General features: G+C 40.8%; 1 pseudogene; it reads right to left on the bottom strand.

The window, feature by feature from the left end:
• Positions 1-62,274: 62,274 nt before the first annotated feature.
• On the bottom strand, positions 62,275-63,447 carry LOC128595727 (E3 ubiquitin-protein ligase RNFT1-like; annotated as a pseudogene).
• Between the last annotated feature and the right edge of the window lie 8,642 nt (positions 63,448-72,089).

The raw sequence follows: 72,089 nt of genomic DNA, 5'->3' as shown, positions 1-72,089 counted from the left end.
TGGCTGGGAAAGATAGCACATTGGTAACATAGTGCAATTCACTATGAAGGAGAAATGCAGATTTCCATTTATGTTGGACAAGTACATTCACTGCTAGTTCAAAACCCTTCTCTAATTAAAAAAAAAAAAAACCTTCTCTAAGAGTATTTCACTCCAATTGGGATATTATTGGTGAAAAGCATGTGCAGTGGCAAACATATCTTCCCACTGAGAAACAAGCTGACAGGTGAATGGCCTATGATAGCTATGCTCGTCACATGTATCTACAAATATCCATAAAGAATCAAATTATAGGCACCAGGATGGAGAGATAGAATTGATCAATAGAAAGAAGTATTTGCTGCTCCAGATGGCAAAATGGCTACTTACTGCATTCTGTGTTAAAAAGAAAGTACAGTCGCATCCTTGGTTAATAAGGCTTAAATGATAAGTTGGGGAAGTACATTAGTGGCTTGGTCTAAGAATCCTTACATAGAAAAGATGTTGAGGGATTTCATTCCAAATGGGATACATGCTTGCGAAATGCTGACGCACCAGCAAACATACCAGGAGGCACAAGAACCGTCTATGACAGCTATGCTCTTTTCAGTCACTGACACCTATCTGTGAAGATCACATATCAAGGGGGGGAGGGAGAGAGAGAGAGAGAGAGATTAGCTTACCAAAATAAATATTAGCTGTTCTGGATAGCACACTGGCAGCTGATTGCTTTCACTGTTAGGAACAAAGTACAAATGAAGCTTTGAAACACATTAGCCTCTTTCAGGAGCCTCTTGTAAGAGAAGAAGAAATAAAATTTCATTCCAAATGGGATAAGTGCTGGTGAAATATTGGTACAGTGGCAAACACATCCTCTCAATGAGAAGAAGCAACCAGTTGAATGGCATAAAATAGCTATGCTCATCCCACGCAGCTACAAATACCTGTAAAGAACTAGGAAGTTATTTTTAGATCTCTAAGTGTTCTCCAAACAGAACTAATACGTTCCTTTCCAAAAGGAACGTATTAGTTTGCATTCCCACCAGCAGTGTAGAAGTTTCAAAAGCCTATTCTAAGGCTCCACGCCTGTGGCTCAGCAGCTAAGGTGCCAGCCACATACACCTGAGCTGGCTGGTTCAAATCCAGCCAGGGCCCGCCAAACAACAATTATGGCTGCACCCAAAAAATAGCTGGGTGTTGTGGTGGGCACCTGTGGTCCCAGCTACTTGGGAGGTGGAGGCAGGAGAATCGCTTGAGCCCAGGAGTTTGAGGTTGCTGTGAGCTGTGATGTCACAGTACTCTACCCAGGGTGCCAGCTTAAGGCTCTGTCTCAAAAATAAATAAATAAATAGCCTATTCTTTTTTAAAATTTTTATTTATTTATTTTTATTAATATTAAATCATAGCTGTGTACATCAATGCTATCATGGGGCACCATACACTGGTTTTATAAACAGTTTGACACATTTTCATCACGCTGGTTAACATAGCCTTCCTGGCATTTTCTTAGTTATTGCGTTAAGACATTTACATTCTACATTTACTAAGTTTCACATGTACCCTTGTAAAATGCACTGCAGGTGTAATCCCACCAATCACCCTCCCTCTAACCAGCCTCCCCCCCCATCCTCCTTCTCCCTCTTCCCCATATTCTTAGGTTATAACTGGGTTATAGCTTTCATATGAAAGCCATAAATTAGTTTCATAGTAGGGCTGAGTAAAAAAGCCTGTTCTAAAAGAAGAAATGGCATTTCACTTCAAACCGCATAAGTGCTGGTGCAGTGTCAAATATTCAAGCAGGTTTTTGAATAACCTACATTAGCTATGCTCCTGTAGGTAATCTGTATTTACTTGTAAAAAGACACTTTAAAGAAAGCTTTCAGGGAGAGAGGTGTATGTCCTATTGGCTCTTCTAGATTCCACATTGGACAACTGAGTCCATTCACTATTAGGAACAATGCAGATCCAGCCTCTGGTAATCAAGCTTTCATTTAAGTCTGGGACTCACTAGCAGGTAAATTTCAGAAAACTATTCACTCCAAACAGCTTATGTGCTGGTGCAGTGGCAAACTTCTCTTCATAGTGAGAAGAAAGGCCTACGATAGCTGTGCTTCATTCAGCCATCTGGACATAATTGCAGATAATCACTTCACAGTCACCTTCAGGAAAGAGCTACTTGTCCTTTAAAAAACTAGTATTTTCTGTTTCAGAAAGCACCATGGCATCTGACTGCATTCACAATTAGGAACAAAGTGAAGATGTGACCTCTGGTAAAGAAACTTTTATTTACTTCAGAGAAGTACATTAGCTACTAGGTCTCAGAAGACTTATCTGAAAGAGAAGAGGAAATAGTATTTCACTCCAAATGGGATATGTGCTGGTGCAGTAGCACACAAGTCTTTTCCCTAAGAATAAGAAGATAGGTGAATGCCCTGGGGCTAGGGTGTGGGCTATGGATTACGGCTAGGGATTTGAAATCGGCTACAGTTGGGGTAATGATAGGTTGTGGTCAAGTGCTAGGGTTTGGGATTAGCACTAGCGATTAGAAATGGAGTAAAGCTGCCACTAGAGCTAGGTTGTAAGCTAGTGGTAGGACTAGGGATCAGGGATGGGTTACAGCTGGGGCTAAAGTTAGGCTATGGGCTAGAATTAGGGCTAGAAATTATGGCTAAGGATTAGGTACAGAGTATTGAGAAGATAAATATACGCCTAGTGGGTGCTGTGGTCTGCATGTTTGTGCCTACTACCCAAATTCCTATGTTGAAACCCTCGACCTTAAAGGTAATATTAGCAAGTGGAGCCTTTGGGAAGTGATTAGATCATGAGGGTGGAGCCCTTTTGAATGGGATTAGTTCCCTTATGAAAGGCATTTGAGAGTATCTTCCTTCCTTCCATCATGTGAAGACACAGAGGATGGCCAGTCAGGAAACAAGTCTCCAGCAGACACCAAATCTGCTTACCACTGTGAACTTGGACTCCCAGCCTTTAGTACTGTGAGAAATCAAATTTTTTGTTAAAGAGCAACAGAGTTTATGATATTTGGTTACAGAAGCCTGAACAGATCAAGGTAAGATTGGGATGGAAAATTGGATTAAAATTGGAAAGGTTTGCATAGCCCTATAGCTCAAGGGTTAGAGCACTGGTATCACGAAAATTAGTTTTATCTGAGCAATCTGTCTCTCCTCAGGTTGTGTGTTCTCTGATCTATGAAAAAACAGGACCTGTTTCTGAAGTCCTCATGGAGTAAACAGTTGGGAACACTAAACTTTTACCTTAACACTACCAGCCTTAAACCAAAACTGGTATGCCTGAACAGGCGTTAGTAACATGGTACACCTCTTTTACCTGGATGTAGGATGGAGGTGGACATTGTGTCCGACTGGGGTTGGTTTCCCCTACAGAGGCACAGAATCTTCCCCATAAGCACTACTAATTGGAAATGTGAAATGTGGAGCCCACACAATAGGGTAGAAACTGGAGAGCTGGTTGGAAGAATTCTATGGGCCACAGCCTAAATTTGTGAGCACCCTCCAGAAATACCCACTGGAACATGGGACAAAAAACAATGTACAACCAATCTTGCTATCAGACATTCTTCAAAATCCTCCTTGTTAAAGAAGGACATGAAATAATCTCATGTTTTGGAGGTCCTGAGACCTGAATTATGCCTCAGAAGAATCTGAAACAATACAGCCCTTCAAACCATCCCCCTGTGTAGAAAACAAGGCTTTGATTGCAAAACAGGTTTTTTTTTTTTTTTTTTAGAGACAGAGTCTCACTTTGTCACCCTGGGTAGAGTACCATGGCATCACAGCTCACAGCAACCTCCAACTCCTGGGCTTAGGTGATTCTTTTGCCTGAGCCTCCCAAGTAGCTGGAACTAGAGGTGCCCACCACAATACCCAGCTATTTTCTTGTTGCAGTTTGGCTGTGGTCGAATTCAAACCCACCACCCTCCGTATATAGGGCCAGTGCCCTACCCACTGAGCCACAGGTGCTGCCTGTTTTTTTTCTTTTTTTTTTTGATAAATCAAACAAGATAATCAGACAAAAATGGCTACAACACTAGGGCAGTGTATGAAGTGCCTGCATGCCCTCAATTTATCTCAGTCACTGTAAATCAATTCTGGAACAAGCAGAACCAGATAACTTCTCTTCTTGGGTGCCTGAAAGAAGGTCTTCACTACGGTTGGTGCACATGGGCTGAGTGGGGATGCACAGTGCGTGCTGCTCACTGTCCTCAGAGAGATGAGGGCTTTCAAGTGTTCCCTGGGTCTCCTCACAGGCACCTTCTTGGCTGAAATACCACTGGCTGGGGGTGCCATGCCCCGGGCCTCTTCCTAGATTTCCTGGTTTGATAAGGCAGCCTCTTTATTTGCCTCAGCAGAGAGATCAGTATCTGCACAAAACTCCTGTGATGATAAGGGAAGGCATTTCACTCTCTAAAGCTGAGTGCCAGAAAAAAGCAGAGCCCTTTCAGGTGCCTGAGGGGCTGCAACATTGGGGATAGGGATTTCCATATCAAGTATGTGTCTGGTAGGAAAGCAAGAGTAAACAAAATTTTTTTCTGAGAAGACTCAAGCAGGGCAACCACCAAGATAGTACCAACAGGCATAAAAGATGAGTCATTAAAGAATACTTAGGGCAGGGGGGCGGAGACAAGATGGTTGACTGAAGCCAGCTTTCCACAGAGGCTCCTGTCCAGAAAGAGAGTTAAAGGACAGAAATTTAGCAAGTAACCTGGTGGATTTAGGCTACACCAAGAGAGAAGATTGAAGAACGCACATCAACCCCTCTGAGGAGAGCTGCCACCCAAGGATAAAAACAAAAGGTACAAAATCCAGCACCAAGAGGAAGGGAGTCCCCTCCCCCATGAGAATGGCTCAGAGTGCCCCACAAGCAAACTAGCAGAGTTCAAAGGTCCACCCACTACACTCCACGGCAGAGACCCTCTAAAAACTGGGCCCACCTCCCCTACTAGGTGCCGTTCTACTCCCAGACATAAAACTGTATATATTCTCTACCTGCAATTCTGAGCTCCCAGCTCCCCCTCAACTCTCACTCTGAGGTCTGGAAGCCTGTCCCCCAGGAGTCCATATTCTTGGGTGATTTCTCAAGGGGTGTGGACAGTGCCTAAAATGCAGGTGGTCAGTGCTGACTCTGGGGCATGGGAGTGAGGAGAGGACGATCAGCTGAGAGGAAACCACACTGCAGCAGCAGTGCCCTGAGGCGCAGAGCAGCAGCCGTCTTTTAGCAACAATAGGGCTCACTCCCACATATTCTGAAGCCACAGCACCTGTCTCCCTAGGCAACCAGAGGAGGCCGGGCATCTACTTAGGTGGCAATGACCATGGAACAAATCTGAGATGAAAACACAGGCCCCATGAGTAAAGGGTTTGCCTGAGGCGGTACCGACCTGGGTGGAATGCAGGGACTAGAAACGCATGCACAGACTGGGGAAGTTCCCAGGGCAGGGCTGACCCAGAGGAGCGCTTTACTGAGCCTAAGACACACCCGGTCGTCAAGGGATAATCAGCCTATACAATAAGGAAGACACGAAGATAGAACTGCCAGGTAACCAAATACAAACCTGCAGGAGCAAAGACAGGGCCGGAGGCACAGGCTCTGGGAGCTCAGAACAGCTTCTCTTCTGCAGGGGAATTTAGCAGGGACAGCAACAAATTCACACAAAGTTGTTCTGTTCTGTTCTGTCAGTAACATCAATCAGGGGCGGGGCTGGAACTGAGTGAACACCCCTCAGCCTCCATCAAGCACCCAAGGTTCTCAGGCCTCACCTCCCCCTGCTAGATAGAGGCAGAGTGCAGTGGACTGGCTGAGCAGAAATAGATTTCCTTATGATTCAGGCAAATGCAACCCCCTGGAGTAGCTGTTCACTACAGGCCACTGGGTCAGCCAACTGCAGGGCTATCAGTGACTGGGTGTGACAGAGGTGCAAGGTGGGGAAGGAGGCATTAACCTTCCCAGACTGATTTATTTGCTGTGGAGCTCCTTCTGACTCCACACAGCACTGGAGCAAGCCATATCAGAGTAGTCACGAGACCCCTGTGATCCAGTTGCCAGAAACCTTTTAAACTCTGCCACCTGAGACAAGTGCTGACTGAGACAATTGATTTGGACCTTTTGAACTGAGCCAATCACCTGAGGACTATTCAGGTGGGGCCCTGGGTGTGTGGTTGTAGGAAGGTTTGATTTTCCTTTCCCAATTTTTGCCTATGGGGGGCGGGGTGACTTAATTGTTGGTATTTCTCCACAGCTGAGACTTCAACCCAGAGTAACTGTTTCACTAGGGTTGAACAGAGACCAGCTGAAAACAAGACAGAATCACTTAGCCCCACCACACCAAACAGGACCCCAGTTTCTCACCATAGCACTGTACGGGTCCTCAACAAAGCTCCAGGGGAAAAATCAAATGGTGTAAAAAAATCATAAGGCGAATCAGCAGAAAAACTCTAGTAATATGAATAACCAGAATAGATCAACACCCTCAAGGAAAGATATGGCAGATGTAACTGAAGATCCCATTCATAAACAGCAGGCCGAGATGTCAGAAATCGGATTCAGAATTTGAATTGCAAACAAGATTAATAAAGTGGAGGAAAATTTTGAATTAGCAATTCGAGCAGCAATTCAAAAGTCGGAATTATAAATTCGAGGAGAAATTCAAAAGTTGTCTTAATAATTTCACGAATTTAAAGACAAAATCACCAAAGATTTTGAAGCACTGAAGCAAGAATTTGCAGCCCTCAAAGATCTGAAAAATACAATAGAATCCCTCAGTAACAGAGTGTAGCAAGCAGAAGAAACGATTTCTGACATTGAAGACAAAGCCTTTGAACACTCCCAAACTCTCAAAGAGGAAGAGAAATGGAGAGCAAAAATGGATCATTCTCTCAGAGAGCTCTGAGATAATTTGAAGAAGGGTAATATCCACCTCATTGGAATCCCTGAAACTGATGAAGTGGCCTTGCTAGGCACAGAGGCCCTTCTCCAGGTAATTATGAAAGAGAATTTTCCAGACATGCCAAGATATTCTGAAATTCAGATATCAGACAGTTGCAGAACCCCAGCATGATTCAATTCCAATAAGACATCCCCCAGGCATATAATTAGCTCAACTAGGTTAATATAAAGGAGAAAATTATGAAAGCAGCCAGACGAAAGAAATCCATTACCTACAAAGGGAAAAATATTAGAATGACTGCAGATATCTCTGTTGAAACTTTTCAAGCCAGAAGAGGGTGGTCATCGACTTTTAATCACCTAAAGCAAAATAACTTTCAACCCCAGATCCTGTATCCAGCTAACCTGAGTTTCATTTATGATGGAGAAATTAAATACGTTAATGACATTCACATGTTGAAGAAATTTGCAATAACCAAACCAGCTCTTCAGGATATTCTGAGACCTATCCTCCATAATGACCAGCCCAATCCTCTACGACAACACTAAACTCACTCAGAAACTTTTGATCAAACTCCAACTTCCACAGTGGCGAAAGGATTAAAAATGTCCACTGGACTTTCGAAAAACTCGATACCCAAAATTTTACCAGACTTACCAATATTCTCCATTAATGTGAACGGCTTAAACTGTCCTCTAAAGAGGCACAGGTTAGCTGACTGGATACAAAAACTCAGGCCAGATATTTGCTGCATACCAGAGTCACATCTTACCTTAAAAGACATGTATAGACTCAAGGTGAAAGGATGGTCATCCATATTTTAGGCAAATGGTAATCAGAAAAAATCAAGTGTTGCCATTTTATTTGCAGATACAATAGACTTTAAACCAACAAAAGTAAGGAAGGATGAGAATGGTCACTTCATATTTGTTACGGGTAATACTCAACATGATGAGATTTCAATTATTAATATCTATGCACCCAACCAGAATGCACCTCAATTTATAAGAGAAACTCTAACAAGCATAAGCAACTTAATTTCCTCCAGCTCCATAACAGTTGGAAATTTCAACACTCCTTTGGCAGTGTTGGATCGATCCTCCAATAAAAGCTGAGCAAAGAAATTTTAGATATAAACCTAACCATCCAAGATTTGGATTTAGCAGACATCTACAGAACATTTCATCCCAACTAAACTGAATACACATACTTCTCATCAGCCCACGGAACATACTCCAAAATTGATCACATCTTAGGTCTCAAGTCTAACCTCAGTAAATTTAAAGTACTAGAAATTTTTCCTTGCATCTTCTCGGAACACCATGGAATAAAAGTTGAGCTCAGTAACAACAGGAATATGTTGAACTTCCATACAAAACCATGGAAGTTCAATAACCTTCTGCTGAATGATAGCTGGGTCAGAGATGAGGTTAAGAAGGAAATTGCCAAACTTTTGGAGAAACATGAGAAGAAGACACGAATTATCAGAACCTCTGGGGTACCGCAAAGGCATTCCTAAGAAGAAATTTATAGGACTGCAAGCCTTCCTCAAGAGAATGGAAATAGAGGAAATTAACAACTTAATGGGACACCTCAAGCAACTGGAAAAGGAAGAACATTCCAAGCCCAAACCAAGTAGAAGAAAATAAATAACCAAAATTAGAGCAGAATTAAATGAAATTGAAAACAAAAGAATTATACAACAGATCAATAAATCAAAAAGTTGGGTTTTTGAAAAGGTCAATAAAATAGAAAAACCTTTGGCTAACCTAACCAGGAAAAAAAGACTAAAATCTCTAATCTCATCAATCAGAAACGACACAGACAAAATAACAACAGACTCCTCAGAAATTCAATAAATCCTTAATGAATATTACAAGAAACTTTATTCTCAGAAATATGAAAATCTGAAGGAAATTGACCAATACTTGCAAGCACATCACCTTCAGAGATGTAGTCATAATCAAGTGGAAATGTTGAACAGGCCCATATCAAGTTCTGAAATAGCATCAACCATAGAAAACCTACCTAAAAAGAAAAGCCCGGGACCAGATGGTTTCACGCCAGAATTCTACCAAACCTTTAAAGAGGAATTAGTACCTATATTACTCAACCTGTTCCAAAATGTAGAAAAAGAAGGAAGAATCCCCAACACGTTCTATGAAGCAAACATCACCCTGATCCCCAAACCAGGAAAAGACCAAACAAGAAAATTATAGACCAATATCACTAATGAATATAGATGCAAAAATATTCAACAAGATCCTAACAAACAGAATGCAGCCCAACACATCAAACAAATCATGACAAAGTTGGTTTTATCCCAGTGTCTCAAGGCTGGTTCAATATCCATAAATCTATAAGTATAATTCAGCACATAAACAAATTAAAAAACAAAGACCATATGATTCTCTCAATTGATGCACAAAAAGCTTTTGATAATATCCAGCATCCCTTCATGATCAGAACACTCAAGAAAATTGGTCTAGAAGGGACATAACTTAAACTGATAGAGGTCATCTACAGCAAACCCATAGCCAATGTCGTATTGAATGGAGTTAAATTGAAATCATTTCCACTCAGATCAGGAACCAGACAAGGCTGCCTATTGTCTCCACTGCTCTTTAACATTGTAATGGAAGTTTTAGCCACTGCAATTAGGGAAGAAAAGGTGATCAAGGGTACCCATATAGGGTCAGAAGAGATCAAACTTTTGCTCTTCGCAGATGATATGATTGTATATCTGGTAAACAATAGAGATTCTACATCAAAACTCTTAGAAGTGATCAAGGAATACAGCAGCATCTCAGGTTACAAAGTCAACATTCATAGATTGGTAGCTTTTATGTATACCAACAATAGTCAAGCTGAAAAAACAGTTAAGGACTCTATTCCATTCTTAGCAGTGCCAAAGAAGATGAAATATTTGAGAGTTTATCTAACAAAGCACGTGAAAGATCTCTATAGAGAGAACTATGAAACTCTAAGAAAAGAAATAGCTGAAAATGATAACAAATGGAAAAACATACCATTCTCATGGCTGGGAAGAATCAACATTGTTAAAATGTCCATACTACCAAAAGCAATATATAATTTTAATGCAATCCCTATTAAAGCTCCACTGTCATACTTTAAAGATCTTGAAAAAACAATACTTCATTTTATATGGAATCAGAAAACACCTCGAATAGCCAAGACATTACTCAGAAATAAAAACAAGCAGGAGGAATCACACTACCAGACCTCAGACTATACTACAAATCGATAGTGATCAAAACAGCATGATACTGGCACAAAAACAGAGAAGTAGATGTCTGGAACAGAATAGAGAACCAAGAGATGAATTCAGCTACTTACCATTATTTGATCTCTGAAAAGCCTATTAAAAACATTCATGGGGGGAAATATTTCCTATTTAGCAAATGGTGCTGGGTGAACTGGCTGGCAACCTGCAGAAGACTGAAACTGGACCCACACCTTTCACCATTAACCAGGATAGACTCTCACTGGATTTAAAATTAAGACCCGAAACTATAAAAATACTAGAAGAGAGTGCAGGAAAACCCTTGAGGAAATCGGTCTGGGCGAGTATTTTATGAGGAGGACACCCCCAGGCAATTGAAGCAGTTTCAAAAATATGCTACTGGGACCTGATCAAACTAAAAAGCTTCTGCTCAGCCAAGAACACAGTAAGTAAAGCGAGCAAACAACCCTCAGACTGGGAGAAGATATTTGCAGGTTATGTCTCCGACAAAGGTTTAATAACCAGAATCCACAGAAAACTCAAACATATAAGCAAGAAAAGAACAAGTGGGGCAGCACCTGTGGCTCAAGGAGTAGGGCACCAGCCCCATATGCTGGAGGTGGTGGGTTCAAACCCAGCCCCAGCCAAAAACTGCAAAAAAAAAAAAAAAAAAAGAAAGAAAGAAAGAAAAGAACAAGTGATCCCATCGCAGGCTGGGCAAGGGACTTGAAGAGAAACTTCTCTGAAGAAGACAGGCACATGGCCTACAGACATATGCAAAAATGGTCATCATCTTTAATCATCAGAGAAATGCAAATCAAAAATACTTTGAGATTTCATCTTATTTCAGTAAGATTATCCTATATCACAATATCCCAAGACCAGAGATGTTGGCCTGGATGTGGAGAAAAGGGAACACTTCAATACTGCTGGTGGGAATGCAAATTAATACATTCCTTTTGGAAAGATGTTTGGAGAACACTTAGAGATCTGAAAATAGATCTGCCATTCAATCCTATAATTCCTCTACTAGGCATATACCCAGAAAACCAAAAATCACATCATAACAAAGATATTTGTACCAGAATGTTTATTGCAGCCCAATTCATAATTGCTAAGTCATGGAAAAATCCCAAGTGCCCATTGATCCATGAATGAATTAATAAACTGTGGTACATGTACACCATGGAATATTATGCAGCCTTAAAGAAAGATGGAGACTTTACCTCTTTCATGTTTACATGGATGGAGCTGGAACATATTCTTCTTAGTAAAGTATCTCAAGAATGGAATAAAATGTGTCCAATGTACTCAGCCCTACTGTGAAACTAATTTATGGCTTTCACATGAAAGCTATAACCCAGTTATAACCCAAGTATAGGGGAAAGAGGGAAAGGGATGGGAGGGAGAGGGAAGGTGGGGGGAGTGATTGGTGGGATTACACCTGCAGTGCATCTTACAAGGGTACATGTGAAACTCTCTAATTAGGGGTCTCCATAAAGCTGCTAAAAAGCCGACTAATTTGACCAAGGTAGGTAATGTACAGCAGGAAAAGGCAGAATCCCCAGTAGCTTTCTTAGAAAGAATTATGGAGGCATTCCGCATACACACACCCTTAGACCCTGAAGCTGAGGAGAATAGAGCAGCAGTTGTCATTTTCTTTGTTATCAGTCAGCTCCAGACATTAAACGCAAGCTGCAGAGAATAGATAGACTGGGCGAGAAGTCTTTGCAGGACCTACTAGAAGTTGCTGAAGAGTCTACAACAACCGTGAGACCCCCGAAGGAAAGCAAACGAAGGTGGCTAAAAGACAGACTCAAGAATTAGTCAGGATCCTCCTGATGTCCACTTCTGTGACCTCGGATGAAAGAAACAGGCGGCTGCGCTGACTGGCGGCAGGAGGTAAGGAGGGCTCCCCAGGTGGGGAAAGGCTCCACCTCCAGAAAGACCAGTGCGCCTATTGTAAGGAACATGGACACTGGGCCCGGGAGTGCCCCAAGAAACAACCTCCCAGACCTTCATGCACCGCCTCAATGCTAGTCTTGGAACTGAGCAGGCTCGAAGGTTAGGGGGGTCAGGGCTTGCCACCCCTCCCCGAGTCCTGGATAACTCTCAGAGTGGAGGGGACCCCAGTTAATTTCCTGGTAGATCCCAGAGCCCAGCATTCAGTCCTGACACAGCACCATGGCCCTATGGATGCCAAGAAATCATGGGTCCAGGGGGCCACGGGCATCAAACAATATTCATGGACTACCCGAAGAACCGTGGACTTAGGCATGGGCTGAGTATCCCACGCATTTATGGTCTAATCCCAGACTGCCCCTACCCTCTCCTTGGGCGAGACCTCCTAACCAAGGTAGGGGCTCATATCATCTTCAAAGACAAAGGACCCCTTGTCACAGAGCAGTATGGGAGTCCCATACAAATACTCACCCTACAACCTGAAGGTGAGTACAGACTGCACCAGCAGCAGCCTGAGGGCCATCAGCCAACAGATGTCACTGTATGGCTGAAAACCTACCCATTTGTCTGGGCTGAGACTAGAGGAGTGGGACTAGCTGCTCACTGACCACCAGTCATGGTAGAGCTCAATCCAATGGCTGAACCCGTACAAGTATGGCAGTATCCCATGTCTCAAGAGACCTGGCAGGGCATCACGCCTCACATCCAGAGGCTTTTTAAGAGTGGGATACTAGTGCCCTGTCAATCTGCACGGAACACTCCCCTCTTGCCTGTAAAAAGCCACTGACTAATGACTGTAGACCAGTCCAGGACCTAAGAGAGGTCAACAAGCAGGTACTAGACATCCACCCCTCTGTCCCAAACCTTTATACACTATTAAGTGCTCTCACTCCTGATTGAGTATGGTACACTGTTCTCAACTTAAAAGATGCCTTCTTCAGCCTCCTGCTGGTCCCCCAGAGCCAGGCAATGTTCGCCTTTGAGTGTAACGATGAAGAGCAAGGGATCCATGGTCAACTTATCTGGACCCGGCTGCCGCAGGGTTTAAGAACTCCCCCACCATCTTCGATGAAACCCTACATGAGGACCTGAGTGAGTACCAGCAGCAGCACCCTCACCTGACTCTTTTACAGTAGGTAGATGACATTCTGATTGCAGCTGAGACAGAAGCAGAATGCCACCAAGGCACCCAGGACTTGCTGACTGCACTAGGAGCTCTGGGTTACTGGACCTCTGCCAAGAAGGCTCAGATTTGTCAACAGTGATTTATCTGGGGTACATCCATAAGTATGGGCAGTGGTGGCTGTCCCAGGCAAGAAAAGAAACAGTTCTGAAAATCCACCCTGACCCCCAACCACACAGTGTGGAGTGCGGGAGTTCCTTGGGTCAGCCGGGTTCTGCTCTCTGTGGATTCTGGCGTTCGCGGAAATAGCAAAGCCCCTCTATGAAGCCACCTGGGATAGCCTGCCTTTCCAGTGTAGTGCAGCACAAGAAAGATTCTTCCAGGCCTTGAAACAAGCCTTGCTCTCGGCCCCGGCCCTAGGACTCCCAGATATTACCAAGCCCTTTCGTCTGTATGTAGATGAGCACAAAGGCATAGCAACAGGGGTCCTTGCTCAATCGTTTACAAAGACCAGACTTCAACATAAGGCAAGCATGGAACAAAGTTTATTGAGGATGAGAAAGATAGATTTCTGGGGTAAGAGCAAGATATAGTCTAATAGACATAAACTATGAATGGACCTCCAATGTCAAAAAAAGAAAAGGCTTTGGTCATGGTTGAGGGTTCTGTTTTTATACTGCTTGGATTGGACCTACCTCCTGATCCAGAGGTCGCCTTGGAACCAAAGTCTTTTTGTGCATGTTGACCTCCCATGAGCCTCTCTGAAAGCTGGTGTTGGGGCTGTGAACCACAATGTAGCTTTAACCTGATGACATGACAATTAGCCTTCAGGCTCTTCTAGGTCATCTTCAAGACTACTCTACCTGTGTGCCTTGCCCCATGGGCTATAAATTTATCTACAACCTTTTGAAATTGGCTGCAAATTTCTGACTGGTAGATTGGTGGTGGTGGTGGGGTGTTCCCTTCTTCCCAGGTGTGAGCAGTCACTTGGCACAGGATTAGGGTGAAATGGGAGCCCCACCCTTGTCCTGTTTCTCTAGGAGAGCCAGACTTCTAGCTCCCTAACAGATGGGTTCTCTCCCTAAGACCCTGCCTGGTCCTGGCCTTGACCCTTAGGAACCACCACTGTCATTGAGCTCCTGGTTGTCACTGACTTCCAGGCACCCACCTGCTCCATGCAAACACTCACTCTGCAGACACGCTCAGATTGCTGACCCAGCTCTCTGGCTGACTTTGGGGTCCCTGTTAATTGTGGGGTTGCCTCCTTTTCTCTCAGAGTTGTGGCAGCAGCCCCAGTGCCCAACAGAAGTATCAAATCCTGGCACAGAGTTATGCTTAAAGTCACAATCACACACAACCATGCTTTTGAGCTATGTGGCATTGACCATGCCAAGCCACAGAAAACCTCTGAGCTCTATAGGCACCTATTAAAGTGTAGAATACTTGGCATATTCCTGAGATAGATGCAAGAGAATCGCTTAAGCCCAAGAGTTGGAGGTTGTTATGAGCTATGACGCCACAGCACTCTAACCCAGTGATAGCTTGAGACTCTGTCTCAGAAAAAAAAAATGTTTTTCTTTTTAGTAAATTACCCAGTTTCAATTATTGTTAGAAGGAACAGAAAACTGACTCAGATAACTGGACATTGTCTCAGGAGCAGGTGGGACAGCCATGAAAAGGATAAAGCCTCTGCCCTCACGCCACTTAAATGTCATGCATACTTCTCCATTGCCATCTGAATGTTTAACCACTCAAACCTGTGACCTCTGCCATCTATACACATTTGGTGTGTCCTGATTTTATCCTGCAGCAACCCATTGAAGAAAGAAATACCAGAGTGGGTGGCTGCTATTTATTCTGAATCCTTTTCAAATATTTTAGGCATCTCAGGAAATAGATTTATCACTGTAAGGAAGATAAATCAAGATTCTTTTCTGGAAGAGGTGGAGAAAAGTCTGTAATTAGAAATCTCCTGGGGGAGATAAAAAGGCGTCCTGAGGAGCTTGGTGGGTATTGGCCCCACAAGGACATAGGCTCCATCATAATCATTAACCAGTCCATTAGGATCTGTGCCTTTTCTGTGTGCATTTATACCTCAGTAAAGAGTATAGGAAAAATCCTTCCAACCCCTAATCCCAGAAGACATTTAAAACATGAATGGAGGAGACAAATGGCTGACTAGAGGCAGCTCTCATCAGATTGTCCTGACTGGAGGTAGGAAGGTTAGACTGAAATGAGCAGAGGGAGAGACAACAGAGATGTTCAGTAACCCTACCAAGAAGAGCTCCAAGGATGAAGATGAGAAAGAGGAAAAGAGAGAGAGGACAGACACAGCATGGACCAGATCTGGAGGAGGCTAGAGCCAAATAGAAGGGCAAGGAGGATCCCCTTGCCCCACCCAGGGCTTCTCCACAAAGAGTAAGACATATAAACTCTCATCCCACAGGAGAGGGCCATGAGGGACCAGAGACCCAGCTTTCCTGCACCTAGTTGGTTTCTCCTCTGAATCTCCCTGCAACTGGAAGAACAGAGGGCAATTTTGGCTCTATCCTGCTTGTAGCCAAAGCCCATCCACCCTCTTAATAAACAGTGTGCCCCTTGCTGAGGCCTGCTTCACTCTGTGCTGGCATGTAGTGGGAAGACCCACCTGGCTTAGACAGCCTAGTTGGGCTGGTTCCCCCACCCCCAGGTACTGGAACAGCAAAAGGCTAGACCCTACCCATTCCCCATGGCAACCATATAAGTGTGCCCTGTGGAGTCCAGCTTCTCTCCCACTGGCATCCAGTGGGAACTACTCGTGGGTGTAGTGAAAATAGACAGGCCCTGCCCTCCTACTCTATCAGGCTGAAACTCAGGGGGCCCCACCTTGTGTGATCTGATGACAACTGGAGAGGTAATGGACCCCAAACAAAGCAAGTGACATGGCCTCATGTGCTCCCTGAGGAACGTTGCCCTAAGATGGAAAAACTTCTTTCTTTGTGGACATGCCTGGGCTAGTAAGAACAATCAGTTAAATGTTCACAGAAAGGAAAGTTACTGGAGGGCTTCACACGGTTGCAGCTGGAAGCTGGGCACCTGCGGGAGTTGCAGAAAGATGTGCTCTGCTCTATTCTCCTTTTAGCAAACTGTTATTTCTTAAGTTTTAAGGAACTAAGCAATCAAGAACAGGACAGCTAGAAGCTGTTGTGGTTAAGCCTTCAGCAAAGTGTTGAGCAAAGGTTCAATTTAGAACTGACTATGTATGTGTCTAGCAGCATATGTGCTGAACAAAGAATTTCTATACCTTTTTTTGTCTCTTGAGTAGTGCTGTGTATAAAAGCACCCAATAAATGTGGGTAGCCACCAATGGCCTGAGCAAGCCTTGGTCTCCCTCTCATAATAATCATTCTGTGTGCAGTGCTTATCTCTGAGTCTCTGAGCATCTAGTTCTGAGGGCAACAACATCTGGTGCAGTGAGCAGGGTATTCTGCTGGACGGAGGCTGGTCAATTTTTCCCCGGAACTTCAGTTCACCAACCTTAAGGTAAGAATCACTGGGAACACACAGAATCGAAAGGTTACCACTGGGCTGTAAGTTACCACTAGGCTGTAAGTACCCAGGACTTTCTACATTTACATTTGAAAGGGACATTGAAAATGGGAAGTACAAGTTCTAAAGAGGAAGAGTATATTCATTTGTTAAAATCTTTGTTAGATTCTATGGGAGTTTATGTTAAAAATCAAACTTAAAGCTATAACCCAGCTACAACTTAACAATAGGGGGAAGTGGGAAAGGGGGAGGGGGTGGGTAGAGGGAGGGGGATCGGTGGGATCACACCTGTGGTGCATCTTACAGGGGTATTTGCGAAACTTGGTAAATGTAGAATGTAAATGTTTTGGCACAGTAACTGAGATAACGCCAGAAAGGCTATGTTAACCACTGTGATAAAAATGTGTCAAATGGTTTATGAAGCAAGTGTATGATGCCCCATGATCATATCAATGTATACAGTTATGATTTAATAAAAAATAAAAAAAAATCAAACTTTTCTGCCATCTTTTTTCAACTGTCCATGAATGTTGTTAATGGTTTTCTCCTGAATCTCAAATCAGTTAAATCTCTCCACATGTGAGGAAGTGGGGAAGGAAATGAAAAGATTTCACCAACAAGGCAACATTATTAGTACAGAAGTTTGGACAGCATATAATTTGGTCAAAATGGCTTTGCAGACCTTTGTTAATACCAAAAAACCCCAAACACAAGTTGATGGTGATGTTTCTGATGTTCTTAAACCTGAGTATGAACCAATAGGACCTGATTTGTCTAAATTGTCTATTAAGGAGGACAAAATAGAAATTTACAGTGGGGATGACATTCCACCTCCTGGAGAAGTGGGAGAGGGTGATTTGCCTCTTTCTACCTCACAGCAGTCTTTACAAGAAAAAATGTCTAATTTAAGGGATTTCATTAGAGAATGTAATGAGTTAATTGAAAGGGCTAGACATAAACCTTCTGTGCCTCTGATGCCATCTACTGACATGCTGTTACCACCGCCTCCTCCTGTCTCTCCTCCACCACCTACTCCTGTGCCTGAAGGGCCAAAATCTTCTCATGAAGGACCTAAATCTTTGCGGTCTCGACCCCCATCTCTGGATACATCTAAACAGCTTTATCCTGTCTTTAACCGATTTCCGTCTGCCCATCCTTATGCATATTGGAATGTGGAGACTTCCAGAATGGTGCATAGAGTTAATTTTCCTAGCCCATAAGATTTAAAAATTCTCCATAAGCCAGATCTATTTTGTGCCGGTTCCTCTTTTGATCAAGACGTAGGAATCATTACGCCGGTGACTCGAGCAGCTGCCAGAAGGGCAGGGGAAGCTGCACAAGCTGGTCCTGTCCTATCTGGCCAGGTCCACTATGCAGAGATAGATCTCAAATTTCTTAAAACTTTGAAAGATGCTGTTATAGCATATGGACCTAATGCACTATACACTCAAGGGCTGCTTGGATCATATTGTGGAGATCAGTTTCTGACACCAATAGACTGAAGAAGATTGGCTGAAATGGCTCTTTTTCCAGCCCAATATTTGCAGTTTGTTTCATGGTGGAATAAAGAGGCTAAATCAAGGCATGATAGTAATCCAGATCTTTCTTATGATCAAATAACAGGTAACGGAGAGTACAGAAGGCATGATAGACAGGTAGACTTAACTGTTGAGACACTGATTATAATTAGGGACGTTTGTCTCCATGCCTGGGCACAGTTAGATTAGTCTGGGGAACGAAAATTCTTCACCAATATCATTCAGAGTCCCAATGAGCCTTATGTTGAGTTTCTTGCAAAGCTACATGCTGCCATCAAACGGGCAATTCCGGGACCAGAGGACATGTTACTTTTAACCTTTGCCTATGAAAATGCTAGTGAGGATTGTCAAAGAATTTTAGCCAGTATCAGAAATGAGGAAAACGCTTCTATATATAAATTCATGAGAGCATGTAAGCATGTTGGCTCTAGTTCCTTCCAGACAGCCTTAATTGGTGATCAGATTGGTGTTCATATGGCAGCAGCCTTGAGAAATAATAATCATAAATGCTATAATTGTGGGAAAAGTGGGCATGTTAGAAAGGACTGCCATAAGGGGAAAGAAGAGAAAAACCCAGATCTGCCACTACCACCAGGAATTTGTAGAAGGAGTAGAAAGGGAAGACATTGGACAAATGAATGCAGGTCTATCAAAGACAAAAATGAAAATATCTTGCCTCTTGTGGAGTCAAACAAAAACCCTAACGGGACAGAGAGAGCAAGATGGCAGCTGAGTAACAGCTTCCTTGCATCTGGGCAACATGAATCTGGGGAGCTAGGACTCCAGGCATCTCTGGCTGGTGGGATCTGCCTATAATCATCCCTGTGAGGATACAGGGAGTCAGAGAGAGACTTCTGGACCCCAAGAGGAGGACTAAAACAGTGGAAAAACAGCAAGTGGTTGCATGTGTTCAATCGGTCTAAACCTGATGGCAACTGTAAGTGCCGTAGCAGTGAGACTGCAAACCGGAAAGGCGTTACCTGTGAAGTGTTTTGGTGTCTTTGGACTTGGCGCTCAGTTGAACTGCCTTTGGGAGAGCCTGAGCGGGAGTGCGGAGAACTTTGGCCATTGTCTAGGGGCCCAGTCTGAGCCACTGAGCCAGACGGAGCTAATAGTGTTTGGTTGTGGGCCACAGAGAGCCATTGTGAGTGGTCTGCCCCGGCAAGCTCCGCCCTCAGGGTCACAGAGCAAGAATCCGGTGGGAGCTGGTAACCTAGTGACTGAGTAGCCTAAGGGTGGGGTCTGAGCCGCCTTACAGCCCTAACCCTCAGGGGCAGAGTGAGACGAGTTTTGGCACACTGGGTAAGTGGATAGCCACTTCAGCAGTGATTCCAACGACAAGCACTTTCCTGGGAAACCTTCTGCTCATCAAGTTTACAAGATCAAAGTGCCTTTTAAGAGGGCTGAAGAGAGATTTACGGTATCTACCTGCTGGAGTTTGAGAAATCAGCAGCCTCCAATCGTATCAGACCTGTGAATAACATCTCATACCCCAGAAGACCACATGTTGCCCAAACAATATTCAACAACATATACATACTGCTTTCTTTTTGGTTGTGTTTTTTTGTTTATTTTGATGTTGATGTTGTTTTGTTTTTTAATTTCAACCTTTTCCATACAGATTTTTTCATTCTCAATTTTCCTACTTTAATTACAATTTCCCACTGCTGCCTTTTTCAATAACTAGAACTTCATTTTTGCTAGTGTTTCTACCGCTATTATTTGGTTTTTCACTGAATTTTAGCCATAAAGTTTTCTGTTTGCTTGCTTTAGTTTCATTTATAGCATTTTTGTTTTTCCTCTCTACTTGGTGGAGGTGGGGTACTTTGTCTGATCAGGTTATCAAAGAGCTGCTGATCTCAAGGGAACCACCCAAATGGAAACCCCCAGAAGGTGGGTTTTTCTTAAGGTTGTGTCAAAGTACCCTACTGTACACCTATATTGCTCGGTCTCCCTCTTTCGGTGCCTCTCTTCTTTTTGTCAATATTCCTTTTACCCACCCCCTCTCCTTTCTCCATTTTTTTTCTTTTTGCTCGTTCCTCCTTTCTTTCATACACTTCTTGCTCTTCAACTTTCTCATACTTCTGGTGCTGTACCAAAAGGACTCATCGAACCGTAGTCCACAGGCATGAGAACTTAGAAGAGCAAGAGGAAGTGAAAGGATAATTAGGGCAATGAAAAAGATAAAAGAAATCACTCATGAGGAAGAATCAACACAAAACTCCAGGCAACATGAAGAACCAGTCCAGAACAACCCCGCCAAGGGACCATGAGGTAGATACTGCAGATGATTCCACCTACAAAGAAATGTTAAGAATGACAGAAAGGGAATTTAGAATACACATGATGAAAACAATAAAAGAAATGATGGAAACAATGAAGGAAAATGCTAATAAAGTGGAAAATAACCAAAAGGAAATCCAAAAACAGAATCAGATAAGAGATGAATGATATGAAGAATATAGAAAGAATATAGCAGAGCTGAAGGAAATGAAACAGACAATTAGGGACTTAAAGATGCAATGGAAAGTATCAGCAACAGGTTAGACCATGCAGAAGAAGAATTTCGGAGGTAGAAGACAAAGTTCTTGAGATAACTCAGATAGTAAAACAGGCAGAAAAGAAGAGAGAGAAAGTACAACATTCACTGTCAGAATTTTAGAACCTTATGAAGCATTCCAATATACGAGTTATAGGAAACCCAGAAGGTGAAGAAGAATGCCCCAGAGGAATGGAAGCCATACTAGAGAATATTATAAAAGAAAATTTCCCAAATATCACCAAAGATTCTGACACACTGCTTTGAGAGGGATACCGGACCCCAGGTCACCTCAACTCTAACTGAGCTTCTCCAAGACACATTGTGATGAACCTGTCCAAAGTCAAGACAAAAGAAAAGATTCTGCAAGCTGCCAGGAGTAAGCGCCAGTTAACCTACAAGGGCAAATCCATCAGAGTGACTGCAGACTTCTCTAATGAAACTTTCCAAGCAAGAAGACAATGGTCAATTACCTTTAATCTACTTAAACAGAACAATTTCCAGCACAGAATTCTGTACCCTGCTAAGCTAAGCTTTAAAATTGACGGAGAAATCAAATCATTTATGGATATACAAACATTGACGAAATTTGCCACAACAAGACCAGCTCCACAGGAAATACTTCAACCTGTTCTACACACTGAGCACCACAATGGATTAGCAGCAAAGTGAGAACTCAGAAATTAAAGGACAGAACCTAACCTCCACACTAATGCAAAAGATAAAACTAAGCAATGGACCCTCACAAAATGAGATGAATAGAATACTACCACACATATCAATTATCTCAATAAATGTTAATGGCTTGAATTCCCCACTGAAGAGACATAGATTGGCTGACTGGATTAAAAAACACAAGCCATCCATTTGTTCTATGGAAGAAACACACCTGGCTTCAAAAGAGAAATTAGAACTCTGAGTCAAGGGTTGGAAGACAATTATTCAGGCAAATGGAATTCAGAAGAAAAGAGGAGTTGCAATCTTATTTTCAGATTCATGTGGATTTAAAGCAACTAAAGTAAAAAAAGACAAAGATGGTCACTTTATATTTGGTCAAGGGAAAAATACAACAAGAAGACATTTCATTTCTAAATTTTTATGCACCCAATTTAAATGCTCCCAGATTCTTGAAATAGACCTTACTCAGTCTGTGCAATATGATATCTGATAATACCATAATAACAGGGGACTTTAACACTCCTCTTACAGAGCTGGACAGATCCTCTAAACAGAAATTAAACAAAGATATAAGAGATTTAAATGAGACCCTAGAACAACTGTGCTTGATAGACTCATATAGAACACTCCATCCCAAAGATAAAGAATATACATTCTTCTCATCACCTATGGAACATTCTCAAAAATTGATCATATCCTGGGACACAAAACAAATATCAACAGAATCAAAAGAATTGAAATTTTACCGTGTACCTTCTCAGACCATAAGGCACTAAAGGTGGAACTCAACTCTAACAAAAACGCTCCACCCCACAAAAAGGCATGGAAATGAAACAATCTTCTGTTGAATAACAGATGGGTGCAGGAAGAAATAAAACAGGAAATCATTAACTTCCTTGAGCATAACAACAATGAAGACACAAGCTACCAAAACATGTGGGATACTGCAAAAGCAGTTTTGAGAGGAAAATTTATCACTTTAGATGCCTGCATTCAAAAAACAGAAAGAGAGCGCAGCAACAATCTCACAAGAGATCTTATGGAATTGGAAAAAGAAGAACAATCTAAGCCTCAAATCAGTAGAAGAAAAGAAGTATCCAAAATCAAATCAGAGATCAATGAAATTGAAAATAAAAGAACCACTCAGAAAATTAATGAATCAAGGAGTTGGTTTTTGGAAAAATAAATAAAGTAAATAAACCATTGGCCAGACTAACAAGAAATAGAAAAGTAAAATCTCTAGTAACCTCAATCAGAATTGATAAAGGGGAAATAACAACTGATCCCACAGAGATACAAGAGATCATCTCTGAATACTGCCAGAAACTCTATGCCCCAAAATTTGACAATGTGAAAAAAATGGATCAATATTTGGAATCACACCATCTCCCTAGATTTAGCCAGGAAGAAATAGAGCTCCTGAACAGACCAATTTCAAGCACTGAGATGAAAGAAACAATAAAAAATGTTCCAACCAATAAATGCCCTGGTCCAGATGGCTTCACACCAGAATTCTATCAAACCTTCAAGGAAGAGCTTATTTCTGTACTGCAGAAATTATTACAAAAATTTGAGGAAGAAAGAAGATCTCCCAACACATTCTATGAAGCAAACATCACCCTGATACCAAAACAGGAAAGGACCCAATGAAAAAGAAGAATTTCAGACCAATCTCACTCATGAATATAGATGGAAAAATTCTCAACAAAATCCTAGCCAATAGTTTACAGCTTATCATCAAAAAAGTCATTCATCATGATCAAGTAGGTTTCATCCCAGGGATACAAGGCTGGTTTAACATACACAAGTCCATAAACATTATCCACCATATTAACAGAGGTAAAAATAAAGATCACATGATCCTCTCAATAGATGCAGAAAAAGCATTTCATAAAATCCAGCATCCTTTTCTAATTAGAACACTGAAGAGTATAGGCATAGGTGGCACATTTCTAAAACTGATTGAAGCTCTCTATGACAAACCCACAGCTAATATTTTACTGAATGGACTAAAACTGAAAGCTTTTCCTCTTAGAACTGGAACCAGACAAGGTTGTCCTCTATCACCTTTACTATTCAACATAGTGCTGGAAGTTCTAGCCAATACAATTAGGCAAGACAAGGAAATAAAGGGAATCCAAATGGGAGCAGAGGAGGTCAAACTCTCCCTCTTTGTTGACAACATGATTTTATACTTAGAGAAATCCAAAGACTCAACCACAAGACTCCTGGAAGTCATTAGAAAATACAGTAATGTTTCAGGATATAAAATCAATGTCCACAAGTCAGTCGCCTTTGTATATGCCAATAACAGTCAAGATGAGAAGCTAATTAAGGACCCTTCACCATAGTTTCAAAGAAAATGAAATACCTAGGAATATACCTAACGAAGGAGGTGAAGGACCTCTATAAAAAAAATTATGAAATCCCAGGAAAGGAAATAGCAGAGGATATTAACAAATGGAAGAACATACCATGCTCATGGATGGAATGAATCAACATTGTTAAAATGTCTATACTTCCCAAAGCAATCTACCTATTCAATGCCATTCCTATCAAAATACCAACATCGTACTTTCGAGATTTGGAAAAAATGATTCTGCGTTTAGTATGGAATCAGAAAAAAACCCGTATATCTAAGGCAGTTCTTAGTAATAAAAATAAAGCTGGGGGCATCAGCACACCAGATTTTAGTCTATACTACAAAGCCATAGTGCTCCAGACAGCATGGTACTGGCACAAAAACAGAGACATAGACACTTGGAATCGAATTGAACACCAAGAAATGAAACTAACTTCTTACAACCACCTAATCTTCAATAAACCAAACAAGAACATACCTTGGGGGAAAGACTCCCTATTCAATAAATGGTGTTGAGAGAACTGGATGTCTACATGTAAAAGACTGAAACTGGACCCACACCTTTCCCCACTCACAAAAATTGATTCAAAATGGATAAAGGACTTAAATTTAAGGCATGAAACAATAAAAATCCTCCAAGAAAGCATAGGAAAAACACTGGAAGATATTGGCCTGGGGAAAGATCATGAAGAAGACTGCCATGGCAAATTGCAACAACAACAAAAATAAACAAATGGGACTTCATTAAACTGAAAAGCTTCTGTACAGCTAAGGAGACAACAACCAATGCAAAGAGACAACCTACACAATGGGAAAGGATATTTGCATATTTTCAATCAGAAATAAGCTTGATAACTAGGATCTATAGAGAATTCAAATTAATCCACATGAAAAAAGCCAAAAATCCCATATATCAATGGGCAAGAGACATGAATAGAACCTTCTCTAAAGATGACAGATGAATGGCTAACAAACAGATGAAAAAATGTTCATCATCTCTATATATTAGAGAAATGCAAATCAAAACAACCCTGAGATTTCATCTAACCCCAGTGAGAATGGCCCACATCACAAAATCTCAAAACTGCAGATGTTGGTGTGGATGTGGAGAGAAGGGAACACTTTTACAATGCTGGTGGAACTGCAAACTAGTACTTCTGGAAGGAAGTATGGAGAAACCTCAAAGCACTCAAGCTATATCTCCCATTTGATCCTGCAATCCCATTACTGGGCATCTACCCAGAAGGAAAAAAATCCTTTTATCATAAGGACACTTGTACTAGACGGTTTATTGCAGCTCAATTTACAATCGCCAAAATGTGGAAACAGCCTAAATGCCCACCAACCCAGGAATGGATTAACAAGCTGTGGTACATGTATACCATGGAATACTATTCAGCTATTTTAAAAAATGGAGACTTTACATCCTTCGTATTAACCTGGATGGAATGGAGGACATTATTCTTAGTAAAGCATCACAAGAATGGAGAAGCATGAATCCTATGTACTCAATTTTGATATGAGGACAATTATTGACAATTAAGGTTATGGGGGGAGGAAAAGCAGAAAGAGGAATGGAAGGAGGGGGGTGGGGCCTTGGTGTGTGTCACACTTTATGGGGGCAAGACATGATTGCAAGAGGGATTTTGCCTAACAATTGCAATCAGTGTTACCTGGCTTATTGTACCCTCAATGAATCCCCAACAGTAAAAGTACTTCGAGTGCTATTAAAAAAAAAGAAAAAACCCTAACGGGCCAATCTCAGGCCCAGGGAAAAGTGCGGGAGCCTTGGCACAGACCTTCCTGGTCTCAGCTGAGAAAGCAACACCCAGCAATTAAAAAATGCTCCTGAACAAAATATTCCACCATTACATCAAATATTTGTTCCATCTTCTCCATCTAGTAAGCCTCAAACCAAAACTCTGGTTTCTGATTTATTTCATAAATAAATCTTGCCCATAGTAGAGAATTTATCTTTAAAGCCATGAGATGTACCTTATACCTTGGCAACCAGGGTGTATGGTCCCATTCCAAAAGACTCTGTTGGCTTAGTTATAGGCCAGAGCAGCTCTACCATGCAAGGGCTAATTGCTCGTTTGGGAGTTATTGATCCTGAGTATAATGGTGAAATTTTCATTATGGCTTCTGTTAGTCATCCCATTGACTTAACTGTTGGACAAAGAAGTGCTCATTTATTACTATTGCCTTATTATAAAGGAAAAGCCACTCCCATACAAAGGGAATGAGGCTTTGGCAGCACTAGGACACGTTTTTTGGCATGCTTTCCTTAATGATTCTCGTCCACAATGCCAGGTTACTTTTCAGGATGGGACAAAACTTGAAGGTCTAGTAGATACTGGAGCAGACGTATCTATAGTTGCCCCATTTGCCTGGCCTGTGGGATGGCCTAAATGGCATGTCCAGGCCACTTTTGTTGGTCTTGGTACCATGTCCAATATAGAACAAAGTTCTAATATATTAAACTGTCAAGGGCCTGATGGCCAACCAGCAACAATACAACCATATGTGGCCCCTACTGCTATCACTTTATGGGGAACAGATATTATTAAACAATGGGTAGTTCTGCTCACTATGCCTACCATTTCTTCAACTGCTAAAAATATGATGCTTGACGTGGGGTATGACCCATCCCAGCCTTTCTCAGTTAAAAAACCTGAAGTAACCAGGACAAGTAAAGATAGGACAGGACTCAGTTATCCAGTTTTTCCAAAAAATTTTCCATGGGGGCCATTGCTGAATGGCTTGCTTTACCTTTAACATGGAAGTCTGATGTTCCCATCTGGGTGGAGGCACTTCATTAATTAGTCAATGAACAACTGGCATTAAATCATATAAAGGTGTCAGTGAGTGAATGGAATTCACCAGTTTTTGTGTTATGGAAAATGGAAAATGTTAATGAATTTGAGAAAAATAAATGCAATTATCCAACCAATGGGTCCCCTTCAGCCAGGAATTCCTAACCCCTCTTTAATTCCTAGAAATTTTCATATTGTTATAATAGATTTTCACAGTCCCTTCTATAAATAGTAGTGGCCCCAATAAAAGATTTGAAGGGTTTTGCCAGAAGGAATGCTAAACAGCCCCACCTTGTGTCAAATGTTTGTATAGCAACCCTTGCAAAAATTAACTCTACAATTTCCAGATGGCATTTATTGTCATTATATGGATGATATTTTGCTTGCCCATCCAAATGAGTTTGTTTTAAACAATATTGTTCAGTGTGCTTGCATTTTGTTTGAAGAATATGGTCTTCATATTTCCAATGAGAAAATTAAAAAATCAGAGCCATGGAGTTATCTAGGATATAAAATGACAGCTCAAAAGATGATTCCACAAAAAAATACAAATTAGAAGAGATTCTTTAAAAATTCTTAATGATTTCTAGAAATTTCTGGGAGACATTAATTGGATCCATCCTTCCTTAGTAATTCCTACATATTCCTTAACTCATTTATTTTCATTATTAAAGAGAGACTCTGACTTTAGCAGCCCTAGAACTATTACCCCTGAAGCTGAAAAGGAATTAAAATGGTTAGAGCAACATATACATAGTGCCCAATTGTATAGAATTATTGAAAATAGAAATTCCATTTTATGTATTTTTCCATCTGAACATTCCCCTACTGGATTATTGACTCAACAGACTGAATTTATTGAATGGTGTTTCCTACCACATAAGGTCACTAAAAAACTACAGCCTTATGTTCAAAAAATTGCTAGTATTATTATAAAGGGTCGACACAGATTTAGACAACTTATAGGTCAAGACTCTGAAAAAATTGTGGTTCCTTTAACCAATAAACAAATCTCTGATATGTTGGTCCTATCTCATTGGCAAATTGCTCTAGCCAATTTGCTCTAGCAAATTGCTCTAGCCAATTTGCCAATGATTGGCAAATTACTCTAGCCAATTACTTAAGGGAAATTGATAATCTTTACCCTAAGGACAAAAGAATCCAATTTCTAAAGAAAACATCATGGATCCTTCCTAGGGTAGTTTCCCCCACTCCTATTACTGAAGCTCAAAATTGTTTTACTGATACTAACAAAAAAGGCAGAGCAGAATATATCTGTGGAACTATTAATAAAGTCCTACAATCACCATATAAATCTGTCCAAAAAGCTGAATTGTTTGCCATCATTTTATTATTAAAAGATTTTCCACTTGGTCATGGTGTGTAATTTGATTTGTTGCTGGATTCTGTTTGCTAGGATCTTGTTGAATATTTTTGCATCAATATTCATTGGAGATATTGGTCTATATTTTCTTTCAGTTAATACTATAAATCAATAGTGATCAAAATAGCATGACAATGGCACAAAAACATAAAAGTAGAACAGAATAGAGAATCAAGAGATGAACCCAGCTACTTACCGTCATTTGATCTTTGATAAGCCAATCAAAAACATTCAGTGGGGAAAAGACTCCCTATTTAAAAAATGGTGCTGGGTGAACTGGCTGACGACCTATAAAAGACTGAAACTGGACCCACACCATTCACCATTAACTAAGATAGACTCTCACCGGATTAAAGGTTTAAACTTAAGACATGAAACTATAAAAATACTAGAGGAAAGTGCAGAGAAAACACTTGAAGAAATCGACCTGAGAGAATATTTTATGAGGAGGACCCCTAAGGCCATTGAAGCAACACCAAAAATACATTATTGGAGGGAGATTTGATTTTCCTTTTCCAATTGGTGCCAGAGGTGGGCAGGCACGGTGACTTAATTGCTGGTTTTTCTACACAGCTAAGACTTCAAGCCAGAGTAAATGTTACACTAGGGTTGAACAGAAACCAGCTGAAAACAAGACAGAACCACTTAGCCCCACCACACAAGACAGGGCCCCAGTTTCTCAGGCCACAACACTGTACGGGCCCTCGATAAAGCCCCAGGGGAAAAATCAAAGGGAGTAAAATAACCATGGGGCGGAATCAATGGAAAAACTCTGGTAACATGAATAACCAGAATAGATCAACGCCCCCCCAAAAAAGACACGGCAGATGTAATTGAAGATCCCATTCATAAACAACGGGCTAGGATGTCAGAAATCGAATTCAGAATTTGGATCGCAGACAAGATTAATAAAATGGAATTAGGAATTCAAGGAGAAATTCAAAAGTTGTCTCAAGAATTTAACGAATTTAAAGACAAAAGACCAAAGACTTAGACACACTGAAACAAGAATTTACAGCCCTCAAAGATATATAAAAATACAGTAGAATCCCTCAGCAACAGAATGGAGCAAGCAGAAGAAAGGATTTCTGACATGGAAGATAAAGCCTTTGAATGCTCCCAAACTCTCAAAGAGGAAGAGAAATGGAGAGCAAAAACAAATCATTCTCTCAGAGAACTCTAGGATAATTCGAAGAAGACGAATATACGAATAATTGGAATTTCTGAAAATGATGAAGTGGCCTCAATGGGCACAGAGGCCCTTCTGCATGAAATTATGAAAGAAAATTTTCCAGACATGCCTAGAGATTCTCAAATTCAGATAGCAGACAGCTTTAGAACCCCAGCACAATTCAACCCCAATAAGTCATCCACCAGGCATATCATAATTAGCTTCACTAAAGTTAATATGAAGGAGAGGATTCTCAAAGCAGCCCAGTGAAAGAAAACCATTATGTACAATGGGAAGAATATTAGAATAACTGCAGATCTCTCTGCTAAAACTTTTCAAGCCAGAAGAGGGTGGTCATTGACATTTAATCTCCTAAAGCAAAATAATTTTCAACCCAGGATCTTGCATCCAGCTAAACTGAGTTTCATTTATGATGGAGAAATTAAATACTTTAATGACCTTCAGATGTTGAAGAAATTTGCCATAAGTAAACCAGCTCTTCAGGATATTCTCAGACCTATCCTCCACAATGACCAACCCAATCCTATACCACAAAAGTAAACTCACTCAGAAACTTCGGATCAAACTCCAACTTCCACACTGGTGAAAGGATTAAAAATGTCCACTGGACCTTTGAAAAACTCGATACCTAAAATTCCACCAGACTTATCAATATTCTCCATTAATGTGAATGGCTTAAGCTGTCCTCTAAAGAGGCATAGGTTAGCTGACTGGATACAAAAACTCAGGCCAGATATTTGTTGCATACAAGAGTCACATCTTAACTTAAAAGACAAATACAGACTCAGGGTGAAAGGATGGTCATCCGTATTTCAGGCAAATGGTAATCAGAAAAAAGCAGGTGTTGCAATTTTATTTGCAGATACAATAGGCTTTAAACCAACAAAAGTAAGGAAGGACAAGAATGGTCTCTTCATATTTGTTAAGGGTAATACTCAATATGATGCGATTTCAATTATTAATATCTATGCACCCAACCAGAATGCACATCAATTTATAAGAGAAACTCTCAACTGACATGAGCAACTTGATTTCCACCAGCTCCATAATAGTCAGAGATTTTAACACTCCTTTGGCAGTGTTGGATCGATCTTCCAGCAAGAAGCTGAGCAAAGAAATTTTAGAGTTAAACCTAACCATCCAATATTTAGATTTAGCAGACATCTACAGAACATTTCATCCCAACAAAACTGAATACACATACTTCTCATCAGCCCACGGAACTTACTCCAAAATTGACCACATCTTAGGTCACAGGTTTAACCTCAGTAAATTTAAAGGAATAGAAATTATTCCCTGCATCTTCTCAGACTACCATGGAATAAAACTTGAGATGAGTAACAACAGGAATCTGCATACTCATACAAAAACATGGAAGTTAAATAACCTTATGCTGAATGATAGCTGGAGCAGAGACCAGATTAAGAAAGAAATTGCCAATTTTTTGGAACAAAAAGACAATGAAGACACAAACTATCAGAACCTCTGGGACACCACAAAGGCAGTTCTAAGAGGGAAATTTATAGCACTGCAAGCCTACCTCAACAGAACGGAAAGAGAAGAAGTTAACAACTTAATGGGACATCTCAAGCAACTGGAAAAGGAAGAACATTCCAACCCTAAACCCAGTAGAAGAAAAGAAATAATGAAAATTAGAGCAGAATTAAATGAAATTGAAAACAAAAGAATAATACAACAGATCAATAAATCAAAAAGCTGGTTTTTTGAAAAGGTTAATAAAATAGATAAACCTTTGGCCAACCTAATCAGAAAAAAAAGAGTAAAATCTCTAATCTCCTCAATCAGAAATGACAAAGACGAAATAACAGACTCCTCAGAAATCAAAAAAATCCTTAATGAATATTACAAGAAACTTTATTCTCAGAAATATGAAAATCTGAAGGAAATAGACCGATACTTGGAAGCACGTCACCTTCCAAGACTTAGCCAGAATCAAGTGGAAATACTGAATAGGCCCATATCAAGTTCGGAAATAGCATCAACTATACAAAACCTCCCTAAAAAGAAAAGCCCGGGACCAGATGGTTTCACATCAGAATTCTACCAAACGTTTAAAGAGGAATTAGTACCTATATTACTCAATCTGTTCCAAAAGGCAGAAAAAGAAGGAAGACTACCCAACACGTTCTATGAAGCAAACATCACCCTGATCACCAAACCAGGAAAAGACCCAACAAGAAAAGAAAATTACAGACCAATATCACTAATGAATATAGATGCAAAAATATTCAACAAGATCCTAACAAACAGAATCCAGCAACACATCGAACAAATTATACATCATGACCAAGTCGGTTTTATCCCAGGGTCTCAAGGCTGGTTCAATATATGTAAATCTATAAATGTAATTCAGCACATAAACAAATTAAAAAACAAAGACCATATGATTCTCTCAATCGATGCAGTAAAAGCTTTTGATAATATCCAGCATCGCTTCATGATCAGAACACTTAAGAAAATTGGTATAGAAGGGACATTTCTTAAACTGATAGAGGCCATCTACAGCAAACCCACAACCAATATCTTATTGAATGGAGTTAAATTGGAATCATTTCCACTCAGATCAGGAACCAGACAAGGCTGCCCATTGTCTCCATTGCTCTTTAACATTGTAATGGAAGTTTTAGCCACCGCAATTAGGGAAGAAAAGGCGATCAAGGGTGTTCATATAGGGTCAGAAGAGATCAAACTTTTGCTCTTTGCAGATGATATGATTGTGTATCTGAAAACACTAGGTACTCTACTACAAAACTCTTAGAAGTGATCAAGGATACAGCAACATCTCAGGCTACAAAATCAACATTCATAAATTGGTAGCCTTTATAGACAACAACAATAGTCAAGTTGAAAAAGCAGTTAAGGACTCTATCGCATTCACAGTAGTGCCAAAGAAGATGAAATATTTGGGAATTTACCTAAGAAAAGACGTGAAAGATCTCTATAAAGAGAACTATGAAACTCTATGAAAAGAAATAGCTGAAAATGTTAACAAATGGAAAAACATACCATGCTCATGGCTGGGAAGAATCAACATTGTTATAATATCTTTACTACCCAAAGCAATATATAATTTCAACGCAATCCCTATTAAAGCTCCACTGTCATACTTTAAAGATCTTGAAAAAACATTACTTCATTTTATATGGAATCAGAAAAAAACTCGAATAGCCAAGACATTACTCAGAAATAAAAACAAAACAGGAGGAATCACGCTACCAGACCTCAGACTTTACTACAAATCGATAGTGATCAAAACTGCATGGTATTGGCACAAAAACAGAGAAGTAGATGTCTGGAACAGAATGGAGAACCAAGAGATGAATCCAGCTACCGTTATTTGATCTTTGACAAGCCAATTAAAAACATTCAGTGGGGAAAAGATTCCCTATTTAACAAATGGTGCTGGGTGAACTGGCTGGCAACCTGTAGAAGACTGAAATTGTACCCACACCTTTCACCATTAACTAAGACAGACTCTCATTGGATTAAAGACTTAAACTTAAGACATCAAACTATGGGCAGTGCCTATGACTCAGTCTAAGTTAAGCTGATTAGCTCACTTTAACTGGAGCCCGCGTCCTCTCTCGCTAACGGCCTCTGAGTCCTGGGCAGGTATTGAGGATAATTTATTTACGGACACTGTTACCTAACTGTGTGTGTTTTCTAAAGACTTTTTATTGTAGACCAAATATCTGTCAGTCCTTGAGGACCTCTGACATGTTATCTTTTTTGGGGGGGAGCCTCCTCCCTAGGGTCCTAATCCAGTTTTATTTATTTATTTATTTATTTGCTTATTTTTCTGAGACAGAGTCTCACTCTTTCACCCTAGGTCAGTGGTTCTCAACCTTCCTAATGCTGCAATGTATTTTCATTGTTAAAAAGGGGTCGCAACCTGCAGGTCCAGAACCGCTGCCCTAGGTGGAGTGCTATCAGAGATCACAGCAACCTCAAATTCTTGGGCTCAAGCAATTCTCAAGTAGCTGAGACTACCGGCACCCACCACAAAACCCACTTAATTTCCTATTGTTAATAGAGACAGCATCTCACTCTTGCTTAGGTTGGGTAATATGGTTGTTTTTAAAACAACAGAAGTTAGCATGATGTAAAAGCATATTTGTCTGTTCGTGTTAGATATATATTGGGTATATATATTTGGAGATATATATTAGCTTTTAAAGGTAACTTACTTGTAAGGTTTTGATTAGCTCTATTTTCATGTTAATTTAGTATGACAACTTAGGCTTGCCTGATTTAAATTAGTTTAAAATAGTTAAAATGGTTTAGCTATATTTATTACTTGTTTTATTTATAACTGTCTAATTTAACATTTTTCATTTGATTTGCAGAGCTTAATGTCATAGGAAATGGGCTGCTCACTGCTCTGACTACTTCTTTGCTGAGAAGGGATGATGTGAGTAGTGGGCTCTACAATCAGCTCTCTGTCAGGGCAGGAGTAGATGTCCATCCAGAGGACCACAGTAAGTGGGACACAGTTGTTTATACATGTGGTCATTTACATACAGGTGGATGTCTGGTTGTTTTTGTTGTAAATGTTGATATCTGGTTACCAGCATCTGTCAGTGGACAGCTTCTAACTGGGAAGAAATAAATCTTACATAGTTGAAAACGCAGAAAATTAGAACTAGTCAATATTTTGTAATCCTCCCCTATCTACCTTTTAGTACAAACAGAAAGGAAGACATTAAGTTTTGGAATACAATGTAAATTAAAAGAAGCTATTTGTTCAGAATATTCCTAGCTACCAGCAATTAGACACAGCAGTACCAATTAAGAAAGAAAAGTGTCTGTTGTTTTAAGAAGTAAAGAGGACCCTATTTTTTCTTTAGTTCTAAATGAGTAACTGACTGTAGACCTACTACTGAGTGCTGGTAGCTATTCTCAAGGACACTCATGACATAGGAACTACAGTTTTTAGCAGACATGTTTAGGAGAGGAAAACAGAGGAACTGAAAACTCATGGAGAAGAGAGGAAGTGGCTCTTGTGTTATTAAATCAGTTTGCTTACCCATAACAGAGAGAGTGTTACTTCAGGCTCACCCATCCTGGCATGAAGAAGTTGAGCTTATTCTGAGGCTAGGTGGGTCTGTCCGTCTGACTGAAGTAGTCCAAGAGAGTCTGTAATATGGAGGATGCTGGTTCAGGAAGGCTCCACCGGTTCTGGGTGTGAACTCTGTTTCCTGGCAAATTTCTCTCTAGAGACCCAGCTGGCTGCAGAGGAAGTAGGGTGCAGCCCCAGAGCAGGGTGCATTCTTGAGGTCTTCTTGCCTGAGCTTCCAGGGTACCTGTTTCTGAAAAGTTTCTGTTGTAGTGTTAGCTACCATTTAAAAAGTTTCTTTCTGCTCCAGGGGCCTGCTGTCACCCCATCTCCTCTCTCCCTTCTCCCTGTCTCCATCTGGTTATCAAAGACCATTGAAGGTCAGGTTTGGAATTCCTCTTGTGGAGTCTAAGACTCCTATACAAGCACTTGGAGTTTATGTCAAATATCAGGGACCAACTGGGAGATGAAGTGCAGTGCCAGGATAGATTGTCCTTCCCTAGTGTCAGAATCCAAATTGGGAAGGAGGGAGTCAAAAGAGACACTTTATCTGGAAAGTGAAGATGGAGAGGGCAGGCAGATAGATCAGAAAGTTCAGGGAACTTAAACCTCAGCAGGGCATAAAGTAAAAAGAAAGTATTGAAAATAAAAATAAATCAGTGAACTATACCTCTTCCTGGTTGGCTCCTCAGCCAAGTTGAGTTCCTGATGGTTTTAGATGGGGACACCACTTCCAGTCCCCCCTCCCTGGGTAAGGAAGGGTTGACGTTCTTAGCTTTCCTTCTGGAGGTGATGGGAACACTGGCCACATCTGCCTCATCTGTCTCACTTACCAGCTTTCAGTGATCATCCTCAACCTGAATTATAACCTTTTTCTCCCAAGTGGCTGAATTTTCTCCCTCTGTTTTCTGAACAAAACAATTCGAGCTGTAAAAATCATATAGTAATTCAAGGAACTGTTCAAGGTCCATCTTTCCTCAGAGTACCAAAACATACATAGTCTAAACAGTGTTATAATAGAATGTTAATTTTCTTTTCTTTCTTTCTTTTTTCTTTTGAGAAAGAGTCTCACTTTATCACCCTCAGTAGAGTGCTGTGGCATCAGAGTTCACAGCAACCTCCAGTTCTTGGGGTAGGGCGATTCTCTTGCCTCAGCCTCCCGAGTAGCTGGGACCACAGGCGCCCACCATAATGCCCACCTATTTTTTTGTTGCAGTTTGGCTGGGGCCGGGTTTAAACCCGCCACCCTTGGTGTATGGGGCTGGCGCCCTACCCTCTGCGCTACAGGTGCTTTCAGAATGTTAATTTTCTTTTAGTCAGAGAGCAATATCTATAAGTGGCCCAATTAGACAGAATTCACTCCAATGGGCTTTCCTCCAGGTGTATACACACACAAATAGAGACAAACACTACACACACGAACAGATACCAGGTGTGTACACAAATAGAAATAAAAGTTTGAACATAAAGGAACTTGTCCTATTTCCCTTATCTTTGACAAAAGAGCTCTAAGTGTAGAATAGTATAGTAATTCAAGGATCTCTTTAATAGTCATTTTCTTCACTTTTAAGATTGTACATAGACCAAGCTGTATTACAGTAAAATCTTATATTTTTCTTGGTCATAGGTAGGTATTCATAAAATGGTCAATCAGGTAGGATATGACCTAAAAGGCTGCCTCCAGAACTGACCCCTGGGGTTGGGCACCACCGAAAACACAGATGCCTAGGCAGAAACCAGATGGGGACTCAAATTCCTGTGTAAAACCAGACGGGGACTCTGACCCCATGCACACCCAGATGGAGGCTCTTACCCCTGTGCACAACCAGGTGGGGACTCTGACCCCTGTGCACAACCAGATTAGGACTCTGACCCCTGTGCACGGCCAGACAGGGACCCAGACCCCTGTGTACAACCAGACAGGGACTCAGACCCCTGCATGTGCCTGAATAAAAGTGAACAGGATCTTTTTATAAATATGAGGCGAGGGTGAGAGCAGAAGGTCACCATACCAGCTATTACCAGAAAGAAAGTATTCTGGCAGTGCTGCAAGGAGCAGCTGGGAGGCATGTCCTTGTCTCACCCGTCCATGGTGATCAGTAGGGGCCCTAGGCAAGTCTGTACTCACCACAATGACCAGCTGACAGTCCCTTCATTGTCGCCAAAATATGTTGCCAACCAAGGAGTCCGTCAACTTGTCACCCAAGCCAAGCAACGAAAAAATGAGTGAGAGATCAACGGTTTCACTTTTATTTACAGAAAGCCAGTGATTCCAGAGAGCAGTGAGGATATCTCTTCAAAAAGCTGTTCTGCCCTCCTGTTTCTTTTTGTTACTTTTATATTTTTACAGTATGAGCAAGTAACAGTAATGTTATTACTTATAGTATACATTAAACAGACTTTTATAGGTTACAAGGTTTTATCTTAATCTGGTTTTTATCTTTATATGGTTATATCTTCAAAGATATACCATCTTTGTAGGTTACGAGGTTTTATCTTAATCTGGTTTTTATCTTTTTATCTTAATGTGGTTATATCTTCAAAGCCTTCTTATCCTAGACTAAATTCACAGTCAGTCACTACATTACTCAGTGCATTACTGAGTACAATTCATACCTGGGGTCACTGACTGGCAGCATGGTCCTGGAGTGTCAGGTTTCCTAACTTTACCTGTGACAGAAGGCCTTGGATGTGAATAAAGAACTCCAGATAGCGGTACACAGCTCACCTGGCCCTTCCAGGGCCTGTCCAATAGCTCCCTGTGTGTCACAGCTATTTAGGATAACAGTGGCCACCATTACTATTTTGGGGTGAAATTTCCTGAGCTCCTTAGAGATTAGTGTGGCTGCAATCAGGAAAAGCATGGTACAAGGCCTCATAGAGGAGAGAGCAGTGGTCAAGTCACATAAGTGACCACTCAGGGCAAAGATTCAGGACTTCCTTCTCAGTGCAGTGGGCAGCCTTGGGGAGTTTTACTCTAAGGGAGGCAGCAATGTGATTTATAGTGAAGAAAGGACTGGCTGTGTACCTTGTGAGTAAGAAACAGAGTGGGCCAGAGGGAAAGCAGAGAGCTTGGGGAAGAGGCCCATGGGACTTCAGGGAGCCATGCCTGCACCAGGCAGACAGTTAAGGGGCACTGTTGGGGAACTATAGTTAAACACAAAATTTCCCAACCCAGAAACACTTTCCACAAAGGTAGCAGAAAAAGAAAACACTCTTGTTACAAAGAGACATTAGAGCAGATTGTGAAGCACCTTGCAGACAACTTGCCAGTCGACTGCCAGACAGAAAGGACAGAGCCAGGCAGCTGCAGTGTATAGGAAACACTGCTCAAGGAGAGGACTTGACACACAGTCCATCAATTGGGGTGACCATCTGAGCCAGTGCTTTCTCCATATGAAAAACTCACTTCCCACATCTTTATTTTGGAGACAGTTTTGCAGCTCAGAGCTGGGTGCTCACTGGAGGATGAGTCCCACCCTGCCACAGAAGCTAGAAGGTAGGGGACACTGTGTCCCTTGAAGTTTGACCTTTGGAGAGCTGGCTCTCAGGTCCTTGAAACAGATAATCCTGTCCGGACTTTAGGAGGATTATATATGTATTTCAAAGAGACGAGGAAGTACTTATAACTACACATCTTCCAAACTAAGTGCTCTGAGAAAATGGAGGGGAAGGGAATCTCTTCCCTCATTTTCAACCTGGAGAAATAAGCCTCCTGTTTTTAAGTTATATTTGCCCTTTCAGGCTCCACTAGGTGCTTCCCAGGAGCTGGGGGAGTGGCTACGGCTGGAGGGCATTTGCTAAGTGTGGGTGAAAGTCCAGGGAGGGAGAAACAAGGTGGCCGCCAAAGGGCAGGGCAGCCTGAGAGGCTGGTGGTGGAGAGAGCTATAGGTCTGGGGTGGGTGTGGGGTACAGTGTCAGATGACCTTTTAGTTTTTGTTTGCCTTTAGGCTGGCCAACTTAGCTCCACAGGAACCAGACTTTCTTCCTCTGATCTATGGGGGACAACCACATTCCTGTCATTCTTTCAGGGTGACAGGCTGCTGCTCACACTGGCTCACTACATGTCAGGCTCTGTTCCAGGTGCCTCCATATGTTAACTACTTCAGGCCTCACACCAGGACCCATGAGACAGAAAGTTTTCTATTGGGGACTGCAGGGAACATGGAAATGTGTCAGATATGTCCCCTGACCTTATTGAAAGAGAATATAATGCGAGAGCAAAGGAGCACCATGCTGACAGCGCACTGGCCTTCCCCTCTCTAGGCCTCACTGCACACCCTGCTACCAAGAATGCAAATACCATCCTAGATATAAAATGTGTGGAAGGGTAATCTGTGCACTGAACATCTTTGGTAAGCGGTAGCATCCTATTTTTGTATCTATCACTTTGCTGGCAATATCTTCATGTGTGTACATACTATCTCTTCAGTGTGACTAAAACCCTTGAAAGCAGAAAAATGTTGTATGTTTATGATTCCCAGCACTGGCTCAGCACCTTATACAGAGTAGGCCCCAATAATTATTCACAAAAGATGAGAATTATTGATTCCTTAGAAGTGATGAAACCACATTGTTTTCTCATTAGGCTTAGTTTCATTTGGGGAGGGAGAACTTGCCCTGAACTTTGGGTGTCTTTCTTAGTTATTTACTCAGGGCTTCTATTTTTTGTTGATCCTGTATTGGTTATTTAAATTTTGATAGAAATTGTGCACAGCACTTATATTTTCACACTTAATGGTGTAAAGCTGTACAGAATATTTCTCTTCATATTCTTATCTCCTCTGCAGTCTGTTTATATGTGCTAAGTAAGTATTTGTTGAGTCTGATTGATAGTTTTAGGTTACAATCACAGAATGACCCAGCAAGGGCAGTTGGATGTTTGCCTTTGGGGGAAGAATCCACAATGCACGGAAATCTGTACACTGACAGCATCTTCACAGCTGGCGTGAGAAAGTCCCCCTGCCCTAGCTGGGTGGGGCGGGCGGGGCGGCAGGGCCAAAGTGGGAGTAAAAGAAGCTATTCCTAGCAAGGAAGGATCATTAATGTCTGGAGCAGGGAGCTGGGCTGAGTTGTGTTTTTCTCTGGTCTAGACTCTTAAGGAGGAAAAAGAGTTCTTTCTAAGCATGAAAATCATCCCTAGCCCCAATAATTATTCATACCAATGGTGTGATTTTAGGGCTCTACAAGGCCCACTGGAGTGCTAATTTCCTGCCACCTTGCCTGAATGTCCCATCCTTCATCATCCTTGGTATAGACCACAGAGATAGCAACCTTGACCCCAGGAGGTAACTGTTCACATACCACTTAGGAGAAAAGGAAAACTTACAGATTTCTTATCCAAATTCCTTATTCCTCACTCTGATAGCCCAAGTGTCTTCTTGGAAAGCACTGGGAGATCTAAGGGAAGGTTGTGGGGTGAGGAGATAAGGTTGGGGATTTGGTGTCTGGCTCTCGTCTTCCAGGCCCTGTGTAGGTTTGAGACAAAACTGCAGATGGGAGGAAGAATGATGAAGACACTAGGGGTCATCTGGAACCTTACGATTCTCTCCACTTGAACAAAATACATAAGAAACTGAAGATTGTGGAGCAGGGATGTTTGGAAAGGATAACCAAAGAGATTCATTTACACATTGACTCATGCTGTTCATTAGGGATATAATAAAGCGATGTAAGTGATTAATCCAGCTAAGTTCTTGTGTTTCATTTTTCAAACACATAACTTCAAACCAAACAGAGCCCTCTCCACCTTAGCCAGTATGACATTTTAGACTAAGTCCTATGTCCAATTATCTTGCCCATTTGCCAGGCAGACGGTCCTTCTTGATAAAATGAACAAAGCAACTGTTGTGAGTATTTCTCCTCATGCCTGTATTCACACAGTATTTTCATTCATGGCTCTTATGCCATGGCTGGCAGGAGGCCTCAGAGGTGGCCCAGGGCAGCCTTCCAGCAGTCCCTCCATGACTAGCCTCCACACTCCACTGTGAGTTCTTTCCTTCTCATTTGCAGTAGAGAGACACTAACTGATACTTTCCATTTTATTTTATTTTATTTTTTGCAATGTTTTCCATAGAAGATGAACTCAACATTAAGTAAATGTTATTTCTGGAACTCAGTTTCCGCAAGAGATAGCCTCTCAAGGCCCACAATGACAGCATTTATAACATCACAATTGTGGGGCTTCAGTGGGAAAAGGGTGACAATATTTTTCCATTTGGACAGCCATTCCTTATCTAAACTTATTAAATGGTGAGCAGAACAGGTCACTGTAGACTTTCCCCAAGCACTAGCACCAAAGCAAACACACAGAGCTCAGATCGACAGTGTGCTGCCACAGTAGTACAAGGGCAAATCAATCTGAATGGGAAAAACAGACTCAAAATGGTACTTTGTGTCTCTGTGTTCATGGGCCCTCACTCTCCTGTCCCGGAAATATTATCCCAGGCCTACCCAGAGACATTCCCGACAAAGGGAGGGACTCCCCCAAGCAAACTGTGGACACCTGAGGATGCACCATTTTATTTAAAAATATTTTACTCAGATAAGAATCTGGTGCACTTGACTATCTGATTTTTCAGCTTTGCTGAGTAAGCTGTAATTCTCTCCTTGGATTTGTGTCAGTTAATATGGCAGGTTCATTTGACTTCAATGTTGGTGCTTGCCCTGCCAATATTGGTTACTTCACTGAGGACCCGATCACCTCTCATGTGTTCTCACTTGACTCTGGCATCTCTGTAAGATGAGAAAACTAAACATTAAATCAAGAGACAAACCCAAGCTATTAAATGACAGAACAGGGACTGAACCCAAGCATTAGCTGTGTATAATATCATAGCTGACTTAACAGTATGTGGAATCCCAAGAAGAAGAATCCCAGAGTGCAGCAGAGAGTGAGACAGGAGATAGAAGAAACCAGGAGGAATCACAGGGAGATGATTAGGCTGAGTGCCAGGCTCGTGGAGGCATCGCACAAGGTCACCATGGAGTTAGCAGCAGACAAGATGAGCATGAGCCCAGGGAGGAAGTTCTGAGTGAATCCAGGGAGTGCAGTGCCGCACCCACGGCATTACTGCCGAAGCGAGGCGGCGCTGACCGCGTTTAGAACACCGGTAAGGAGGCTTGTGCTCCACGGAGCTTAGCCCCCAGCGACCCCTGCACAAACGGCATCAGAAACGGTGCTCTACGTGCCAAGTCACCCGCAGGAGCTTGAACGACCGTGGCAGTCTTTAAAATTTATCACTTTGTTTTTCTTTAACATAAGTCTGTGTGTTCTATTACTAATCACAATGTGCTTTCTCAGGACCGGACCCATTGCACTGCAGGATGAGATAAGGCACGAGCTTGCTAGGCTCAATGCCGCCTATAAGTCAGGCACTAAGATGTTTAAGTAATAAATACCTTCACAGTAAATACCAATGATTTCAGACAATGTATAGATGTTTTGTTACAAGAAGAATCATTTATAACTAGAATAGACAATGATCATATACAAATCAAAATAGTACAATCACGCAAAGGCAGGGAAAGCAGGATAAACAAAAAAGTAAGAAATTATGCCAGCCTTCCCTTTGCCTTGAGCAGTTAGCAAAAAAATGCAAACCTTGTTATCTCTGGAAAGAGGAAGAAGCAAACAACTTCACAACCATGCTGAGACCAGCTCTTTTATAATGAGTTAAACTTTATACTGTTTAGTCTGGACATGCTTTTGACTGTTATCAACAAAAGGCAGAGCAATTGAATTGTTGTTGAAAATGTCTCGAATAATCAGAACTTACCTAAGCATGAAAAACTGCAAACATAAAGGAAAGATCTGTACATCTAAGTAAATGATTGTAACTCTCCCACTAACTCAAAATAACTCTTGTGTATGACGCCCCCTGCCTGTAAGAAAAAGTGTATAAATACTTGCATGCTTTCACAGTAAAATTACAGCTGCATACTCCAACCCGTAGTGAGTCAGACTGTCATTCCTGCGCCGACCTCTCAACCTTCCTCGCTCCTTCTCCCTGCTCTCCCTCAGACTGAAGCCCACTGACTGGGTGGTCCGCGGCAGTGCAGAAACACTGCAAGACAGGAAGCCCTGGCCTCCAGAGGATCTGCAGAGAACATATAAAGGAAGTTAGTAGAAAAACTCAACCCAGCCAAGAAGGAGATTGTGGAGAAGATTGACACTGTAATCAGTACTGCAACACTGTGTTTACAACTTTCAGAGCCCTTAGATGGGGGAGTGAAATCTGTAAAAGGGAAGCTCAGTGCACTAACACTCTCTGCTTATGTCTCCACCAGGGCCCCCAAGGTTGTGTCAACTTACAAGATGCTATGGAACCTCCTAAAAACGTTTACTCAAGCCTTGACCATGTTGTTCCTTCTGCTCCTCCAGCCAAAGAGAAGTCTAACTCCTGGTCCAGTTACTTTTAATGCCAAATTGTGTGACACCACATTAACCCCTGAATGTTATTCTGTTCAAAGAACCTCTGCTCTTCAGCAAGCAACACACAAAGTTACCCGTATAGCTTATATCACCAATCTTGAATGAATTCAAATTACTGCAGAAGCAAAACAGATAGAGTGAAGCAGTAACAAGACACAAAGATGTCACTGGACTTATCAACAATGGAATGATGTTATAGTGGGCATGCAATCTTGTATAGGCCTCCTTTCTGCCTGCCTTAACAACACTCTCTGTCCCTTCATCAATGTCACAGGCACAGCAATGTTCTCAATCCTTACATATCTACACTGTATGCAACATCAGCTGTGGCTAGAAAAGACCTCTATGTCCTAAACTAGAATCTCCAAAGGGTATTTTCTTGGAACCACGGGTTCTCCCTCTCTGCCAAGGACAGTAACCACTCCAAGAAATATTGAAGAAGTTGCAGTAAAGTTTCCTGATCTCAATGTGCTTAACAACATTAGGACTCAGGTGTGAACAACAGATCCAATAGCACTAGCCATTGATCCCAAATTTGATAAAGATGGCTTTAAAAGTGAAGTCCTTAGCCAGTCATCTGACATTGCTGCGCTTCATTCCATCAGATTCAGTTCATTAATTCAAATACTACACTATGTTGGGTTAAAGATGTATATATATTCATATTGCTGAAATTTGGGGGGTCTCCTTCTTTATTCTTGCATCTTATAAATTAGTTAAGAAAGTTAATGCATTACTAAACAGTGGTAAATGCTCTGCTATTGTACTTAAACCCCAAAGGAGCAGATATCATTAAAGAAAAAAAAAAAAGAATATTTTACTCAGATTTATGTGACTAATAATGAATTCTCATTGAAAACGTATTTTCTTCTAAATGTAGACCTTCCATTTGATCCTGTAATTCCTCTTCCATGTGTATATCCAAAGGACCAAAAATCATTTGGCAATAAAAATATTTGCACAAGATTGTTCATTGCAGCTCAATTCATAATTGCCAAGTCATGGAAGAAGCCCAAGTGCCCATTGACCCATCAATGGATTAACAAATTGTGGTATATGTATACCATGGAATACTACACAGCATTAAAAAATGGAGACTTTACCTCTTTTATGTTTACATGGATGGAGCTGGAAAATACTTTTCTTAGTAAAGTATCTCAGGAATGGAAAAAAAAATATCCAATGTACTCAATACTACTGTGAAACCAATTTATAATCACTCACACTTGCATATGAAAAATGAAACACAACTGTAGCCTAGGATGAAGAAAGGAAGGGGAGGGAGAGGGGAAAGGATGGGGTGGGTCGATAGAGGGAGAGTAAGTAGGGGGACCACATTATGTAGTTGCTTCACCTGATAGATCCAACTTGTACTTGCAATATGCTCCACAATATGGAGACATTAACATAAATGTCTTAATGCTGTAATTGGGTAAATGAGGTGAAGGCTATGTTGAATAGTAGGATGTAAGCACTCCAATTTGTACAAATAATTAATACATTGAATCCCATGATGGCATAAATGTATTAATGATCTATGTACCAATGACTTATTAAAAAAATAGTGAGGGGGAAGTGTTTTCTGTAATAAAATCCATTAAGCCATTTTAATCTCTTAATTTTATGTAGTCTATTTAAATCATTTTTATTTTTATAAAAGTTAATTAATGAAACATTTTCCATTTTTATTTCTCAAAAGTAAGTTTTATCAGGATAAATTCTTTTCCATTTATAATAAATATCTGATTAATCCATTATGGTTTTTTTCAACAAATTTTCCTGATGCTAGCCTCTGCCACTGAGAATTTTCTTTTATGGCCAGATCCCAAATTTCCTTTTCTTTTTTATCTTTCCCTATGATCAAGTTCAAAATCCCAAGCTCAAATTTGCAGATCTAAATTTTTCCAACAATATTCTTTTAAACTGATTTTCAGTTGGTGACAAAGTTTGTAATGTGTAATTCTAATCCTTGTCAGCATAGGTTGATGGACTATTCCTACCTATAATATTCATTATTAATTGTTACTAATTATTTTGGTGTTGATGTTCAGAAGTCCCTGGATAATCATCTCTTCATGTAGAAATGGAATAATAAAATTATACATCATATAAGCTATAAATACAGTGGATGTTTTTAAAGGTACATTTGAATGAATGGCCAAAAACCAAGTACATATCTAGAGGCTTTGTCACTGACAATCTGAATTAACAGAATAGGGACCAGCAAGCTTTTTCTGTAAAGGGATGGGTAATAAATATTTTAAGCTTTATAGTTCACACATTCTCTGTTACTACTACTCAACTCAACTGTTGTAGCATGAAAGCATCCATACACTACTTGTAAACAAATAAGCACAGCTTTTTTGCAGTAAAACTTTATTTACACCAACAGATAGTGGCCCACGGACTACAATTTATCAATCCCTGGAATAGATAAATCTTCCTTCTATTACTTGTTTCATAAAACTATTCTTAATTGTCAGGTTGACCATGAACTACCATAAATAGAGAGCTCCTGGAAGGTACATTAGAAATGTTTTTCTTTTTACCCAATTTTTCAGGATCACTACTATTATTAAAAGCACTGTGCACCAACAATTCATATATCACTGGGGTCATGTATGGTTTTCTTAGAGGACATAATACCCTGCATACTTAAGAATCATAGAACCAGGAGGATGGGTGGAGGGAGGGTAATTGGTGGGACCACACCTATGGTGCATCTTACAAGGGTACATGTAAAACTTACTAAATGTAGAATATAAATGTCTTAACACAATAACTAAGAAAATGCCATGAAGGCTATATTAACTAGTTTGATGAAAATATTTCAAATTTTATATAAAACCAGCACATTGTACCCCAAGACTGCATTAATGTACACAGTGATGATTTAATGAAAAAAATCATATACAAATTTAAAAAACCCACAAAACCATTTGGGAATGGATAGAGAGAAGATAATCATTTTCCTAGCTTACTGAAAATGGAAGCAAAAATTGACCCAGACTCACCCTAGGGTTAATTACGGATGGAGCATATTGAACAATGAAGTGAAAGCAAAGCCAGACATGACATTAGCCTTGTGATTCAGTCATACGCTAGAATGATCACTAACCCATCTGGGCATAGCAGACAAGGTTTGGACTTAACAGGGAAAATGTTACACTCTGTATTTTCATGACTTCCCTAAAAAACAAAGCAGCTGAAGCAAACACAAAAGCAAAAGTCATTACAAAGAGGTTGAAATTCAACAGGAAATATACTGTACTTATCAGAATTGAATTCTTTTTTTATTATTTATTTATTTATTTTGAGACAGAATCTCACTTTGTAACCCTGGGTAGAGTGCTGTGATATCAGCTCACAGAAACCTCAAACTCTTAGGCAAGAGCGACTCTCTTGCCTCAGCCTCCTGAGTAACTGGGACTATAGGTGTGCACCACCATGACTGGCTAGGTTTTTTTTTTTTCTTCTTCTATTTTTGGAAGAAATAGGGACTTACTCTTGCTCAGGCTGGTCTTGAACTCCTGAGCTAAAACAACTCTTGACCTCCCAGAGTGCTAGGATTACAAATGTGAGCCATGAAATTGAATTCTTTAAGAATGCTCTTCTGGCCTCTGAGTGAGGTCAAAGGAATGCTTTCAGCTACACATAATTGCCTGAATATGCTAATAGCACTCAAACAAGCAGAGGTCCAGAGGTAGGCAATCATTGGTGCTACTTTAATAGCTTTATATGCCAATCAAAAGCCCAGATGTCTTATATCATTCTTAGTTTTTTGGCTTTCAGTCCCTACATCTGTTACCTTATGGTTACAAGACCATTGGTCTATCTCAAGCCATCACATCAACTTTTGAAGGAAGAAGAAGGGGTACGGTCTGAGTCACTGATTCTGCTAAAAAAAGGACAACAAGGAGTGGAGACAAGATGGCTGACTGAAGCCAGCTTTCCACAAAGACTCTCATACAGAAGGAGAGTTAAAGGACAGAAATTTAGCAAGTACCTTGGCAGGTTAGAGCTGCGCCAAGAGAGAAGGTTGAAGAATGCACATCAACACTGCTGAGGCGAGCTGTGACACCAAAGATACAAACAAAAGGTACAAAATCCATCACCAAGCGGACAGGAGTCCCCTCCCCCATGAGAACAGCTTGGAGTACCCCATAAACAAATGAGCAGAGTTCAAAAGTCCTCCCACGATACTCCATGGGAGAGACCCTCTAAAAACTGGACCTACTTCCGCTACTAGGGTGCCATGGTGCTCTCCTGCCAGGCATAAAACTGTGTAAAACTGTACATATTCTCTACCTGCAATTCTGAGCTCCCAGCACTCCCCTCCACTCTCCCTCTGAGGTCTGGAGGGTCCCCCAGGAGTCCAGCTTCTTGGGTGTTTTCTTGAGAGGTGTGAACAGGGCCTGGACCGCTACTGGTCAGTGCTGACTCTGTGGCACAGGAGTGAGGAGAGGACAGTTGGCTGAGAGGGAACCACACAAGGAATGGCAGTGCCCCGGGGCGCAGAGCAGCAGCCATTTTTGGCAACAATAGGGCTCACCCCAGGATATTCTGGAGTCACACCCCCTGTCTGTTTAGGCTACCAGAGGAGGCCAGGCATCTTCTCAAGTGGCAACCACTGGTGGAACAGATCTGGGACGGAAACACAGGCCCTGTGAGTGAAGGATTTGCCTGAGGTGGTACCAGCCTGGGTGGAGCATGGGGACTAGAAAATGCATGCGCAGTGCCAGCAGACTCCCAGGGCAGAGCTAACCCAGAGGACCACTGCTTTACTGAGCCTAAGACGCACCCAGCCATCAGGGGATCATTAGCCTAGACAAAGGAGGGCAGGAGGCTAGAACTGACAGCTAACTGTGCTGTGAATACAAACTACCAGGCACCAGCAAAAACAAGGCCTGAGGCACAGGTTCTGTGAACTCAAAACAGCTTCTCTTCTCCAGGGGAATTTAGCCCAGACAGAAACAAATTCCACAAAGTTGTTCTGTTCTGTCAGTAACATCAATCAGGGGCAGGGCTGGAACTCAGTGAATAGCCCCAGCCACCATCAAGCACTCAAAGTTTTCAGACCTCACCTCTCTCTGCTGGATAGTGGCAGAGAGCAGCAGCCTGGCTGAGGAGACATAGATCTCCTTGTGATTCAGGCAGGTGTAAACACCTAGAATATCTGCTCATTGAAGGCAACTGGGTCACAGTCCTGTGGGGTTATCAGTGACTGGGTGTAACAGAAGTGCAAGGTGGAGAAGGAGGCATCAACCTTCCTAGACTGATCTATTTACTGGGTGGATCCTCCTGACTCCATGCAGCACTGGAGCAAGCCATATCAGAGTAGTCACCAGACCCCTGTGATCCAGTTCCCAGAGACCTCTTAAACTCTCCCACCTGCAACAGGTGCTGACTGAGACAATTGATTTGGACCTTTTGAACTGAGCCAATCGCCCGAGGACTATCCAAGTGGTGCCCAGGGAGTGTGGTTGTAGGAAGGTTTGATTTTCCTTTTCCAATTGTTGCCTGTTGGGGGCAGGGTGACTTAATTGCTGGTATTGCTCCATATCTAAGAACCCAGAGTAACTGCTTCACTAGGGTTGGACAGAGACCAGCTGAAAACAAGACAGAGCCACTTAGCCCCACCACACCAAGCAGGTCCCCAGTTTCTCAGGCCATAGCACTGTATGGGTCCTCAGAAAAGCTTCAGGGGGAAAGGTATAAACACCAGTCCCAGCTTTGGGGCAAAGGGCTTGCTAATCACTACTCTTGGAGCTCCGAAGCCAACTTTTCTTTATCCACTCATCTAGTCAAATGGTGTAAAATAATCATGGGGTGGAATCAGTGGAAAATCTCTGATAACATGAATAACCAGAGTTGATCAACCACCCAAGGAAAGATATGGCATATGTAACTGAAGATCCCATTAATAAACAGATGGGTGAGATGTCAGAAATCAAATTCAGAATTTGGTTTGCAAACAAGATTAATAGAATGGAGGAAAAGTTGGAATTAGAAATTTGAGGAGCAATTCAAAAGTTGTCTCAAGAATTCAACGAATTTACAGACAAAACTACCAAAATTTTGACACATTGATGCAAGAATTTGCAGCCCTCAAAGATCTGAAAAATGAAGTAGAATCCCTCAGTAACAGAGTGGAGCAAGCAGAAGAAACGATTTCTGACACTGAAGACAAAGCTTTTGAACGCTCCCAAACTCTCAAAGATGAAGAGAAATGGAGAGCAAAAGCAGATCATTCTCTCAGAGAGCTCTGGGATAATTTGAAGAAGGCTAATATCCATGTCATTGGAATCCCTGAAAGCAATGAAGTGGCTTCACAAGGCACAGAGGCTTTTCTCCATGAAATTATGAAAGAGAATTTTCCAGACATGCCAAGAGATTCTGAAATTCAGATAGCAAACAGTTTCAGAATCCCAGCATGACTCAACCTGAATAAGACATCCCCCACTTTCTGACACAAAAACATAGAGGTAGACGTATGGAACAGAATAGAGAACCAAGAGATGAACCCAGCTACTTATCGTTATTTGATCTTTGACAAGCCAATTAAAAACATTCAGTGGGAAAAAGATTCCCTATTTAACAAATGGTGCTGGGTGAACTGGCTGGCAACCTGTAAAAGCTGAAACTGGACCCACACCTTTCACCATTAACTAAGATAGACTCTCACTGGATTAAAGATTAAACTTAAGACATGAAACTATAAAAATACTAGAAGAGAGTGCAGGGAAAACTCTTGGAGAAATCAGTCTGGGTGAATATTTTATGGGAGGACCCCCCAACCCTTGCAATTGAAGCAGCTTCAAAATACACTACTGGGACCTGATCAAACTAAAAAGCTTCTGCACAGCCAAGAATACAGTAAGTAAAGCAAGCAGACAGCCCCCAGAATGGGAGAAGATATTTGTAGGATATGTCTCCAACAAAGGTTTAATAACCAGAATCCACAGAGAACTCAAATGTATAAGCAAGAAAAAAAAATGTGATCCCATCTCAGGCTGGGCAAGGGACTTGAAGAGAAACTTCTCTGTAGAAGACAGGTGCACGGCCTACAGACATGTGAAAAAATGCTCATCATCCTTAAACATCAGAGAAATGCAAATCAAAACTACTTTGAGATATCATCTAACTCCTGTAAGATTAGCCCATATCACAAAATCCCGAGACCAGAGATGTTGGTGTGGATGTGGAGAAAAGGGAACACTTCTACACTGCTGGTGGGAATGAAAATTAATACATTCCTTTTGGAAAAATGTTTGGAGAACACTTAGAGATCTAAAAATAGACATGCCATTCAATTCTATAATTCCTCTACTAGGTATACCCAGAAGACCAAAAATCACATTATAACAAAGATATTTGTACCAGAATGTTTATTGCAGCTCAATTTATAATTGCTAAGTCATGGAAAAAGCCCAAGTGCCCATTGATCCACGAATGGATTAATAAATTGTGGTATATGTACACCATGGAATATTATGCAGCCTTAAAGAAAGACGGAGACTTTACCTCTTTTATTTATTTATTTATTTTATCCTCTGGTGGCAAGGATTGAGTAAATTGTATATGGAACTTCATAGCACATCATCAGTGTGGCCTGTTCCAAGTTTTCTCTCAGCCTTTGAGATTAATTTCCTTTTCATCTCCACTTCCTCCTCCTCCTCCTCCTCCTCCTCCTCCTCCTCCTCCTTCTTCTTCTTCTTTTGTAGAGACAAAGTCTCACTTTATGGCTGTGTGTAGAGTGCCATGGCATCACACCGCTCACAGCAACCTCCAATTCCTGGGCTTAGGTAATTCTCTTGCCTCAGCCTCCAGAGTAGCTGGGATTATAGGCGCCCACTACAACGCCCAGCTTTGTTGTTGTTGTTGTTGTTGTTACAGTTTGGCTGGGGCCGGGTTTGAACCTGCCACCCTTAGCATATGAGGCCAGCACCCTACCTGCTGAGCCACAAGGGCCGCCCCAAGACTTTACCTCTTTCATATTTACATGGATGGAGCTGGAACATTTTCTTCTTCGCAAAGTATCTCAAGAATGGAAGAAAAAGTATCCAGTGTACTCAGCCCTACTATGAAACTAATTTATGGCTTTCACATGAAAGCTATAACCCAGTTATAACCTAAGAATAGGGGGAAAGGAGAGAGAGAGGGGACAGAGGGGGGAGGATGGGCGGAGGGAGGGTGATTGGTGGGATTACACCTATGGTGCATCTTACACGGGTACATGTGAAACTTACTAAATGTAGAATATAAATGTCTTAACACAATAACTAAGAAAATGCCAGGAAAGTTGTGTTAACCAGCATGATGAAAGTATGTCAAATGGTCTATAAAACCAGTGTATGGTGCCCCATGATCGCATTAATGTACAGAGCTATGATTTAATAATAATAATAAAAAAGACAACAAAAGCTCTCCCAGAAGCCCTCATGTGTTTCTGTGTAAGTGTCACTGGCCAGAACAATTTTGCTATCTTTCTTGACCACTAATGGCTATAAAGGAGAGTAGGAAAGTATTTCATTTTCTCAACTTCCATGTGGAGGAGGATGAAAGGAAAAAGGGATCAAAAGAATGAGTGTGTGTGTGTGTGTGTGCATGCACGTGCCTTCAGCAGTGTTTGGCATAAAGTGTAAGTCCCACTTTTCACAAGAACATGAAACTGGATTCACTAATTATATCAGCTAATGTAATGTTGACATTGATAGAGGCAAACAACCTGTTTCCTATTTATTCAACTGCAGATGGTGATTGAGAGAAGCCATTGGCCATAACTTCTGAAACATGCCCCAATCATAGAATTTCCCAGAACTTTGTTATCTCAGATGACTGATCTCCCCGAGCCCATGGTTGACCATGTTTGATCAACACTGGTCCCCAGGGCACTGCCCAAGGCATCCTTGCGATGTCTACAAGGGTAGCAGACAAACAGGGTGAGTAAATGTGGAGATCTTATGTACATCATGAACACTATATTCAACAATATTGCATTGTACTTGGAATGTTTTTATTTCAGACTAAATCGAGGGTATAAATGATTAGGTTACATTGTTTGTGTTTCTTAGGTGAAGTTCAAGTTATAGTTGAGCCATTCATCCATGGGGTATACTGTATACCTTTACACTGTACCCATTAGGTAAGAGCTTATCAAATCCTCTCCATTCAACTCCATCTGGGTAAATACAAAAGAAGTAAAGTCTCCCCTTTTTATGGCTGAATAGCATTCCATGGTATACATGTACCACAGTTTATTAATCCATTCATGGGTTGATGGGCACTTGGGTAAACTGAGCTGCAATAAACATTTTAGTGCAAATTTCATTGTGATAAAATGATTTTTTTTTCTTCTGGGTAGATACCTAGTAATGGGATTGTGGGATACTCTTAGCTCTTTGAGCATTCTCCATACTTCTTTCCATAGAGGCTATATTAGTTTGCAGTCCTACAAGCAGTTATCTCCACATCCACACCAGCATCAACAGCTTTGGGATTTTGTGATATGGGCTATTCTAACTGGGGTTAGGTGATATCTCACAGTGGTTTTGATTTGCATTACTCAGATGTTAAGGACAATGAGCATTTTTTCATGTGTCTGTTGGACATTCATTGGTTATCTTCAGAGAGGTTTCTGTTCAAGTCTCTTGCCCATTGTAAATGGGGTTTGCTCTTTTCTTGTTGATTTATTTGAGCTCTCTGTAGATTCTAGTTATTAGTTCTTTGTCAGATTCACAGCATTCACATATCTTCTCCCATTCTGAAGGCTGTCCATTTGCTTCAGTAGTTGTACCCTTGGCTGTGCAGAAGCTTTTTAGCTTGATCATGACCCATTTATTTATTTTTGGTGTTGCTACAATTGCCAAGGGAATTTTCTTCATAAATTCTTTCCCAGGCTGATAGCATCAAGAGATTTTCCAGGCAGCGCCTGTGGCTCAGTGAGTAGGGCACTGACCCTATGTATCAAGGGTGGCGGGTTTAAACCCAGCCATGGCCAAACTGCAACAACAACAACAACAAATAGCCAGGCATGTGTCAGACGCCTGTCGTCCCAGATACTCAGGAGGCTGAAGTAAGAGAATCGCCTAAGCCCAGGAGCTGGAGGTCGCTGTGAGCTGTGTGACGCCATGGCACTCTACTGAGGGCGATAAAGTGAGACTCTGTCTCTATATTAAAAAAAAAAGTTCTTCCCACACTTTCTTTTCATATTTTTATTGTTCAATGTATTAAATTTAAATCTTTTATCCAATGAAACTCAATTTTTGTAAGTGGTGGGAAGTGTGGGTCCATTTTCAGTCTTCTACATGTGGCTAACCAGTTCTCCCAGCACCATTTATTAAATAGTGTTTCTTGTCTCCAGTGTATGCTTTTGTTTGGTTTATCAAAGATCAGATGGCAATATGTTCCTGGATTCATCTCTATGTTCTCTCTTCTGTTCCATAGATCTATATCTATTTTTGTGCCATGCTGTTTTGATACTGTAGACTTGTAAAGTAACCTGAAGTCTAGTAAAGTGATGCTTCCAGATATGTTTTTTTAGAATTGCCTTGGCTATTTGGGTTTTTCTGGTTCCATGTGAAATGAAGTACAATTTTTTTCTTTCAAGTTCTTCAGAGTATGACATTGGTGCTTTGGTGGGGATTGCAATAAATCTGATCAAAGATCACTTTAAGTAGTATGGACATTTTAACAATGTTGATTCTTCCCAGCCATTAGCATGGTATGTTCTTCCATTTGTTAATATCTTCTGCTATTTCTTTTCTCAGGGTTATGTACTTCTCTCTGTAGAAATCCTTCATGTCCTTTGTTAGGTATATTCCCAGGTATTTCACTTTCTTTGAAGCTACTGTGAAGAGTATTGTGTCACTGATTTGATTCTGAGCTTGACTATTATTGGTATATATGAAGACTACTGCTTTGTGGACATTGATTTTCTATCCCAAGATATTACTGTATTCCTTTATCACTTCCAGAAACCTTGTGGTTAAGACCTTGGGGTTTTCCAAGTTGAAGATCAAACTGTGAGCAAAGAGAGAGTTTAACCTACTCTGTCCTCATTTGAATATCTTTGACATCCTTTTCTTGCTTGATTGCACTGACTAAAACTTCCCGCATTATGTTGAATAGCAGTAACAATATTTGACATCCTTGTCTGGTTCCAGGTATAAGTGGAAATGCTTTCAGTTAATCCATTCAATATGATATTGGCTACAGGTTTGTGTAGATGCCTCTATCAGTTTAAGAAATGTCTCATGTATGCCTATTTTCTTTTTTGTTTCAGTTTTTGGCCAGGGCTGGTTTTGAACCCACCACCTCCAGTACATGGGGCAAGCACCCTACTCCTTGAGCCACAGGCATCACCCTGTATGCTTATTTTCTTAAGTGTTCTTGTCAGAAAATAATAGTGAATTTTGTCAAATGCTTTTTCTACATCTATTGAGAAGATCATATAGTCTTTGTTTTTGCTTCTATTGATATAGTGGATTACATTCATATGTTGAACCAATTTTGCATCCCTAGGATAAAGCCCACTTGCTCATGGTGTATAATTTTTTTCTGTGTGTGGTTTTTGGCCGGGGCTGGGTTTGAACCCACCACCTACAGCATATGGGACCGGTGCCCTACTCCTTTGAGCCACAGGCGCCACCCATGATGTATAATTTTTTTAATGTGTGGCTGTATTCTCTTTGCTAGCATCTTACTGAATATTTTTGCGTCAATATTCATTAATGATATTGGTCTGCAGTTTTCTTTTTTTGTTGGGTTCTTTCCTGGTTTTGGTATCAGAGTGATATTTGCTTCACAGAACATGTTGAAGGAGGATTCCATTCTTCTCTTTTTTGAAATAGGTTCTGAAACATTGATGCTGGCTCCTCTTTGAAGGTTTTGTACAATTCTGGTGTAAAATCATCCAATCCAAGACTTTCTTTTTTGGAAGGTTTATAATTGTAGCTATTTTAGTGTTCAGTATAGGTCTATTCAAAATTTATAATTCTTTCTAATTGAGTTTAGAAAGGTGGTGTGATTCCAGGTATTGGTCCATTTTCTACATTTTCAAAGTTCTGTGGTAGTGTTTTCTGTAGTTATCATTGAGGATCTTTTGTATCTCTGTAGTATCTGGTGTAATTTCCCCTTTTTTGTTTCTGATTGAGGTTATTAAAGATCTTACTTTTCTATTTCTGATTAGTCTGAACAATTTTATTGTTTTCCAATAACCAACTTTTTGTTTCACTGATATTCTGAATGATTCTTGCATTCTCAATTTCATTTAATTCTGCTCTAATTTTTGTTAATTCTTTTCTTCTGCTAGGTTTGAGACTGGATTTTTCTTCCTTTGTCAGCTCCCTGAGATAGTCCATTAAGTTGTTGACTTGCTCTCTTTCTTTTTTTGGCTGTAGGCATCCAATCCTATAAACTTCCTTCTTAGGACTGCCTTTGCAATATCCCAGAGGTTTTGACAGCTTACGAATTCGTTGTCATTTTGTTAGATAAATCTAATAATTTTCTCCTTTATCTTCTTCTTTTTTTGAATTTAAATCATTTCTTTTCAATGATTACTAAATTATACTACAGAGAATGATACAATATAAAAATATAGCCTCAGTAAATCTTAGAAAATCTGATTGTTACAGATGAAATATAACATTTAGAACTTTCATTTAAAAATACAAATTATGAAAATTTTAAGCATTTTTAGAATATGAATTATTAAAATGCTAAAGAAAAGCCTACTTTCAGATAATATGTATCTTAAAATATTACAAAAAATATTCTTTATTCTGAATGCAATGTCAGGAAAGAATACTTGAAAAACACTACTTCTAGTGTCAAACAGCTGTTTTGGTAACATCAACAAGAAAAACAATTTAACACTGCAATTTCCTGTTGAATAATTAGGATAGAAAAAATGTTGCATATACATTATGTTGAACATTACATATTTTTAAGCAGTATTTTCATTTAATCTTTTGAAGAAATGGACTACACACCTAAATCTATATTCCAGAACCATTTGAAAACATTTTTTCTTCTAGCCCTGAAAATCCATACTAATGCTTTTTTATTATTAATTTATTTATTTTTATTGTTAAATCATAGCTGTGTACATTAGTGCAATCAAGGGGTACAATGTGCTGGTTTAATATACAATCTGAAATATTCTCATCAAACTGTTCAATGTAGCCTTCATGGCATTTTCTTAGTTACTGTATGTAGGCATTTGTATTCTGCATTTAGTAAGTTTCACCTGTACCCATTCTAAGATGCACCATAGGTGTGGCCCCATCCATTACCCTCCCGCCACCATAACACCACCTCCCTTCCCCTACCTTGGCCCTTTCCCCATGGTCTTGTGCTATAGTTGGGTTATAGCCTTCATGTGAAAGCTATAATTTACCTTCATAGTAGAGCTGAGTACATTGGATACTTTTTCTTCCATTCCTGAGATACTTTGTCAAGAAGAATATGTTCCAGCTCCATCCATGTAAACATGAAAGAGGTAAAGTCTCCATCTTTCTTTAAGGCTGAATAATATTCCATGGTATACATGTACCACAATTTGCTAGTCCATTCGTGGGTTGATGGGCACTTGGGCTTCTTCCATGACTTACTAATTATGAATTGGGCTGCAATAAACATTCTGGTACAGATGTCTTTGTTATATTGTGATTTTTGGTCTTCTGGGTATAAACCTAGTAAAGGAATTATAGGATCGAATGGCAGGCCTATTTTTAGGTCTCTAAGTATTCTCCAAACATCCTTCCAGAAGGAACATATTAGTGTGCATTCCCACCAGTAATGTAGAAGTGTGCCCTTTTCTTGACATCCACGCCAACATCTCCGGTTTTGGGATTTTGTTATGTGGGCTAATCTTACTGGGGTTAGGTGATATCTCAAAGTAGTTTTGATTTGCATTTCTCTGATGAATAAGGATGATGAGCTTTTTTTCGTGTGTTTGTAGATCATGCATCTGTCTTCTTTAGAGAAGTTTCTCTTCAAGTCCCTTGCCCACACTGAGATGAGGTCACGTGTTCTTTTCTTGCTAATACATTTGAGTTCTCTGTGGATTCTGGTTATTAGACCTTTATCAGAGGTATAACCTGCAAATATTTTCACCCATTCTGAGGGCTGTTTGCTTGTTTTACTTACTGTGTTCTTCGCTGTGCAGAAGCTTTTTAGTTTGATCAGGTCCCAGTAGTGTATTTTTGATACTGCTTTAATTGCCTGGGGAGTCCTCCTCATAAAATATTCACCAAGGCTGATTCCTTCAAAAGTTTTCCCTGCACTTTCTTCAAGTATTTTTATAATTTCATGTCTTAAGTTTAAATCTTTTATCCAGTGAGAGTCTATCTTAGTTAGTGGTGTAAGGTGTGGTCCAGTTTCAATCTTCTACAGGTTGCCAACCAGTTTACCCAGTACCATTTGTTAAATAGGGATTCTTTTCCCCACTGAATGTTTTTAATTGGCTTGTCAAAGATCAAATAACAGTAAGTAGCTGGATTCATCTCTTTGTTCTCTATTCTATTCCAGACAACTACTTCTCTGTTTTTGTGCCAGTACCATGCTGTTTTGATCACTAGCAATTTATAGTACAGTCTCAGGTCTGGTAGCGTAATTCCTCCAGCTTTGTTTTTATTGCTGATTAATGTTTTGGCTATTCAAGGTTTTTTCTGATTCCATATAAAACGAAGTATTTTTTTCAAGATCTTTAAAATATGACAATGGAGCGTTAATGGGAATTGCACTAAAATTATATATGGCTTTGGGTAGTGTAGACATTTGAACAATGTTGATTCTTCCCAGCCATGAGCATGGTATGTTTTTCCATTTGTTAACATCTTCAGCTATTTCTTTTCTTAAAGTTTTATAGTTTTCTTTGTAGAGATCTCTCACATCCTTTGTTAGGTATACTCCCAAATATTTCATCTTCTTTGGCACTACTGTGAAAGGAATAGAGTCCTTGACAGTTTTTCAGCCTGGTTATTGTTGGTATATATAAAGGCTACAGATTTATGGGTGTTGATTTTGTAGCCTGAAACATTGCTGTATTCCTTGACCACTTCTTTTTTTTTTTCCTTGACCACTTCTAAAATTTTTGTAGTAGAATTCCTAGTGTTTTCCAGATATACGATCATATCATCCGTGAAGAGTGAAAGTTTGATCTCTTCTGACCCTATGCGGATACACTTGATTGCCTTTTCTTGCCTAATTGCAATGGCTAAAACTTCCATTACAATGTTAAAGAGCAATGGAGACAATGGGCAACCTTGCCTGGTTCCTGATCTAAGTGGAAATGATTTCAATTTAACTCAATTCAATACGATATTGGCTGTGGGTTCACTGTAGATGGCCTCTATTAGTTTAAGGAATTTCCCTTCTATATCAACTTTCTTAAGTATTCTGATCATGAAGGGATGCTGGATATTATCAAAAGCTTTTTCTGCATCAATTGAAAGAATCACATGGTCTTTATTTTTTAGTTTGTTTATGTGCTGAATTACATTTATAGATTTATGTATATTGAACCAGCCTTGAGACCCTAGGATAAATCCCACTTGGTCGTGTTGTATAATTTTTTTGATGTGTTATTGGATTCTGTTTGTTAGGATCTTATTGAGTATTTTAGCATCAATATTCATTGGTGATATTGGTCTATAATTTTCTTTTCTTGTTGGGTCTTTTCTGGTTTGGGGATCAAGGTGATGTTTGCTTCATAGAATGTGTTGGGTAATATTCCTTCTTTTTCTATATTTTGGAAGAGATTTAGTAGTATAGGTACTAGTTCTTCTTTAAAGGTTTGGTAGTATTCTGACATAAAGCCATCTGGTCCTGGGCTTTTCTTTTTAGGGAGATTTTGTATAGTTGATGCTATTTCAGAACTTGATATAGGCCTGTTCAACATTTCCACTTCATTCTGGCTAAGTCTTGGTAGGTGGTGTACTTCCAGGTATTGGGCGATTTCTTTCAGATTTTCATATTTCTGAGAGTAGAGTTTCTTGTAGTATTCGCTAAGAATTTTTTGAATTTCTGAGGGGTCCATTGTTATTTCATTGTTACCATTTCTGATTGATAAAATTAGAGATTTTACTCCTTTTTTCCTGGTTAAGTTGGCCAAAGGTCCATCTATTTTATTGATCTTTTCAAAAAACTAACTTTTGGATTTATTGATCTGTTGTATAATTCTTTTGTTTTCAATTTCGTTTAGTTCTGCTCTGATTTTGGTTATTTATTTTCTTCTGCTGGGTTTGGGGTTGGAATATTCTGCCTTCTCCAGTTGCTTAAGATTTCCCATGAAGATATGAACTTCCTCTGTTTCCGTTTTTTTGAGGCAGGCTTGCAGTGCTATAAATTTCCCTCCTAGGACTGCCTTTGAAGTATTCCAGAGGTTCTGGTAATTCGTGTCTTGGTTGTTGTCTTGTTCCAAAAATTTGGTGATTTCCTTCTTAAGCTCGTCTATAACCCATCTATCTTTCAGCATAAGGTTGTTTAGTTTCCATGTTTTTGTATGGGTATGCAGGTTCCTGTTGTTATTGAGTTCAACTGTTATTCCATGATGGTCTGAGAAGATGCAAGGCATAATTTCTATTTTTTAAATTTGATGAGGTTAGATTTGTGGCCTACAATGTGGTCGATTTTGGAGTATGTTCCATGGGCTGATGAGAAGAAAGTGTATTCAGTTTTGTTGTGATTAAATGTTCTGTAGATGTCTATTAAGTTCAGATGTTGAATGGTTAAGTTTTATTCTAAAACTTCTTTGCTTAGCTTCTTTTTGGAGGATCTATCCAGCACTGCTAAAGGGGTGTTAAATTCTCCAAGTACTATGGAACTGGAGGTAATTGAATTGCTCATGTCTGTTAGAGTTTCTCTTATAAATTGAGGTGCGTTGTGGTTGGGTGCATAAATATTAATAATAATTATTGAGTATTACCTTTAACAAATATGAAGTGTCCATCCTTATCCTTCCTTATTTTGGTTGGTTTAAAAGCCTATTGTGTCTGCAAAGAGGATTGTAATGCCTTTTTTTTCCCTGCTTTCCATTTGCCTGGAATACAGATGACCATCCCTTCACCTTGAGTCTATTTTTGACTTTTAATGTAAGATTCGATTCTTGTATGCAGCAGATATCTGGCTTGAGTTTTTGTATCCAGTCAGCCAACCTGTGCCTCTTTAGAGGACAGTTTAAACCATTCACATTAATTGAGAATATTGATAAGCCTTTTGAGAGTCCTGTAGATATTTTTAATCCATTTGTGACTGTGAACGTTGGAATTTGATCAAAATTTTCTTCGTGGGTTTACTTTTGTGGTGGAGGATTACACTGTCTTTATGGAGGATAGGTCTGAGAATATCCTGGAGAGCTGGTTTAGTTATGTCAAATTTCTTCAACATGTGAATGTCATTAAAGTACTTAATTTCTCCATCATAAATGAAACTCACTTTAGCTGGGTACAGGATCCTGGGTTGAACGTTATTTTGTTTTAGGAGATTAAAAGTCAATGACCATCCTCTTCTAGCTTGAAAGGTTTCAGCAGAGAGATCTGTAGTTATTCTAATATTCTTCCCCTTTTAGGTAATGGTTTTCTTTCATCTGGCAGCTTTCAGAATTTTCTCCTTCATATTAACTTTAGTGAAATTGATTATGATGTGTCTTGGGGATGTCTTATTTGGGTTGAGTCATGCTGGAGTTCTGAAAGTGTCTGCTATCTGAATTTCAGAATCTCTTGGCACGTCTGGAAAGTTCTCCTTCATAGTCTCATGGAGAAGAGACTCTGTGCCCTGTGAAGACACTTCGGTGCTTTCGGGGATCCCTATAAGGTGAATAATAGTTTTCTTCGAATTATCCCAGAGCTCTCTGAGAGAGTGATCTGTTTTTGCCCTCCATTTCTCTTCCTCTTTGAGAGTTGTTTGGGACTGTTTGAAAGCTTTGTCTTCAATGTCAGAAATCCTTTCTTCTGCTTGCTCCATTCTGTTACTGAGGGATTCTACTGTGTTTCTCAGATCTTTGAGGGCTGCAACTTCTTGTCACAATGCGTCAAAATCTTTGGTCATTTGATTTTTGAATTTGTTGAATTCTTGAGATATCTTTTGGGTTACTGCTTGGAATTCTAATTTGACCTTATTTGCTATCCAGATTCAGAATTCGATTTCTGACATCTTGGCTTTTTATTTGTGCATAGGATCTCATGGTGTGTCTGCCCCATTGATCCTTGGGGGAGTTGATCTACTCTGATTATTCATATTGCCGGAGTTTTTCTGTTGATTTTGCCTCATGATTGTTTTTCACCATTGCCTCTGGCTGTCCTCAGAGTTGGGGAGGTGTCTCTCCAAGATTAGACTCAGCAGGACCACTATATTATTGCTGGATCTTTGTAGGGAGTTACCCTGTGTAGTTCCTCTGGGGTAACCCAGCTAGGGAGTTCTGGTTGTGGAAGCAGCTCCCGCATGTTACACACCCAGATCCAGCAATAGGGCAGGAGGTGGTGCTCATGGTTCTGGGAGTGCCAGGTGCTCAGCGACTTTGGCACAGAGCACCCAAGGCTCCAGCGGTCTTCTTCCAGGAGAAGGGCTCTGCGCAGAGGCAGGGAGGGCTCCAGAGGGCACACAGCTACCAGTATCCCTGGCCAGATAAGCGTGCCTGTGTGGAGGCAGGGAGGATACAGGAGGGAGGACGCGGGGTTGCGCAGCTCCCTCAGTTTTTGGTCAGGGCATGCGGAAGCCCAGTGGACCAGGTCGCAGGTCGGGGTCACAGTGCAGCTCTTATGGAGGTCTGGGCAGCGCCAAGCCCAGGAGTTTGAGGTTGCTATGAGCTGTGATGCCACGGCACTCTACCCAGGGCAACAGCCCAAGGCTCCAGTGAGCCAAAACCAGTCTCACTTTGCCCCTAACTTTTAAGGCTGTAAGGCAGCTCAGTCCCCGCCTTTAGGCTGCTCAGTCACTAGGTTACCTGCTCCCGCCTGATCCTTGCTCTGGGACCCTGAGGGCGAAGCTTGCCAGGGCAGTTCTCTCACAATGGCTCCTTGAGGCCCAGCTCAGCAGCTCAGTCTGGGGAGACAATGCCCAAATTTCTGCACACTCCTGCTCAAGCTCTCCCCAAGGCAATTCAACTGAGTGCCAAGTCCAAAAACACCAAAACAGTTCACAGGTAAGGCCTTTCCGGTTTGTGGTCTCACTGCTGCTTGTACTTACAGTTGCCAGCGGGATTAGGTCGATCGAACCCACACAACCACTTGCCAGTTTTCCACTGTTTTTGTCCTCTTCTTGGGGTTCAGAAGTGCCTTGCTGACTCCCTGTATCCTCAAAGTGATGATTTTAGGCAGATCCCACCAGCAGGAGATGCCTGGAGTCTTAAATTCCCAGACTCACCATGCCCAATTGCAGGTAAGCTGTTACTTGGCCACCATCTTGCTCCACCCTCCTCCCATACTAATGCTTTTATCAACAATACCTGTAACCAACTCATGTTAATATTTTGTGGCCTTAATAGTTTATACAGCTTAATATATCTGAAGATGTGATGAAGTGGTTTCATCTTTCCTTTTGTTTATATGGTCTGAAATTACAGTTCTGCACAGTGGACATGTTTTCTCTCTGTTAAACCACAAGGTCTTCACAAAATATATGCTGACAGATGAAAAGAATTGGCTTCTGAAATTCAGCTTGACATACTGAATAAATATCATCCACTTCTGAACATTGTTTCTTGCTGGCAGCAGATGAGTAACAAACACTTGTAAAACCTGTCTGAAAGTTCTCAGATACCCCCAAAAGTCCAAAAGTTTTAGTATGTGGTAGAGCAAAGCCAGAAATATTGCAAGACTCCATCTAGTTACATTACCAAACTCCCCGTAGCTTATGAGGTAACTAAACCAAACTGGTGTAGGAATTAAAGTTCAGAAGTACTGACATAATTCTTCTAAAATCATGTACTAGTAACCCTTGGATTTAAAAGGCATGATGAAAGAAGGCACCAATAAAATAAGGCATTTTAATCCCATGAAGAGAAATTCAGAATAAAGTCCGTAATTCAAAACAGTCCAATGTACTTCCCGTATGTTCAAATATTCCATAGTCGGACCTTAAAAACTGAAGCTGTAATAAAGTGATTGAGAATGAAAGGTGTAACACAAAAGAATAGAAGATCCTGATAAGAATACCAGTAACCAACTACACTGAATCTTTGAGGACTTTTCCCTTAGAGAAACCTGATTTACAATGCTTTTGTTTGTATACGTAAAAGTTGTTAGCAGCCCAATTCCAAGGGAAATTCCTCTTGTATGCTGACACCCAGAATCAAAATCTATGGAGGACTTTTTTGCAACCATTTGAATAGATAGTAGAATTCTGAGAAGGAGCTACTACTGCGTTCTCCAGACTCTGGGCAGTATCATCAGGCTTCCTTTCTTCAGTAGGGGAGTGACTGCATAAGCTATTATGCACACATCAATGGGTACAGCTATGGACACCTTACCTTACATTTCTGGAGCTTGAGTATTCAGATCATTCTTTGGGTGCTACATCATCTGTATACGAACAGCTCCAGAATGAAGACAAGAACATTCTATCAATCTTGTATGGATACACTGGTATTCTGAGGCATCCTCACTCCCTCTGGTTCCTGGAGGACTGTGCAGCTGACCAGGATTGATTTGCATGGTCCTTAAATGCTTTTTCTGTGATCCAGATTTCTTTGCTTGAGGGCTCTGTCTCGTCTCATGACCAGGAGCCAAGGGAAGCCTCAGCAGTGACAACAGAAACAGCAGCACTCACCTCCTGCCCTTCAGTCAGAGCCATCACCCCCTGATCCCCAAGACCAGCAACTCTGGCCCTGCATCTGTAGTGGCAGTGTGCTCCCCTGACATCCTCACATGCATTGCCTCCTAGCACTGCCCCTGTCTGAGGGGAGGGAATGCATTTGTGGAGTCTGTGGGCTCCCAAGAGAGGGTGCAGTACCTCAGAGCCCTTCATCTTCTTCTTGACCCAGCTGTCATTCACCTTATGATTGTTTACCTTCCATGAATTTATGTAGGTTTGAAGATTTCTGTTGATGTTGAGTTCTACTTTTATTCCATGATGGTCCCAGAAGATACAAGGTATAATTTCTATTTTGTTGAGGTTTGATTTGTCTGGATTTCTTTGATTTGTGCCCTAATACATGATCAGAGGATGATCCGTGGGCTGACAAGAAGAATATATACTCAATTTCATTAGGATGAAATGTTCTATATATGTTGGTTAAGCCCATTTGCTCTAAAGTCATATTTGAGTCCCTTGTTACTTTGTGTAGTTAGTGTTTGGAGGATCTGTCCACTTCTATCAGAGGGGTGTTGAAATCCACAACTATTATGGAGGCACAGGATATCACATCATTCAGATCTGTTAGGGTTCGTTTTAAACATCTGGGAGCATTTAAGTTGGGTGCATAGATGTTTAGGATCGAAATACCTTCTTGTATCATTCCCTTAAGAAGTATATACTGTCCATCTTTGTCTTTTCTTATTTTTGTTGGTTTAAATACAATTGTATATTCAAATGAAATTACAACCCCTGCTTTCTTCCTATTTCTAATTGCCTGAATTGTTGTTTTCCATCCCTTCACCCTGGGTTTTGTTTTATCCTTAGAGGGTAAATGTGTTTTCTAAAGATAGCACATATTTGGCATGTACTTTTTTTATCCAGCCAGCCAGCCTGTGCCTCTTTAGTGGGGAATTCAAGCCATTAATATTTATTGGGAGAATTGATAAGTGTGGTGGATTTCTGTTCATCTTGTTTTGTAGCAGTCCATTGCTTAATTTTATCCCTTATGCCAGGGGTCCTCAAACTGCAGCCCGCAGGCCACATGAAGTGGTGTGAATTGTATTTGTTCCCATTTTGGTTTTTACTTCAAAATAAGATATGTGCAGTGTGCATATGAATTTGTTCATAGTTTTTGTTTTTTTTTTTAAACTATAGTCCGGCCCTCCAACTGTCTGAGGGACAGTGAATTGGCCCCCTGTTTAAAAAGTTTGAGGATGCCTGCCTTATGCCATTGTGAAGCAACGCTTTGTCCTTTAATTTCTGGTTGTCTTTACTTGGCCAATACTCCATTATGCTGGTCAGTGTAAAGAAAAGGTCTGAGTACCTCCTGCAGAGCTGGTCCTGTTGTGGCAAATTTCCTCAATGTTTGCATGTCAGTAAAATGTTTAATTTCTCTGTTGAAAATGAAACTTAGTTTAGCAGGATACAGAATCCTGGGCTAAAAATTGTTTTGTTTAAGGTTAAAGACAGGTGACCATTCTCTTCTAGCTTTGGTTTTATCTGAAAAGTCTGCTGTCACCCTGATATTTTTCCCTTTGTAGGTAAGAAGTTGCTTACACCTAGATGTTTGCAGAATTTTCTTTCATTTTGACTTTGCCAAAGCTAATTACAATGTGTCCAGGAGATGCTTTGTTTGAATTGAGTCATGCTGGCATTCTGAAACTATTTAGTATCTGGATTTCTGGGTCTCTGGCAATGCTTGGGAAATTCTCGACCACAATTTCTTAAAAGCTTCCATGCTTTTAGGACTCTTCTGCTTCAGGAATCCTATAATCCAAATGTTTGATCTTTTGGAGTAGTCTCATAATTCTCTCAGGGAAAGCTCTGCTTTTATTCTCTTTTTTTCTCCTCCTTGAATGATTCAGTTAGTTCATAATTCTTGTCTTTGATTTCTGAGATTCTTTTTTTTCTGTATCTACTCTATTTCTGAGGTTTTTTACTGTGTTCTGAAGCTCCTTGAATGCTTCTTTAAATTCCTTAAGCTCTGCTATATACTTTCTAATTATATCCAGATCCTTGGTGACTTTGTCTTTAAAATTTCACTAACTTCTTGAGACAGTTTTTGGACTTCTTTTTGTATTTCTTTTTACATTTTCTCAATTACATTCATCTGATTGCATCCATATTCTGAATTCTATTTCTGTCACTTCAACAATCTCTCTAAGGATGGTATTTTCAACTGTATCTCCCTTATTATCTCTTGGGGGAGTTGCTCTTCTCTGATTTTTTATATTGCCAAGTTCTGCCAGTTCCTCCCCCATGTGATTTCCCATTTATTTATATATTTATTATACCTTTTAAGCTGAAATGTTAGGTTGTCTATAAGAAGTTATTAAGAGATAATCTAATTTGCCACCGTTAGGCAGCACCCCAGAGACCTGTTTGGAAGCTAAAACAGACCTGGCAAGATCCCATCCAGAGGCCCCAGGCTATGGAGCTTACCAGCTCTTCACCATTGAATTCAAATGAGCTGGAGCTTGTGGCCCTCCTTATACAGCCTCGCAAAACTCCCTTTTGGGGCTGCAATGTGAGTCTCTGAGGATGGCCTTGCTTTCTCCAAGTTAGGTGGGGTAGCTCTGGAGAACAGGACCTCTGGGTGAGGCTCCCAAACTGGAGAAATTTCCTAGTTACCCTGAACTGATTCTGTCTTGGTATCAGCCACCCTCCACCCAGACTTAAAGAGCTGCAGCTATTTGCTAGAGTCCCTGCTATAAAAGATTCCAACAACTAACAACTGCAGTTCTCCTCCCTAGCCCTCTGCTGTGGCTGGAGGTAGGGAGTCCTCAGATCCTCAACTGTTCCTGACCCAAGGTGCACCAATGTCCCTTGTGCAAACAAATTTAAAAAGTCATGATTTTTCATGGGAGTCTGGGCTGCAGATGGGGTATAATGTGCTGTACTCAGGGCTGGGGAAGTGGATTACCCCAGTCAGTGGTCTGTTTCTGACCTTCCCAGGGTGGACTCACCTGAGGCTAGGTCTTTCTCTCACCACATTAGCAGGAGTATAACTTGGGGATGCCAGGTACAGACACCAGGAATAGCCACTCCAGAGGATAGGAGGAAGCCAGGTACACCCAAATCAATGTAGCCAGGCCACAATCTCCTCTCTCAGTGGAGAGAGAAGATGGCACACTCCATTCAGCAGATCACACAATGCAGGGGACACCCAGAAGTCCCACCAGCCACATTGAGGGTACAGGGCCTATTTCCCCTTCCTCCCATGGCCAATTAAGGATCATCCACTTAAGGATCAACCAGTGAGAGAGAATCTGGCCTCTGAAACCCTTGTTTATGTGGTTAGGAACGCCTTCACTTTTCTGGTGCCTGGGAGTAGGGGATACCCTCCAGGCTAACAGGGCCAGTCTAGCACCCCACTCCCCCAACAAGGTGCTGGGAAACTGCCCTCTGCAGGGTCAGTCTGGGGCGGGGGGGGATCAGTTGTGGACTCAAAGAGGAGGAAAGAAAATTTCTTCATTTTTGTTCCAGGCACCATGGGGACCCAGGGGTGGAAATTCCTAGGTTAAAGAGAACTGGAATTTTGTGACTCTCTCCTGTAGAGTGAGACAAGAGTTCTTCTATTCCCTGTTTACAGAAAGCTGGGGGCAAGGCCTTGGGAGGGGAGTCTCCCATCCTCTTTGACACCAGGCACCTTCAGTCTAGTCACTCCATATCTGATCCTGTTTTCTTCCTTCCTTTTTCTCATCCACGCAATTTGTTTCTGTGGGGATATTGAACACCTTGATTTCTTCTTCTTGTGTTCAACCCCCCCAATTTCAACTTCTCCAACATTGCTTCAGTCCAATTTTTCTATTCCGGATGGGAGCTTCTGACGAAGGCAGCCTTTAGTTGGCCATCTTGCTCCTTTCCAACTTCACATTGTACTTGGTATTTTTGTTAAGAGTAGATTTTGGGTGTCCTTGCCACATGCAAACAAAGATATATATATATGTAAGATGGTAAATATGTTAATTTGCTTGACTATAGTAACCATTTTACAGCTATATGTATATCAAAACTTTGTACTGTACACCTTAACTAAATACAATAAAAATTTTATTTTATTGGTGAAATAATTTTACTTTATTTCCCTTGGTGAAGCAGGGGAGCTGGAGCTCTTTTGTTGTATTTACTAGGAGTCTGAAGGCCATGTAAGCCAACTGAAAAAATTCTGTTTGCATTTGGGAGCCGTTTTTGGAAAGAAATACACCTTTTCCTGAAGAGCAAACATTACAAATCAAAACGTCTGAATGGCCCTTTCTAGCCATTGTGCTGCAGATGAACAGAAATGAGGACTCATAAATTGTGGGAAGTGTTCTCATCATATGAGAAAAACTTGGAATGTTAGGGACCTAGCATAGCATGCAGGACAGAAGGCTCCTCCCCTCTCACTGGTTTCCAGTAAATGACAGCCACTGGTCAGGGGCATCTCACAAGGCATGTGTGGGACTGCAGTTCTGATCCAGGCAAAGACAAGTCCCCTATGAAACAATTAGTTCTGCCCTGGAAGCAAAAATGAAAATTCCATTTTTTTATTTACTCTGTTCTTTCCTTGCTCTGGTTCTGAGTTTGACTGCATCATTGGCATAAATAAATAATCTCCTACTTTCCTGGTTTGGTTGGGTTTAGCAGGAGAGTAGGAGTTTGTGTGTGTTTGGCACATGACAATATGAGTGGAGAGGAGATTTGAAAGTAGGAGTTCTTGTTTAGACCTAGTCTCATCTCAGTAACCTAGGATAGAATTTCTCCCAAAAGTGATGAGTCCAAGGCACCCAGCTGAACAATACTTCACACTGGGACAACCCTGCCAACTCCAGGCTTGGCTGGTGTCATGGGTCCCATTCTGGGTGGCCACGTCCTCAGTTACTATGCAAAGCATTTAGTTTTTGTTCAAAAGTCTTAATTTAGCCTCAGATGAGCTCTATGTCTAACTTCCACTGATGGCACGGATGCATAAGAAAGAGCAAGTAGGGAGGTGGAGCAAGGTGGCACATAAGAAGGATCTCTCAGCTTGCTCTCCCAACAAGAAAGGGGAAAGAGTGATATCCCAACCATATTTGGTGGGAGGCTACCTGGAGTCATTTCACAGTGGTGAACTGCAGGACACAGTGAGGATCTGGAGCTGTGGAGGACTGACACAGAAGGCAAGTGTGTTGTAGTGGCTGGCTGGCCCTCTGGCTTGGGGACAGAAGGGAGCCATTCTGCAGTCTGTGGATTTCAGGGGAAGCTACTTTTGGAACTGCCCTAGAAAGATTGGATGGGTGAGCCAGCTGAAACAGCAGCATACGGCCACTGGGTTTGAATACTGGGAGGAGTGGATTTCCCATGAACTTGACTGCTGGCTGGGCCACCATTGTGGGAAGTTCATGAATGCTAGCTAGGCTGCGATTGTGAGAAAGTCTGTCTGCAGTGGCCTAGTACAAGGTTGGTCCTGGCATGCTTGCTGAGCCCTGGCATCCACTCTTGGGGTAAGCTGAGTGGCTTTCACACCCCCCAGGAATTGTTGTCAGGGGCACTGTGCGATTTGCCTCCCAAGGACTCTGGAGAGCTAAGAGTCCAACCCAGTGATAAGTGAATGCTGAGTAAACAATCAGGCACTAACTAAAGGCAGCTTAGCAAGGATAACAGGACCCATTCTCTTATATCTAGATCTCCTAACCCCACAGTGCCCCCTGGACTCTCACTAAAAATATATATATATATTTGTAAATATTGCTCCCTTCTACAATTTTATTTTTTTATTTTTTTGTAGAGACAGAGTCTCACTTTATTGCCCTTGGTAGAGTGCTATGGCATCACAGCTCACAGCAACCTCCAGCTCTTGGGCTTAGGTGATTCTCTTGCCTCAGCCTCCCCAGTAGCTGGTACTACAGGCACCCGCCACAATGCCTGGCTATTTTTTGTTGCAGTTTGGCTGGGGCCGGATTTGAACCTGCTACCCTCCGTATATGGGGTCGGTGCCCTACTGAGCCACAGGCATGCCCTACAATTTTATTATTTTTATTTTTTATATGTTTTTAGGAGTTTTTCTTTTATTTTCTCTTTCTTGTTTGAAGTGGTAATTGTTTTTGGTCATTTGTTTTGTTTGTTTTGTTTTATGCTAGTTTGTTTGGTTGGTTGTATTCTTAATCTCCATTTTTATTTTCTTCTTTATCTGAAATAACTATATTTAAAATTTTCCTAATATATTCTTTCCTTTTCTCTGAGAGTTGGGAGTTCTTGGCATTGGTCTGTCTCAGAAATCATGGCAGAGGTCTGGCCCAAGGAGATCTCAAGATTATGGTCTAGAGAGACCTTCTACCTTTGGCCTTTGAAAAGACAGTGTTGTAAAGTCTACACTGCTGAATTTTTATTTTTTTCTTCTTTCTTTTCTTTCTCTTCCTATATTTGGTAGAGGTAGGGTTTTGCTTTCATCAGGATAGTAAGAGGCTTCTGATGGTGAAGGACCCATCCAGGCCAAACCTCTATACTTGTTGAGATGTGGGTGTGGCCATAGGATTCTGCTGAACATCTACATTGCCCCTGTTGCTCTCAATCTCTCTTTCTGATATCCTTCTCTCCTATTCGTCAATTCTTTTTTTTATTGTTGGGGATTCAGTGAAGGTACAATAAGCCAGGTTACATTGATTGCAATTGTTAGGTAAATCCCTCTTGCAATCATGTCTTACCCCCATAAAGTGTGACACACACCAAGGCCCCACCACCCTCCCTCCATCCCTCTTTCTGCTTTTCCTCCCCCCCATAACCTTAATTATCATTAATTGTCCTCATATCAAAATTGAGTACATAGGATTCATGCTTCTCCATTCTTGTGATGCTTTACTAAGAATAATGTCCTCCATTCCATCCAGGTTAATACGAAGGATGTAAAGTCTCCATTTTTTTTTTTAATGGCTGAATAGTATTCCATGGTATACATATACCACAGCTTGTTAATCCATTCCTGGGTTGGTAGGCATTTAGGCTCTTTCCACGTTTTGGCGATTGTAAATTGAGCTGCAATAAACAGTCTAGTACAAGTGTCCTTATGATAAAAGGATTTTTTTTTCTTCTGGATAGATGCCCAGTAATGGTATTGCAGGATGAAATGGAAGGTCTAGCTTGAGTGCTTTCAGGTTTATCCATATTTCCTTCCAGAAAGGTTGTACTAGTTTGCAGTCCCACCAGCAGTGTAAAAGTGTTCCCTTCTCTCCACATCCACACCAACATCTGCAGTTTTGAGATTTTGTGATGTGGGCCATTCTCACTGGGGTGAGATGACATCTCAGGGTTGTTTTGATTTGCATTTCTCTAATATATAGAGATGATGAACATTTTTTCATGTGTTTGTTAGCCATTCATCCGGCATCTTTAGGGAAAGTTCTATTCATGTCTCTTGCCCATTGATATATGGGATTGTTGGCTTTTTTCATGTGGATTAATTTGAATTCTCTATAGATCCTAGTTATCAAGCTTTTGTCTGATTGAAAATATGCAAATATCCTTTCCCATTGTGTAGGTTATCTCTTTGCTTTGGTTGTTGTCTCCTTAGCTGTACAGAAGCTTTTCAGTTTAATGAAGTCCCATTTGTTTATTTTTGTTGTTGCAATTGCCATGGCAGTCTTCTTCATGAAGTCTTTCCCCAGGCCAATATCTTCCAATGTTTTTCCTATACTTTCTTTGAGGATTTTTATTGTTTCATGCCTTAAATTTAAGTCCTTTATCCATTTTGAATCAATTTTTGTGAGTGGGGAAAGGTGTGGGTCCAGTGTCAGTGTTTTACATGTAGACCTCCAGTTCTGCCAACACCATTTATTGAATAGGGAATCTTTCCCCCACGGTATGTTCTTGTTTGGTTTATCAAAGATTAGGTGGTTGTAAGATGTTAGTATCAGTTCTTGGTTTTCCATTCGATTCCAAGTGTCTATGTCTCTGTTTTTGTGCCAGGACCATGCTGTCTTGACCACTATGACTTTGTAGTACAGACTAAAATCTGGTATGCTGATGCCCCCAGCTTTATTTTCATTACTAAGAACTGCCTTAGCTATACGGGGTTTTTTCTGATTCCATATAAAACACAGAATCATTTTCTCCAAATCTTGAAAGTACAATGTTGGTATTTTGATAGGAATGGCATTGAATAGGTAGATTGCTTTGGGAAGTATAGACATTTTAACAATGTTGATTCATTCCATCCATGAGCATGGTATGTTCTCCCATTTGTTAATATCCTCTGCTATTTCCTTTCTGAGGATTTCATAGTTTTCTTTATAGAGGTCCTTCACCTCCTTCATTAGGTATATTCCCAGGTATTTCATTTTCTTTGAAACTATGGTGAAGGGAGTTGTGTCCTTAATTAGCTTCTCATCTTCACTGTTATTGGTGTATACAAAGGCTACTGACTTGTGGACATTGATTTTATATCCTGAAACATTACTGTATTTTCTGATGACTTCTAGGAGTCTTGTGGTTGAGTCTTTGGGGTTCTCTAAGTATAAGATCATGTCGTCAGCAAAGAGGGAGAGTTTGACCGCCTCTG

This window comes from Nycticebus coucang, chromosome 10, assembly GCF_027406575.1.
Source record: "Nycticebus coucang isolate mNycCou1 chromosome 10, mNycCou1.pri, whole genome shotgun sequence".
NCBI lineage: Eukaryota > Metazoa > Chordata > Mammalia > Primates > Lorisidae > Nycticebus > Nycticebus coucang.
This window is presented reverse-complemented; position numbering and strand designations above follow the sequence as displayed.